A 72089-nucleotide genomic window follows, 5' to 3' on the forward strand; every position below is an offset into this window, starting at 1 on the left:
GCTGTATTTCAAATGGCTGTATTTCAAAAGCCTAATTCAAACCCCTGTATAGAGAAAAAGAGGTTTTGTCCAGCTTGTGGTTGTTTTAATCCAAATGCTTCTTTATTGAATATTCAGTATAAAATCCAGGTACAGAAAGCAGAGTCTACATGTTTCGGGCACAATGCAATCTTAGCCCTTACTCATGACTGTTTCAAATACACTGTGAGTTACTTTTGTAGAGAGGAGGGGGAGGATCCCTCACCTGAAATAATCAGGCTGAAATTCAACCCCTCCCTTCCACAAATGTGTACATAGGTAAAAACATGCCAAAAGACAATTCATATGGTCCATAAAACAGTAGATTGAAGGAAATGGGAAATAGAGGAAGAAAAGAAGAGAAATAAACCGTTGGTTAATACTGTAAAATTAGATCCAGTTTCTTATTTAAACCTTGAGGCTGGCGACTTTCAAATCGGAAAATCCAATATGATTCTCTGTTTAAGAGTTTCCTTTTTCTGTCGCCACCTCTTATTGGTTTTTTAACCTTTTCAATACCATGAACTTAAAGTTCTAGGTCGAGGTTTAACTTTTGCGCCGTCATGTCATTTTGATTTGTACAAGACCATATTGGACTTGAACAGACTAGCCAGCAGTCTTAGGCTACTTTCACACTTGCGCTTGATCGGATCCGTTCTGAACGGATCCGATCATATTAATGCAGACGGAGGCTCCGTTTAGTACGGATCCGTCTGCATTAATAACTTAGAAAAATTTCTAAGTGCGAAATTAGCCTGAGCAGATCCGTTCAGACTTTCAATGTAAAGTCAATGGGGGACGGATCCGCTTGAAGATTGAGCCATATGGTGTCATCTTCAAGCGGATCCGTTCCCATTGACTTACATTGTAAGTCTGGACGGATCCGCACGCCTCCGCACGGCCAGGCGGACACCCGAACGCTGCAAGCAGCGTTCAGCTGTCCGCCTGGCCGTGCGGAGGCGAGCGGAGCGGAGGCTGAACGCCGCCAGACTGATGCAGTCTGAGCGGATCCGCATCCATTCAGACTGCATCAGGGCTGGACGGAAGCGTTCTGCTCCGCTCGTGAGCCCCTTCAAACGGAGCTCACGAGCGGACAGCAGAACGCTAGTGTGAAAGTAGCCTAACTCTGCAGCAGCATTTCCAATCAACAGACTCACAGGTGTGTGGTCCAGGAGATGCTGCAGCTTGTGCGTTCACCTCCAATGTGGATTTTGATCCAGCCATGAATATAATTTTGAGTCCAGACCATACATATGATCCAGCCAGTATGTCCTTTAATGAAATGCTACATGTGTATGATCTATTGGAATTGGGAAACACTTGCCCACCGTCTAATCCTGTTTATTGTTCGCCAGATTTCAATCCTTCTAATCGTGATTTCTATCCCGTGCAATCCAGATCTCATGCACTGGATAGATTTCAGGAATTAGTTGAAAAAGACTTAGTCTCTTTGCACAATTCTGTTGTTTCACAACAAAAGGATTTAAATACCAATAATCTATCCAAAAAAGAATCCCAAGCATTGCGTAATCTTAGTAATAGAGATGATATTGTTGTGAAGCAGTAGTCATCCTTGATAGTGAACTCTATAGATCCCTTATCCATCAGATGTTACATAATGACAAGATCTATGATGTTTTACCTGGTGACCCGCTCCCCTCTTTTCAGAAAGAATTGAAAGACCTGTTATTACATGGATCCAATATTGGTGTTCTTAACCAAAAAGAATGTGATTATATCTTTGTTGCATTCCCAATTATTCCGATCCTACATGCTCTACCAAAAGTGCATAAATCAATCTTTCCCCCTCCGCTGAGACCAATTGTCTCAGGCATAGGGTCGTATTCTGAATGCCTATGCCAGTGGGTCGACTCACTACTGCAACCCTTGATTCCAAATATCCCCGGTTTTTTGAGAGATACTAAATTGGTTTTGCAGGCTGTACAAAGCCTAGAATGGTCCCAAGAATATTCATGGGTGACAGCGGATGTAGTCGCACTTTACCCTAGTATTCCTCATAAACTGGTGAATATTTCCCTGGTATGGTTTTTGGAGAATTTTGGAAATTTTTCTGTGGTGCTAATGGAGTATGTGGTGGCCGTGGTGGACTTCCTCCTGAGGCGGAATTATTTTATGTTTGATAGAAAGTTTTTCCTGCAGACATCGGGTGTGTCGATGGGGTCTAAGTTCTCTCCCTCCATAGCCAATATTTTTATGGCATGGTGGGAGAGGGGCTTCCTCCTCATCGACACCAACCCATTTTCGGATAGCATAAGATGGTATGGCCGTTACATCGATGACCTGATCTTTATCTGGTCTGGTGATGTGGCGACCATACCATCTTTTGCAGACTATCTGAACGCATGTGTGAACGGTATCCAATTTACCGTTCAACATAGCGCCAGGAACATTGAGTTCCTGAATCTCGGCCTCAGGGGAGACTCCGCCACGGCCTCCATATACACCAGCACCTACAGAAAACCAACATCAGGCAATACAATATTACATGCACAGTCATGCCATCCCATGCATACCATCAGAAATATACCAAAAGGAGAACTAATTAGAGCTAGAAGAAATTGCAGTGATGAGTCGACCTATGTTCACATTTGTGGAAGGGAGGGTTTGAATTTCAGCCTGATTCAAACCCCTGCATGTATAGGGGGGATCACCCACGCCCTGAAACAGTGTAGGCCTGAAGTAAATATATCTTTGCGCAAAATGGCTATATTTCAAATGGCTGTATTTCAAATGCCTAATTCAAACCCCTGTATGTAGAGGGGGTATCTCACAGGGCCTGAACCAGTGTAGTCCTGAATTCAATATTGGTTCACCAAATGGCGGTATTTAAAATCTCTGAATGTAACCCAAATGTATTAAGGGTGTATCTCACAATGACATCTGCATCAAAGGCTGACAACAAAAAATTTGTGCCCAAATGAGTGTTTGTTTAAAAACTGAATTTGACAGCAGTATATAAGCCTGTAATTTCACACGTGCTGATGCTGCAAGGCCTGAAAATATAGTTTTTTGTCAAAAGAGTATGTTTTTCAAACCCCAGAAAATGATGGGTGTATTTCTACCTTAAATTGCACATTGACTAATACAGATGTTGTAGATTGCCAAAAAAGTCTTTTTTTGCTAACAGAATATGAAAGCTGTATATATTAAACTTGAATTTAATATTTGCAGATCTGGAAAATACTGTTTAAAAAAAAAAAAAAAGTGTGTTTTTCAAACCCCAGAAAATGATGGGTGTATTTCTACCTTAACCCCTTAAGGACTCAGCCCTATTTCACCTTTAAGTGCTGATAACTTTAAAACGCTTTGACTTATCCAGGCCATTCTGAGACAGTTTTTTTTTGTCACATACTGTATTGTACTTCATGAAACTGGTATAATGAAGTCAAAAATATTAATTTTAATTTCTAAAAAAATACTAAATTTACCCAAAATTTGGAAATAATTGCAAATTTCCAAGTTTCAATTTCTCTACTTCTATAATACATAGTAATACCTCCAAAATAGTTATTACTTATCATTCCCCATATGTCTACGTCATGTTTGGATCATTTTGGGAATGATATTTTCTTTTTTGGGGATGTTACAAGGCTTAGAAGTTTAGAAGCAAATCTTGAAATTTTTTAGAAATGTTCAAAAACCCAATTTGTAGGGACCAGTTCAGGTCTGAAGTCACTTTGCGAGGCTTACATAATAGAAACCACCCAAAAATGACTCCATTCTATAAACTACACCCCTCAAGGTATTCAAAACTGATTTTAGAAACGTCGTTAACCCTTTAGGTGTTCCACAAGAATTAATGGAAAATAGAGATACATTTTCAAAATTTCAAAATTTTGGCAGATTTTCCATTTTAATAATTTTTTCCAGTTACAAAGCAAGGGTTAACAGCCAAACCAAACTCAATATTTATGGTTCTGATTCTGTATTTTACAGAAACACCCCATATGTGGTCGTAAACCGCTGTACGGGCACACGGCAAGGCGCAAAAAGAAAGGAATGCCATACGGTTTTTGGTAGGCAGGTTTTGCTGGACTGTTTTTTTTAACACCATGTCCCATTTGAAGCCCCCCTGATGCACCCCTAGAGTAGAAACTCCAAAAAAGTGACCCCATTTTAGAAACTACAGGATAGGGTGGCAGTATTGTTGGTACTAGTTTAGGGTACATATGATTTTTGGTTGCTCTATATTACACTTTTTGTGAGGCAAGGTAACAAGAAATAGCTGTTTTGGCACCGTTTTTATTTTTTGTTATTTACAACATTCGTCTGACAGGTTAGATAATGTGATATTTTTATAGACCAGGTTGTCACGGACGCTGCAATACCTAATATGTATACTTTTTTTTATTTATGTAAGTTTTACACAATGATTTCATTTTTGAAGCAAAAAAAAATCATGTTTTAGTTTTTCCATAGTCTGAGAGCCCTAATTTTTTCAGTTTTAGGGCGATTACCTTGGGTAGGGTATGATTTTTGCGGGATGAGATGACGGTTTAATTGCCACTATTTTGGGGTGCGTGGGACTTTTTGATCGCTTGCTATTACACTTTTTGTGATATAAGGTGATAAAAAATGGCTTTTTTTACACAGTTTTTATTTTTATTTTTTTACGGTATTTGTCCTGTTCTCACAACATGTACCCCCGGGGTCTGTATGCCGTTCAACAGGCAGATATCACCATTCTACTAGTTAATAAGATGAGACTTCTTTCTGTAATCTGTGGTTTTATTAACTGGCAGTAGATAAGGTAAACTATAAGAAAATGAACATACAAGAACTGAATATACAGTACAGTGTACACAAAACTTACACAAAAACATTAATTAATCCCTTACCGACGATGCTTTAGTAAGAGACACACAATGTGTAGCTGCTCCTTCCATGAGGTGAGGAGAAAAGGAAGCAGGAGCCTGTCTCTTTCCCAGAAAGTACTGTGAGCAGGAAGTCAGGTGACCTAATGAATATGCATAACTTAACAAGGCAAAAGATGCACTTACAATTAAAGGTCACTAGATGGTGCTGAAGGCACACAAATGAACAGACTAAGCAATAGTGAAGACAGCACACTCCCCGCTTGACATCAGCCGATGTCACTATTAGAGTCCTCAACAGATAACAGTAGGATTAGTTCGGAAGTAGGTCTGATAAACAGTTTGGTCTCATTTTGTTTGAAAATCTTGACCTCAACTTTACGGATATGTCTGTCTTCACTTGGAAACACTTTAGTAATGAGGCCCAAAGGCCAATGATTTCTTTGAGCCTGAGAGTCTTTAACAAGAACAATGTCATCAGGTTTTAGGTTGTGCTTAACTGTGTGCCATTTGGTTCTTGTCTGTAAGGTGGGAAGATATTGCTTCTTCCACCTATTCCAGAAAGTATCGGCAAGGCCTTGCTCTTGTCTCCATTGGCGTTTGTAGAGATCTTTGGTGCCAAACTCTCCAGAAGGAGCACTCACTATACCAGTCTTTTGGGTAAGTAGAGAGGCAGGCGTAAGCAGTATTGGATCTCCTGGGTCATTTGATATCGGAGCCAAGGGTCTGGCATTGATAATGGCTGAGACTTCGGCCATAAAGGTTGTAAGGCATTCATGAGAGAGTCTAGCATTGCCCACTTGTAGGAAGATAGAGTTCAAGATTCTGCGGGCTATGGCAATCATTCTTTCCCAGGCTCCTCCCATGTGAGAAGAATGAGGGAAATTGAAAATCCAAGTGCATCCTTGTTCACTAAGGAATCTTTTTACACTGTTATTATCCAAGTTGGAGAGAATCTTTAGCTCATTAGCAGCTCCAACAAAGTTTGTGCCTCTATCAGAGCGGATTTGTTTTACAGGACCTCTGATTGCTATAAAGCGCCTGACGGCATTTATGAAGCTAGAAGTGTCCATAGACTCAAGTGTCCATAGACTACAACTGAAAATGACTGCCCATCGCTTGGAGCTAGCGTGGCTACTTCTTGTTTGGCGTGTGATAACGGACCAGGGACCAAACACGTCAAGGCCCACATTAGTAAATGGAGGGTCCATGTTAACCCTGTCGGATGGGAGATTGGCCATTTTTTGCGTTTGTAAACCCCCGCGTAGCTTGCGGCAAGTGATAAATTTGAATATACATTTGTTATTACACCTTTTTGCACCAACGACCCACAGCCCAGCAGCTCGTAATGCTCCTTCGGTGAATAGTCGGCCCTGGTGTTTTATCTTACTGTGGTAGTGCTCTACAAGCAAGGAAGCTAAATGATGATGACCAGGTATTATGATAGGATGTTTCTCATTAAACCCTAATTTTGCCTCTTTAAGCCGCCCTCCCACTCTTAGCAGACCATTCTCATCAAGGACTGGATCGAGCTTCACTAACACACTGTCTTTTGACACAGGTTTTTTGTTGTTGATGCAGTAGAGTTCCTTGGCGAATGTCTCTTGTTGCATGGAACAAATAATTAGATTTTTTGATTGTTCTAGCTCACTTACTGAGTATCCATTCTTACAATGGTGCCAACCTTTGCAGTTACATTCCATAACGAATGGGGCATGCTTGAAGGAACGGGCTATGTGTGTTAAGCAGGTGATAGCTCGTACGAGTGACTTCCAGGTAGAAAACCTGATGAAACGGTGGCTACCGAGCTGATTGTACGAATTTACAGTAAGTAGCACAGATACCTGGGGGCGGATTTCTTTGTCAGAATCTGCATCAAGCAGCTCATATGAGTCACAGGCAGAAGAATGTTCTGAGTTGTATAGAAAAGCAGGACCCGTGAACCAAACTGTGTCCTTAAGATGACTGGCAGCAACTGACCTGGTTGCTAAGTCTGCTGGGTTATGGTCAGTAGGTACAAAGTGCCATTGCTTTGGGAAAGTGGACCTCCTGATTCTTAACACTCGGTTGTTAACGTAAATGTAGAAGCGCCTAGTTTGGTTGTAAATGTAGCCCAGGACCACTTTACTGTCTGTATAAAACTCGGTGTCTCGAATCTCTAGGTTTATCTCTGATGTAATTAATTCAGCTAGTTCAACGGCTAGTACAGCGGCACAGAGTTCTAACCTGGGTATTGTATGTTCGAGAAGTGGTGCGAGTTTTGCTTTGCCCATGACAAACCCTGTGTGGCACTGACCTTTGTTGTCTATAGTTTTAAGATAAGCTACAGCTGCAATTGCTTTGACGGACGCGTCAGAGAATACATAAAGTCTTTGTGTTTTTACTTCTGTGGATGGCACAGGAGCGTAAGAACGTGGAACATGCAGGTTATATAAAGTCTTTAGGGAGTTTCTCCACTCTATCCATATGTTTCTTTTTTCAGGGGAAAGTGGGAGATCCCAATCTAATGTCTCCTGAGTTAAGTCTCTAAGCAGTGATTTGCCCTGGATTGTAACGGGGGCCGTGAATCCCAAGGGATCATAAAAACTGTTTATGGCAGACAGGACACCTCTACGGGTAAAGGGCTTCTCTTCCTGGCTGACTTGGAAGGTAAACGTGTCTGATTTCAGATCCCAGAGGAGACCAAGGCTACGTTGTATAGGAAGGGAGTCAGTCCCTAAGTCTAAGCTCTGTAGGTCGTTTGAGTGGTCTTGAGAGGGAAATGCTTCTATCAGCTGCTTACTATTGGAGGCTATTTTGTGGAGTCTCAGGTTTGAGCATGCGAGCATTTCTTGAGCTCTCTTAAGGAGACTTACTGCACCCTCAACAGTGGGTAGTGATTTTAGACAGTCATCTACATAAAAGTCTCTTTCTACGAATTGTCTGACATCTGACCCATATTCTAGTTCGCCTTCCTGAGCAGAGTGTCTGAGACCATAAGTTGCAACTGCAGGAGAGGGGCTGTTCCCAGAGATATGTACCCGCATGCGGTACTCCGCAATATCTTTTGTGGGGTCATTGTCAATAAACCAAAGAAATCTTAAGAAGTTTCTGTGTTCCTCTTTAACGAGAAAGCAATGAAACATCTGCTGAATGTCCGCCATGAAGGCAACAGAGTCTTTACGAAAACGAAGCAGTACTCCTAGGAGCTTGTTGTTAAGATCTGGACCTGAGAGCAGGACGTTGTTTAAGGAGACGCCTTCATATTTAGCACTAGAGTCAAACACTACTCTAATTTGACCTGGTTTCTTTGGGTGGTAAACCCCGAATATGGGTAAATACCAACATTCTTCTGAGTTTTTAAGGGTGGGAGCTACCTCAGCATGACCATTCTCAAATATTTTCCTCATGAAAGTAAAGAAGTGATCTTTCATTTCTGGCTTCTTGTGGAAGCTACGTCTTAGAGAGACAAAACGTCTGTAGACTTGCTCTCTGTTGTTAGGCAAACGTTGTCTTTGAGGCCTGAAGGGAAGGGGTGCGACCCAACTATTTGTTTCCTCCTTAGTGATTTCCTTTTGCATGGTTTCTAAAACCAATCTGTCTTCGTGGGACATTGCTACCTGATTGTCCTCCTTGGTCCTTTGGAACACTGAGCAACCTAAGTGGTCTTCGTCACTGTCACAAGCTATGTCGTGGTCTACAGAGTCTATGAAAGAACAAGGTAGTTGAGTACTATGTGGCAGTTCCTTTATGAGGAAGTTGTTTTTACATGGTTGGAAAATAGAGGGACGTCCATTATCTAATGTGCTTGTGAGCATGCTATTAATGGAGGTTGGCTTGTGTATGCTTCCTAAGCAGACATCTCCTACTATGACCCATCCTAGGTCATGCCTTTGGGCATAAGGAGCATGATGTGGGCCATTAATCTGTTCTCTAGTTTTGTGAACTTGTAAGATATCTCTCCCTAGGAGTAGGATTATCTGAGCGTTAGGATCGAGTTTTGGTAAGAGGTGGGCTAAACGCTGTAAATGGGGGTGATGTATGGCTACCTCTGGTGTAGGGATCTCGTGTCTATTGTCAGGGATTTGGTTACATTCAGTAATAGTTGGTAAGGAAAGACACGTTTTACCATCTATGGATTCAATTAGGTAGCCACTAGCTCTCCTCCCCGCTGTTTCTACAGTACCCGCACAAGTCTTTAGAGAATAAGGAGTGTTAGGCCCTTTGATGTTGAAAATGTCAAAGAAAGTAGATTTGGCTAGGGATGCATTACTTTGGTCATCTATGATAGCGTAAACGTTGATGGCTTTTTCTCTGCAGCCCTTTGGGTATACATTTGTAAAGCAGATTTTTGAGCAGGACCTGCCGCCTATGAGTCCTTTACAGACTTCAGTGCATTGTGAAGTAACTGCTGGTGGGTTAGCTTCAGAGTTACTTTCCCCCCCGCCATGCTCTCTGGCACTGTTACTCTGTGATGAGGTCCATGGGAAAGGCCCAGGATGTAGGGCCGTGTTGTGATCTAAGTTGTTGCATTCTGTGCATTTTACACTAACCTGACAGTCTTTGGCAATATGTGATGTCGATGAGCAGCACTTGTAGCAAATGCGGTTCTCTTTGAGGAAGGCTTTGCGATCTCCTATGGACATTTCTCTAAAGGCTCTGCACTTCAGAAGAGGGTGTGGCTTCTTGTGTAGAGGGCACTGCTTACCAGGATCTTTGACTGTTTCGTGGCTGGCTGAGCTGTAATGCCTGTAAGAATCTGCAGGTGAAATGTTAGTTTTGTGCACTGCCACTGATCCTTTGTGTGGTCTGTGGTCATAGGGAGTGGCACAAGACTGTGATAGATCAAAGATAGGGTCATTACGAATATTAGCTTCTAGCCTTACAAAGTCAACAAACACACTGAAGGGAGGGAATGGCACATTGTGGATATGTTTGTACCTTGACCCGTGGGAGACCCATTTCTCCTGCAGGTTGTGGGGAAGCTTTAATACAATAGGCACCTCTGGCAGTGTCGAGGAAAGCAAGCCCTGGTAAATCCCCTTCAGCTTTGGCAACCTGTAATTCCATCAGTAGGTCACTTGAATCCCTAAGTTTCTGGAACCCTTTGCTAGATATTTTAGGGAATTCATCAATTCTTTTAAACAACGCATCCTCTATGACCTCTGCAGAACCATAACATTCATCAAGTCTATCCCAGATCATTTTTAGGCCAATCTCTGGGTAGTTTATATTAATATCCCTGATTCTCTTGGCATGTTCTACAGAGTCTTTTCCAAGCCGATCTACAAGGAAGTCTATCTCCTCACTGTGTGACAGACCCAAGTCTTTTGTAATGTTATAAAAGGAGGCCCGCCATGCTCTATAGTTTTCAGGGCGATCACTGAACTTCGCCAGTCCCTTTGTAACTAGCTCACGTTTAGTAAAGAACCTGGCAAAGTCTATTGTGCTCTGGTTACTACTAAGGTTAGTTGGAGGTGGAAAGTCACAGTGAGAATGTGGTGGGCGATCATACCTGTATGGAGTCTCTGACTTAGGCCAGCCCATATCATACCGTCTTGTGGGATAAGGTCGTTCTGCAGGCTGGACTGGAAGCTGGCTTCCTTGGTGTGCAGGGAAGTTAGCTGGAGTTTTGTCACATGGCTCTGGGCTCTCTTGTTTGTAGGACTGGGATCCGAGTGTGACTCTTTCTTTTGGACGGTATGATTCTTCTGTGGCATAGGTGACGTCTTCGTTTCCTGGGAATGGATCAGCATTGCTGTTTGGTCTAGAGTGTTGACGGACGTACTCTGAAGTGCGTTGTACAGGATCTTGCTGGCAGAGTTCTGGGCTAAGCACACTGCGGTGACTTCAGGTTTTCGGGTATTTCATTGCTTCCAAGAACTCTGCTTCAGCTATGGTGGCTGCCGTTTCTTTCTCTACGGCGAGTTTCTCTAGCTTTGCATCTAAGAGGACCTTTTGCATGTCTATTGAAGCCTGCTGCTTTGCTTTCTCAGCCTCTAGCTGTGCCTTTTCTTCTTTCATCTTCATTTCTTGTTCGGCAAAGGCTGCTTTGACCTTCGCGGCTTCTGCCTTTGCGCGGGCAATGGTAGCCGCATTGCTAACGGAAGACGACTTAGTGGAACCATCCTTCCTTGATCTTGTCTTGTAGCTTGATACTGTGCTACGCGACATGGTGTTGGTGAAGACTCTTAACTGCGTGGAGACTACTGTGCTGTGGAATGCCGGTCGCTGTGCTTAGAGAGCGGTCACAGTATGCAATCAAATGTGTCTACATTGCTTGAAGCGGCTATCCCCTTGCAGCACTGGACTGTATAGAAGTCGCTGTGGTGTCCGTTTGCAGATATTGCGTTGACCGTAACAGACTTCTGTGTAGTCAGGTGCTTCTCTCTCGCTAGAAGTCATCGTTTACTGCCCTGTACCCCCGGGGTCTGTATGCAGTTCAACAGGCAGATATCACCATTCTACTAGTTAACTAAGATGAGACTTGTTTCTGTAGTCTGTGGTTTTTATTAACCGGCAGTAGATAAGGTAAACTATAGGAAAATGAACATACAAGAACTGAGTATACAGTACAGTGTACACAAAACTTACACAAAAACATTAATTAATCCCTTACCAACGATGCTTTAGTAAGAGACACACAATGTGTAGCTGCTCCTTCCATGAGGTGAGGAGAAAAGGAAGCAGAAGCCTGTCTCTTTCCCAGAAAGTACTGTGAGCAGGAAGTCAGGTGACCTAATGAATATGCATAACTTAACAAGGCAAAAGATGCACTTACAGATAAAGGTCACTAGATGGTGCGGAAGTCACACAAATGAACAGACTAAGCAATAGTGAAGACAGCACAGTATTCACCTGAGGGGTTAGGTCATGTGATATTTTTATATAGCATGTTATTATGGACGCTGCGATGCCTAATATGTATACTTTCTTTTTATTTATGTAAGTTTTACTCAATGATTTAATTTTTGAAGCAAAAAAAAACGTTTTAGTGTTTCCATAGTCTGAGAGCCATAATTTTTTCAGTTTTTAGGTGATTACCTTGGGTAGGGATTGATTTTTGCGGGATGAGATGACGGTTTGATTGGCACTATTTTGGGGTGCATATGACTTTTTGATCGCTTGCTCTTACACTTTTTGTGATGTAAGGTGCAGGGCTTTTTTTCTCAGAGAAAAGGTGGTGGAACTCACCCCCCCTCCCCTGGCCATGCCCCTACCCACCCCTAGGACCGCCCCCTAAAACCGCCCCTTTAGAGAACAGGGATGCAAGTATAATTTGGGGGGGCTATAAAAGTCCAGCCCAGCAAAGAAACCCCCCAGATGGGGATGGCACAGTTAATGGGGGATCTGGGGAAGGCACTGTTAATGGGGGATCTGGGGATGGCACTGTTAATGGGGGATCTGTGGATGGCACTGTTAATGGGGGATCTGGGGATGGCACTGTTAATGGGGGATCTGGGGATGGCACTGTTAATGGGGGATCTGGGGATGGCACTGTTAATGGGGGATCTGGGGATGGCACTGTTATGGGGTGGAGGATCTGAGGATGGCACTGTTATGGGGGATCTGTGGATGGCATCCACAGATCCCCCATTCTATAACAGTGCCATCCACAGACCCCCCCCATCCTATAACAGTGCCATCCACAGACCCCCCCCACCCCATAACAGTGCCATCCACAGACCCCCCACCCCATAACAGTGCCATCCACAGACCCCCCTCCACCCCATAACAGTGCCATCCACAGACCCCCCATCCTATAACAGTGCCATCCACAGACCCCCCTCCACCCCATAACAGTGCCATCCACAGACCCCCCATGTCACGGCCACGGTTATGGCCGTGACTCCTTGGGAGCCGCATACTGTTGCCCGCGGTTTTGGGTTGTAGTGTCAACCGCAGCTTGAGGCATAATGTAGTTGGCCTCAGGTGCGTTTGCCGTGGACAACAGCTATGTGTGCGGTTCCCTTAGAGTTATGTGCACGTTTGTAGCACTTTTGCATGTCTGTGTGCACTTTGTTTATGTTTGGTGTGCACTGACATTTTCCCTGCACTGTGGCTGTCCGTGGCAACGTTTGGTGGTATTATGTACATGTGGTGGCAGTGTCCCGGCCTTCGGGCTGACTCCCAGGACACGCTTGCCACCCATGTCGTTGCCTGCGGCAACAGCCACAGTGTGTTTATTGTTTGGACACTTCCCCTTTAAGTTATGTTTTCCCTTCTGTGGTTTTGGAAGGGTTAACTCCCTTTCAGTGTGTCTGAGTCACGGGGTGTGTCTGATTGTTGGGTGTGGCCTCTTGGCCCTATATAGCCTCAGTTGTAGGCAGTAGCCAGAGAGGGTGTTTCAGCCATGCTGGCTGTAGACATCCTCCTGGTTACTTACCAACTGCCAGTGGGGGCCAACCTTCTGGTCATACTGTCACGGCTGAGGATGGGGGAAATCCTCAGCCGTGTGCCGGAAGGAAGATGGTCGCTGCTTGACCAGGACAAACAGGATTAGGGAGCAGGTCACCTCCTACAGCGTCCCTAACCTGACCCTAACTCCTACCTGCATGGGCCGACCTTGAAGGTAGGAGGACCCATGCGCAGGAACCTCGGATCCCTACTCGCCCTCCGCCGGTCCCTAGGCTAGGAGTCAGAGTAAGACATCATGTTCCTTCTGGATACGGAGGAACAGGAGTCTCACTGGCCAAGCTGCAAGGAAGGGAGAACCAGTGCAACCTATGGCAGTGGCAGGTACTTGCCACAAACATCACACTGACCTGCCACAGACAACCAAGCCTGGAACCCATGTGGGTGTACTGCCCACAGACAGCAGGACTCAGCACACAAACACACAACACACGGGAACCCAGGACCACAGGTGCAATAAAGAAACATAAAACCAAACACATCTTCCAGACACCAAAGGACATATATTTAGCTTATGACCAGAAGGTTGGCCCCCACTGGCAGTTGGTAAGTAGCCAGAGAGGGTGTTTCAGCCATGCTGGCTGTAGACATCCTCCTGGTTACTTACCAACTGCCAGTGGGGGCCAACCTTCTGGTCATAAGCAATTTTATATGTCCTTTGGTGTCTGGAAGATGTTGTTTGCTTTTATGTTTCTTTATTGCACCTGTGGTCCTGGGTTCCCGTGTGTTGTGTGTTTGTGTGCTGAGTCCTGCTGTCTGTGGGCAGTACACCCACATGGGTTCCAGGCTTGGTTGTCTGTGGCAGGTCAGTGTGATGTTTGTGGCAAGTACCTTTATGTAAGTTTTACACAATAACAGCTTTTTTAAAACAAAAAAAAATGATGTTTTAGTGTCTCCATATTCTGAGCCATAGTTTTTATATTTTTTGGGCTATTGTCTCAGTTAGGGGCTCATTTTTTGGGGGATGAGGTGACGGTTAGATTAGTACTATTTTGGTGGGCAAACGCCTTTTTGATCGCTTGCTGTTGTACTTTTTGTGATGTAAGGTGACAAAAAAATGGTTTATTTAGCACAGTTTTTATTTTTTATTTTTTACGGTGTTCCTCTGAGGGGTTAGGTCATGTGATATGTTTATAGAGCCGGTCGATACGGACATGGCGATACCTAATATGTATAATTTCCCCCCCCCCCCCTACTTTTTACCAATTTTTTTTAACTTTATTTGTGGAAAATGACGTTTTTGTTTATTTTTACTTGAAACTTTAAATTTTTTGGGGGATTTTTTCAACTTTTTTCACTTTATTTTTTGTTCCACTTTGGGACTTGAACTTTTGGGGGTCTAATCCCCTTTACAATGCATTCCAATACTTCTGTATTGGAATGCATTGGCTGTATGAGTAATACTGTGTGTATTACTCATACAGCTTCCGGCCTGTGAGATCCAGGGGGCTGGATCTCGCAGGCTCGTCACCGGAAGGCAGCGCTAATGCCTATGGAAGGCATTGCGCTGCCTTCCATGCCATCGGGTCCCCCCTACAGCCGCATGGGGACCCGATGGCACCGCCGATCGCCACCGCAAACCTCAGGTAAAGCCGCAAACGCAGGTCTGAATTGACCTGCGGTTTGCTGCGATCGATGTGTCACATGATCCCGTCCCCGGCGTTGTGACAGGATGCCCGCTGAATGATTTCAGCGGACATCCTGTTCCGATTAACCCCCGCCGCGCCGCAATGTAGTTTTAAAGTTAGGACGTACCGGTACGTCATGGGTCCATAAGGACTCGGCAAACATGGCGTACCGGTACATCCTAAGTCCTTAAGGGGTTAAATTGCACACTGACTAATACAGATGTTGTAGATTGCCAAAAAAGTCATTTTTGGCTAACAGAATATGAAACCTGTATATATTAAACTTGAATTTAACACTTGCAGATCATGAAAATACTGTTTTTTGAAAAAAAAAAGTGTGTTTTTCAATCTGAGCACTGCATCTGAGCTTTTGGGACATTGCAAATCACCATTTTTTGGGGGCAAACTACAACATCTGTATTAGTCAGTGTGCAATTTAAGGTAGAAATACACCCATCATTTTCTGGGGTTTTAAAAACACTATTATTTTCAAAATACAGTATTTTCCAGATGTGCAAGTGTTAAATTCAAGTTAAATATATACAGCATTCATATTCTGTTAGCAAAAAAAACACTTTTTGGGCAATCTACAACATCTGTATTAGTCAGTGTGCAATTTAAGCTAGAAATACACCCATCATTTTCTGGGGTTTGAAAAACACACATTTTTTTTTTTTTCAAAAAAACTGTATTTTCCAGATCTGCAAGTATTAAATTCAGGTTTAATATATACAGCTTTCATATTCTGTTAGCAAAAAAAAGACTTTTTTGGCAATCTACAACATCTGGATTAGTCAGTGTGCAATTTAAAGGGACACTGACAGGCCCAATAAGCATAATTATCTATATATATGCATGCACAGGTCTTCTAATGTGCATTAAAAACATATAAGTCTAACCCCTGTCCACCTTTTGAATACTGCAAACTGATGTTTTATAACCTGATGTAATCGCTCTTCTTTCTGCCCAAGGGGCGGCGTTTCAGCTTCACTTCTGCCCAGCCAGCACCAACCGCCGTTTTGAAGCGATGTCTTTGAGAGCAGCGCTCGCCCAATAGAGAGCTATGAGCTTCTGCGCATGCGAAGCCTCACTCGCCGGGATCACATCGCGCCTGCGTCCCCTCTGCTTCTTTGAGGCCGCTTCAGCCTCTCCGTTCTGCGCCTGCGCCGGCCACTCTTCTGAGCAGCGCTTCAGAGCGCTGCTCTCAAAGACATCGGGTACAGCAGAAGCCGCCCAGCGAAGTGAATATTGATGAGCTGGGCGGCGCTTCAAAACAGCGGTTGGGGTGCGGCTGGCTGGGCAGAAGTGAAGCTGAAACGCCGCCCATTGGGCAGAAAGAAGAGCGATTACATCAGGTTATAAAACATCAGTTTGCAGTATTCATAAGGTGGACAGGGGTTAGACTTATGTTTTTAATGCACATTAGAAGACCTGTGCATGCATATATATAGATAATTATGCTTATTGGGCCTGTCAGTGTCCCTTTAAGGTAGAAATACACCCATCATTTTATGGGGTTTGAAAAACACATTTTTTTTTTCAAAAAACAGTATTTTCCAAATCGGCAAGTGTTAAATTCTAGTTTAATATCTACAGCTTTCATATTCTGTTAGCAAAAAAATACTTTTTTGGCAATCTATAACATCTGTATTAGTCAGTGTGCAATTTAAGGTAGAAATACACCCATCATTTTCTAAACACCCATCATTTTCTAAGGTTTGAAAAACACATTTTTTTTTCTTCACATTTTCCAGATCTGCAAGTGTTAAATTCAAGTTTAATATATACAGCATTCATATTCTGTTAGCAAAAAAAGACTTTTTTGGCAATCTACAACATCTGTATTAGGCCTCATGCACACGACAGTATTTTTTCACGGTCCGCAAAACGGGGTTCCGTTGGTCCATGATCCGTGACAGTTTTTTCGTCCGTGGGTCTTCCTTGATTTTTGGAGGATCCACGGACATGAAAAAAAAGTTGTTTTGGTGTCCGCCTGGCCGTGCGGAGCCAAACGGATCCGTCCTGATTTACAATGCAAGTCAATGGGGACGGATCCGTTTGACGTTGACACAATATGGTGCAATTGCAAACGGATCCGTCCCCCATTGACTTTCAATGTAAAGTCAGGAGTTAATATACCATAGGATCGGAGTTTTCTCCAATCCGATGGTATATTTTAACTTGAAGCATCCCCCACGCCTCTATGTTAGAATATACCATCGGATTTAAGTTAGATCGTGAAACTCATATCCGACAGTATATTCTAACACAGAGGCGTTCCCATGGTGATGGGGACGCTTCAAGTTAGAATATCCTACGAACTGTGTACATGACTGCCCCCTGCTGCCTGGCAGCACCTGATCTCTTACAGGGGGCTGTGATCAGCACAAATAACCCCTCAGGTGCCGCACCTGAAGGGGTTAATTGTGCTTATCATAGCCCCCTGTAAGAGATCAGGGGCTGCCAGGCAGCAGGGGGCAGTCCCCCCTCCCTCCCCAGTTTGAATATCATTGGTGGCCAGTGTGCGCCCCCCACCCCCCCTCCTACTGGTAAGTGACAGGTCTGTGTGGCGCATTGCTTAATGATCTGTCACTTACCAGTAGGAGGAGCTCCCGGCCGGTCACAGACAGCGCAGCAGGTAAGTATGATGCTTCTAATATTACTAAGCAACCATGGCAACCAGGACTACAGTAGTGTCCTGGTTGCCATGGTTACCGATCGGAGCCCCAAACATTAAACTGGGACTCCGATCGGAACTCTGGCCACCAATGATATTAAAACAATAGAGGGGGGCGGGGGGGCGCACACTGGCCACCAATGATATTAAAACAATAGAGGGGGGCAGGGGGGTGGGGGGCGCACACTGGCCACCAATGATATTAAAACAATAGAGGGGGGCGCACAGTGGCCACCAATGATAATACAATAGAGGGAGGGCCGCACTGGCCACCAATGAAATTAAAACTGGGGAGGGAGGGGGGGTCTGCCCCCTCCTGCCTGGCAGCCCCTGATCTCCTATAGGGGGCTATGATATGCAGCACCTGAGGGGTTAATTGTGCGGATCACAGCCCCCTGTAAGAGATCGGGTGCTGCCAGGCAGCAGGGGGCAGTCATGTACACAGTTCGTAGTATATTCTAACGAGAAGCGTCCCCATCACTATGGGAACGCCTCTGTGTTAGAATATACAGGGAGTGCAGAATTATTAGGCAAGTTGTATTTTTGAGGATTAATTTTATTATTGAACAACAACCATGTTCTCAATGAACCCAAAAAACTCATTAATATCAAATCTGAATATTTTTGGAAGTAGTTTTTAGTTTGTTTTTAGTTTTAGCTATTTTAGGGGGATATCTGTGTGTGCAGGTGACTATTACTGTGCATAATTATTAGGCAACTTAACAAAAAACAAATATATACCCATTTCAATTATTTATTTTTACCAGTGAAACCAATATAACATCTCAACATTCACAAATATACATTTCTGACATTCAAAAACAAAACAAAAACAAATCAGTGACCACTATAGCCACCTTTCTTTGCAAGGACACTCAAAAGCCTGCCATCCATGGATTCTGTCAGTGTTTTGATCTGTTCACCATCAACATTGCGTGCAGCAGCAACCACAGCCTCCCAGACACTGTTCAGAGAGGTGTACTGTTTTCCCTCCTTGTAAATCTCACATTTGATGATGGACCACAGGTTCTCAATGGGGTTCAAATCAGGTGAACAAGGAGGCCATGTCCTTAGATTTTCTTCTTTTATACCCTTTCTTGCCAGCCACGCTGTGGAGTACTTGGACGCGTGTGATGGAGCATTGTCCTGCATGAAAATCATGTTTTTCGTGAAGGATGCAGACTTCTTCCTGTACCACTGCTTGAAAAAGGTGTCTTCCAGAAACAGGCAGTAGGACTGGGAGTTGAGCTTGACTCCACCCTCAACCCGAAAAGGCCCCACAAGCTCATCTTTGATGATACCAGCCCAAACCAGTACTCCACCTCCACCTTGCTGGCGTCTGAGTCGGACTGGAACTCTCTGCCCTTTACCAATCCAGCCACGGGCCCATCCATCTGGCCCATCAAGACTCACTCTCATTTCATCAGTCCATAAAACCTTAGAAAAATCAGTCTTGAGATATTTCTTGGCCCAGTCTTGACGTTTCAGCTTGTGTGTCTTGTTCAGTGGTGGTCGTCTTTCAGCCTTTCTTACCTTGGCCATGTCTCTGAGTATTGCACACCTTGTGCTTTTGGGCACTCCAGTGATGTTGCAGCTCTGAAATATGGCCAAACTGGTGGCAAGTGGCATCTTGGCAGCTGCACGCTTGACTTTTCTCAGTTCATGGGCAGTTATTTTGCGCCTTGGTTTTTCCACACGCTTCTTGCGACCCTGTTGACTATTTTGAATGAAACGCTTGATTGTTCGATGATCACGCTTCAGAAGCTTTGCAATTTTAAGAGTGCTGCATCCCTCTGCAAGATATCTCACTATTTTTGACTTTTCTGAGCCTGTCAAGTCCTTCTTTTGACCCATTTTGCCAAAGGAAAGGAAGTTGCCTACTAATTATGCACACCTAATATAGGGTGTTGATGTCATCAGACCACACCCCTTCTCATTACAGAGATGCACATCACCTAATATGCTTAATTGGTAGTAGGCTTTCGAGCCTATACAGCTTGGAGTAAGACAACATGCATAAAGAGGATGATGTGGTCAAAATACTCATTTGCCTAATAATTCTATACGCAGTGTACTGTCGGTTCTGAGTTTTCACTCAGCTCTGAAAAAGCTTTTATGCAGACGGATCTTCGGATCCGTCTGTATGAAAGTAACCTACGGCCACGGATCACGGACGCGGATGCCAATCTTATGTGCATCCGTGTTCTTTCACGGACCCATTGACTTAAATGGGTCCGTGAACCGTTGTCCGTCAAAAAAATAGGACAGGTCATATTTTTTTGACGGACAGGAAACACGGATCACGGATGCAGCTGCAAAACGGTGCATTTTCCGATTTTTCCACGGACCTATTGAAAGTCAATGGGTCCGCGAAAAAAAATGGAAAACGGCCACGGATGCACACAACGGTCGTGTGCATGAGGCCTTAGTCAGTGTGCAATTTAAGGTAGAAATACACCCATCATTTTCTAAACACCCATCATTTTCTAAGGTTTGAAAAACACACTTTTTTTTTCAAAAAAACTGTATTTGCCAGATCTGCAAGTGTTAAATTCAAGTTTAATATATACAGCATTCATATTCTGTTAGCAAAATAAGACTTTTTGGGCAATCTACAACATCTGTATTAGTCAGTGTGCAATTTAAGCTAAAAGAACACCCATCATTTTCTGGGGTTTGAAAAACACACTTATTTGACAAAAAACACTATTTTCAGGCCTTGCAGCATCAGCACGTGTGAAATTACAGGCTTATATACTGCTGTCAAATTCAGTTGTTAAACAAACAGTCGTTTGGGCTCCAAAAATTTAGTTGGCAGTCTTTGATGCAGATGTCATTGTGAGATACACCCTTAATACATTTGGGTTACATTCAGAGATTTTAAATACCGCCATTTGGTGCACCAATATTGAATTCAGGCCTACAGAGGTTCAGGCCTTGTGAGATACACCCTATACATACAGGGGTTTGAATCAGGCATTTGAAATACAGCCATTTGAAATACATCCATTTTGTGCAAAGATATATTTACTTCAGGCCTACACTGGTTCCAGGCGTGTGTGATCCCCCCTATACATACAGGGGTTTGAATTAGGCATTTGAAATACAGCCATTTGAAATACAGCCATTTTGTGCAAAGATACAGTCAGGTCCACAAATATTGGGACATTGACACAATTCTAACATTTTTGGCGCTATACACCATCACAATGGATTTGAAATGAAACGAACATTTGAAGGGGCTCACGAGCGGTCTTGAACGCAGCCGTCCAGCCCTGATGCATTCTCAGTGGAGGCGGATCCACTGAGAATGCATCCGCCTGCCAGCGCTCAGCCTCCGCTCAGTGAGCGGACACCTGAACGCTGCTTGCAGCGTTCGGGTGTCCGCCTGGCTGTGCGGAGGCGCGCGGATCCGTCCAGAGTTATAATGGAAGTCAATGGGGACGGATCCGCTTGAAGATGACACCATATGGCTCAATCTTCAAGCGGATCCGTTCCCCATTGACTTTCAATGTAAAGTCTGAACGGATCCGCTCAGGCTACTTTCTGACTTAGAAATTTTTCTAAGTTATATTGCAGACGGATCCGTTCTGAACGGATGCAAACGTCTGCATTATAGGAGCGGATCCGTCTGATAAAACATCAGACGGACCCGCTCCGAACGCTAGTGTGAAAGTAGCTTATTCTGAAAAAAAATGACAGGCAGAGGCAGGCCACCACGCAGGGGCCGTCGTGGTCGTGGTGCTGTGACTTCCTTTGGCCCTAGAATAATGCCCAGTGTTCAGAGGCCACGTACCCTGAACTCAAAAAGTTCTGAGGACATAGTTGACTGGCTAACACAGGACACCCAATCTTCTACAGCTTCCGCTCGGAACCTTGAAGCACAATCCTCCTCCAGCTCAGCTTTGGGCACCTCTCAAGTTACCACTCTCCCGCCTGCCACCACCACCAACACTAGCACCACAGCTGCTTCACTTGATCTGTCAGAGGAGTTATTTACACATCAGTTGGAAGAAATTAGTGATGCGCAACCATTATTGCCAGAGGATGTAGATAACAGGGATATGTCTCAGTCAGGCAGCATTACACACATGGACGTAAGGTGTGATGATGATGATGTTCTACCCGCTGCTTCTTTCTTTGCTGAATTGTCAGATACAAGTGAAGCGGTTGATGATGACGATGTGTCCGTGGATGTCACGTGGGTGCCCGCTCGAAGAGAGGAAGAACAGGGGGAAAGTTCAGATGGGGAGACAGAGAGGAGGAGGAGACGAGTTGGAAGCAGGGGGAGGTCGTCGCAAGGAGCTAGTGGCACAGTCAGACAGCATGTATCGGCACCCGGGGTCAGCCGCCAATCAACGCATGCTGTTGCCACCACCAGAATGCCGTCATTGCAAAGCTCAGCAGTGTGGCATTTTTTTTGTGTGTCTGCTTCTGATAACAGCGATGCCATTTGCAACCTGTGCCAAAAGAAACTGAGTCGTGGGAAGTCCAACACCCACCTAGGTACAACTGCTTTGCGAAGGCACATGATCTCAAATCACAAACGCCTATGGGATCAACACATGAGTACAAGCAGCACACAAACTCAAAGCCGCCATCCTCCTCCTGGTCCAGCATCTTCAGCCACGTCAACCACTGCTGTCCTCCTTGCCCCCTCTCAACCATCCTCCACTCCGCCTCTCACCTTTAGCAGTTCCTGCTCATCTGCCCACAGTCAGGTGTCTGTCAAGGAAATGTTTGAGCGTAAGAAGCCAATGTCAAAGAGTCACCCCCTTGCCCGGCGTCTGATAGCTGGCTTGTCGGAACTCTTAGCCCGCCAGCTTTTACCATACAAGCTGGTGGAGTCTGATGCCTTCAAAAAATTTGTAGCTATTGGGACAGCACAGTGGAAGATACCCGGCCGAAATTTCTTTTCACAAAAGGCAATCCCCAACCTGTACTCTATTGTGGAAAAGGAAGTCCTGGCATTTCTGGCACACAGTGTTGGGGCAAGGTTCCATCTGACCACTGATACCTGGTCTGCAAAGCACTGTCAGGGCAGGTATATCACGTACACTGCGCATTGGGTAAACCTGCTGACGGCTGCCAAGCATGGAATGCGTGGCTCTGCAGAGGAGTTGGTGACACCGCCACGACTTCCAGGCAGGCCTGCTGCCACCTCCTCTACTCCTCCTACTCCATCCTCTTCGCTAACCTCCTCAACTGAGTCCTCTTCTGCTGCTGCGTCTTGCTCCACATCAACTGCACCCCCCCAGCTCCCCAGGGGCTATTCCACATCCCGGATACGACAATGTCACACCGTCTTAGGGTTGAGAGTCACACCGGACCAGCACTCCTGTCCGCCCTGAACGCACAGGTGGATCAGTGGCTGACTCCGCACCAACTGGAGATCGGCAAAGTGGTGTGTGACAACGGGAGCAATTTGTTGGCGGCATTGAATTTGGGCAAGTTGACACATGTGCCGTGCATGGCACATGTGTTGAATCTGATCGTACAACTCTTTGTGCATAAGTACCCAGGCTTACAGGACGTCCTCAAGCAGGCCAGGAAGGTGTGTGGCCATTTCAGGAGCTCCTACACGGCCATGGCGCACTTTTCAGATATTCAGCTGCGAAACAGCATGCCAGTGAGGCGCTTGATTTGCGACAGCCCGACACGTTGGAATTCAACACTCCTAATGTTCGACCGCCTGCTCCAACAAGAAAAAGCCATCAATGAGTATTTGTATGACCGGGGTGCTAGGACAGCCTCTGCGGAGCTGGGTATTTTTTTGCCACGTTACTGGACGCTCATGCGCAATGCCTGTAGGCTCATGCGTCCTTTTGAGGAGGTGACAAACATAGTCAGTCGCACCGAAGGCACCATCAGCGACATCATCCCATTTAGAAACATAGAAACATAGAATGTGTCGGCAGATAAGAACCATTTGGCCCATCTAGTCTGCCCAATATACTAAATACTATGGATAGCCCCTGGCTTTATCTTATATGAAGGATGGCCTTATGCCTATCCCATGCATGCTTAAACTCCTCCACTGTATTTGCAGCTGCCACTTCTGCAGGAAGGCTATTCCATGCATCCACTACTCTCTCAGTAAAGTAATACTTCCTGATATTACTTTTAAACCTTTGCCCCTCTAATTTAAAACTATGTCCTCTTGTAGCAGTTTTTCTTCTTTTAAATATTCTTTCCTCTTTTACCTTGTTGATTCCCTTTATGTATTTAAAAGTTTCTATCATATCCCCTCTGTCTCGTCTTTCTTCCAAGCTATACATGTTAAGGTCCTTTAATCTTTCCTGGTAAGTTTTATCCTGCAATCCATGTACCAGTTTAGTAGCTCTTCTCTGAACTCTCTCCAAAGTATCAATATCCTTCTGGAGATATGGTCTCCAGTACTGAGCACAATACTCCAAATGAGGTCTCACTAGTGCTCTGTAGAGCGGCATGAGCACCCCCCTCTTTCTACTGGTAATTCCTCTTGCTATACACCCAAGCATTCTGCTAGCATTTCCTGCTGCTCTGTGACATTGTCTGCCTACCTTTAAGTCTTCTGAAATAATGATCCCTAAATCCCTTTCCTCAGATACTGAGGTTAGGACTGTATCACTGATTTTATATTCTGCTCTTGGGTTTTTACGTCCCAGGTGCATTATCTTGCACTTATCATCATTAAATTTTAGTTGCCAGATTTTTGACCATTCCTCTAGTTTTCCTAAGTCCTTTTCCATTTGGTGTATTCCTCCAGGAACATTAACCCTGTTACAAATCTTTGTGTCATCAGCAAAAAGACACACCTTACCTTTGAGGCCTTCTGCAATTTCGCTGACAAAGATATTAAACAATATGGGTCCCAGAACAGATCCCTGAGGTACCCCACTGGTAACAAGACCTTGGTCTGAATATACTCCATTGACTACAACCCTCTGTTGCCTGTCCCTCAGCCACTGCCTAATCCATTCAACAATATGGGAGTCCAAGCCCAATGACTGCACTTTATTGATAAGCCTTCTATGTGGGACAGTATCAAAAGCCTTACTAAAGTCTAGATAAGCGATGTCTATTGCACCTCCTCCATGCTATCTTTTTGTTTTTAATGATTTTGGCCACTTCTGCTGAGTACCACAGTGGTCTCTTCCTTTTTTAGATTTTACTGACAAGCCTAATGCAATCTTCTGTTGCCTTCAATAGTGCCACTTTTAAGTAGTCCCATTTCTCCTGGACTCCAATGAAACTGTTCCAGTCTGATAGGGACTCGTATACCACAAATCTAATTTTAGAAAAGTCAGTTTTTTCTAAAATCTAAAACTTTTGTTTTTGTGTGGTGTGACTCAGTCACTGTACTTATAGTAAACCACACTGACTGGTGATCACTAGATCCCAAGCTTTCCCCTACAGTAATATCAGATACCAAATTCCCATTTGTGAATACTAAATCTAAAATGGCCTCCTTCCGGGTTGGCTCCTCCACTACTTGCTGTAGAGATAATCCCAGTAGGGAATTAAGAATATCTGTACTCTTGGCAGAACTAGCTATTTTGGTTTTCCAGTTTACATCTGGAAGATTGAAGTCTCCCATAATGATAACTTCCCCCTTCAATGTCATTTTAGCTATTTCCTCAACTAGTAGATCATCTAATTCTTTGACTTGGGATTCTCAAACTCTTCGCAGGGCACGCTCCAGAAAAAACGCATATGGGATGAGGTCGATGATGTTGCCTTGGGTTTGACTGACCAGGTTTGTCACCTCCGCAAAAGGATGCATGAGCCTACAGCCATTGTGCATGAACATTCAGTAACGCGGCCAAAAAATACCCAGCTCCGCAGAGGCTGTCCTCTTTTTTTTTTATATAAAAAAAATCTGTTCTTACCAGTTTAATCTCTGTTTTGTCATCTATCAGGGGCCGGTGTGGTGTATGGAATAGGGAGATGGAAAAAGATGCTTGGTCGGTCCTCTTACTTCCAATTTGGGGCACTGAGCATGCGCTGTGCAATGTACTTTGCAATCCCAATATGAGTGGTGTGTTAAGTAGTATTATTCCTATCAGTTTAATCCCTGTTGCGTCCCCTATCAGGGGCCGGTGTATGGAATAGATTTTAGGAACCGGGAGATGGAAAAAGATGCTTGGTCGGTCCTCTTACTTCCAATCCGGGCCACTGCGCGTGCGCCGTGAAATTTACTGTGCTACCAGATATGAGTGGTATGTTAAGTACAGTAGGTGTTTGTGACATTGTGTTTTCAGCACGACAGCGTCGCGCTGATACTCGGCGACGTGGTGCCGAGATCTCGCACTCACTGGGATAGCGACAGCACATCCCAGCAAGCGCGTCATAGAAGAGGCGGGAGATCCGACTTGGATTCCCGCCAATTCTACACGTGTGCGGCGTTTGTTATGAATCCTGAGGGGGAAGTCCCCGCCGGATTTTAAATAAAAATCCGGCCTGGGTCCCGCCCTCAGGAGCATACCGGGCCCTTAGGTCTGTTATGGGTTGTAAGGAGAGCCCCCCCTACGCCGAAAAAAACGGCGTAGGGGGTCCCCCTACAATCCATACCAGACCCGTATCCAAAGCACGCTACCCGGCCAGCCAGGAAGGGAGTGGGGACGAGCGAGCGCCCCCCCCCCCCTCCTGAGCCGTACCAGGCTGCATGCCCTCAACATGGGGGGTTGGGTGCTCTGGGGCAGGGGGCGCACTGCGGCCCCCCCACCTCAGAGCACCCTGTCCCCATGTTGATGAGGACAGGGCCCCTTCCCGACAACCCTGGCCGTTGGTTGTCGGGGTATGCGGGCGGGAGGCTTAACGGAATCTGGGAGCCCCCTTTAATAAGGGGGGCCCCCAGATACCGGCCCCCCACCCTAAGTGAATGAGTATGGGGTACATCGTACCCCTACCCATTCACCTGCAAGAAAAGTGGTAAAAACACAAATAAACCACACAGTGTATTAAAATATTTTATTTTTCTGCTCCGGAGGCCGCCCCCTGTCTTCTTTATTAGCTCTTTTACCAGGGGGGGCTCTTCTTCTTCCGATATCCCGACGGGTCTTCTCCGCTATCCGGGGGGGGTCTTCTCAACTCTCCGGGGTTCTCCTTCTGTCTTCTCCTTCTGTCTTGTTGTCTCCTTCTGTCTTCTGTCTCCGGGGGGGGCTCTTCTTCTTCCGATATCCCGACGGGTCTTCTCCGCTATCCGGGGGGGTCTTCTCAACTCTCCGGGGTTCTCCTTCTGTCTTCTCCTTCTGTTCTTCTTCTGTCTTCTCCTTCCTTCTTGTTGTCTCGGCGCACCCCGGTTCTTCGTCTCGCGAGACTCGGCGCACCCCGATTCTTCTCTCTGTTGTTGACTCGGCGCACCCCGGTTCTTCGTCTCGCGAGACTCGGCGCACCCCGATTCTTCGTCTCGCGAGATGAAGAACCGGGGTGCGCCGAGTCAACAACAGAGAGAAGAATCGGGGTGCGCCGAGACAACAAGAAGGAAGGAGAAGACAGAAGAAGAACAGAAGGAGAAGACAGAAGGAGAACCCCGAAGAGTTGAGAAGACCCCCCCGGATAGCGGAGAAGACCCGTCGGGATATCGGAAGAAGAAGAGCCCCCCCCGGAGACAGAAGACAGAAGGAGACAACAAGACAGAAGGAGAAGACAGAAGGAGAACCCCGGAGAGTTGAGAAGACCCCCCCGGATAGCGGAGAAGACCCGTCGGGATATCGGAAGAAGAAGAGCCCCCCCCGGAGACAGAAGACAGAAGGAGACAACAAGACAGAAGGAGAAGACAGAAGGAGAACCCCGGAGAGTTGAGAAGACCCCCCCGGATAGCGGAGAAGACCCGTCGGGATATCGGAAGAAGAAGAGCCCCCCCTGGTAAAAGAGCTAATAAAGAAGACAGGGGGCGGCCTCCGGAGCAGAAAAATAAAATATTTTAATACACTGTGTGGTTTATTTGTGTTTTTACCACTTTTCTTGCAGGTGAATGGGTAGGGGTACGATGTACCCCATACTCATTCACTTAGGGTGGGGGGCCGGTATCTGGGGGCCCCCCTTATTAAAGGGGGCTCCCAGATTCCGTTAAGCCTCCCGCCCGCATACCCCGACAACCAACGGCCAGGGTTGTCGGGAAGGGGCCCTGTCCTCATCAACATGGGGACAGGGTGCTCTGAGGTGGGGGGGCCGCAGTGCGCCCCCTGCCCCAGAGCACCCAACCCCCCATGTTGAGGGCATGCAGCCTGGTACGGCTCAGGAGGGGGGGGGGGGCGCTCGCTCGTCCCCACTCCCTTCCTGGCTGGCCGGGTAGCGTGCTTTGGATACGGGTCTGGTATGGATTGTAGGGGGACCCCCTACGCCGTTTTTTTCGGCGTAGGGGGGGCTCTCCTTACAACCCATAACAGACCTAAGGGCCCGGTATGCTCCTGAGGGCGGGACCCAGGCCGGATTTTTATTTAAAATCCGGCGGGGACTTCCCCCTCAGGATTCATAACAAACGCCGCACACGTGTAGAATTGGCGGGAATCCAAGTCGGATCTCCCGCCTCTTCTATGACGCGCTTGCTCTCCATCGCGGCAAGCCAGCTCGGCGCTGGCTCCCGCGATGGGGCTCGTATGTGCTCAATCTCGCCGAGAAATACGGCGAGATTGACACAAAATCGGGTTCACCTACTGTAGTACTATTCCTATCAGTTTAATCCCTGTTACGTCCACTATCAGGGGACGTGTATGGAATTGAGTTTAGACAACCGCAAAGAGTTGTCAATAGTTGACACACTCATGACATAAATTTTATTCCTCTATGCATCAATCTTGGTGTAGTGATGACTGTGCTCGTGCGCACGTTTGGCAGATTGCAGGCGATGGCGGTTTTTCAAAGCCTATGGTCGTGCTGAGGTATTTCAGTGACAGTTAAGTGACCCAGAAAACAATGATTCTGCAGTGTGGGCCCATTGTTGCCCTAGTAGGCTTTAATGATCACCTTAGATGATCACATCAAGAAAATGAATGTTTTTTCTATGCAAAATTATCCAGCCGATCGCTTTTGGTCTGTTCACAATGAAGCAACAACCTTATCATCTGGGGTGTGCCAACATTGCCATTGCCAACACACTCATAGAGGTGATCGCTTCATTGTGATACGCAAGCCCCTTCACCACAACAAGGTAATGATCACGAAGGGGAATTGACACATGTATGTGCCTTTTTTTTGTTTTTGCAGCCACAGTGCAGCACCAGAGGCCAGAAAAATTAGGCATGTACACATGCCTGAAAAATTAGGTATTGTTGCAGAAAAATTTATGTTTTCCAGGCAGAAAGTGCACTAAAACATTGCGGCTTGAACCCTAGTTGGTGGCGGAGAAGTCACGCAAGTCATCTGGCATGCAGAGATAAAATACAGCAGTGTGTGGACCATTTTTAACCCAAGGCAGCTCATCTCATCAGGCCTTTTTTAGTCAAATGTATCGCCCACTGTAGACGTGTCACCCTGTGACGTATCACCCTGTAGACGTGATGTCAGCAGTGATGCCATGTCTTAGGGCGGGTTTTGACTGAGAATTTGTTTTCTTCCTGGAGCGTGCCCTGCGAAGAGTGCTGGATCAGGCTGTAGATGAGCGTGAAGAGGAAGAGGAAGAGTTGTTGTCACCATCACCACCAGAAACAGCTTATCAGCATCGCTTGCTGGACCTGCGGTAAAGCTGGAAGAGGAGTGTGAGGAAGAGGAGTCAGAGGAGGAATGTGGCTTTGAGGAGGAGGAGGAAGACCAACCACAGCAGGCATCCCAGGGTGCTCGTTGTCACCTATCTGGTACCCGTGGTGTTGTACGTGGCTGGGGGAAGAACAGACCTTCAGTGAGATTAGTGAGGACGAGGAACGGGACATGAGTAGCTCGGCATCCAACCTTGTGCAAATGGGGTCTTTCATGCTGTCGTGCTTGTTGAGGGACCCTCGTATAAAAAGGCTGAAGGAGAACGACCTGTACTGGGTGGCCACGCTACTAGACCCCCGGTATAAGCAGAAAGTGCCTGAAATGTTACTGAATTACCGGACGTCGGAAAGGATGCAGCAGGTCTCAAAAAAGTTAAAAAGTATGCTTTACACAGCGTATAAGGGTGATGTCATAGCACAACGGGAATTTAACAGGGGAAATGATGAAAGTAATCCTCCTCCTACCACGACCACGCCGGCAAGGACAGGACGCTTTACAGACGTGTTGTTGATGGAGGACATGCAGAGCTTTTTATGTCCTATGCATCACCACAGCCCTTCGGGGTCCACCCTCAGAGAACGACTCGACCGACAGGTAGCAGACTACCTCGCCTTAACTGCAGATATCGACACTCTGAGGAGCGATGAACCCCTTGACTACTGGGTGTGCAGGCTTGACCTGTGGCCTGAGCTATCCCAATTTGCGATAGAACTTCTGGCCTGCCCAGCTTCAAGTGTCCTGTCAGAAAGGACCTTCAGTGCAGCAGGAGGTATTTTCACTGAGAAGAGAAGTCGCCTAGGTCAAAAAAGTCTAGATTATCTCACCTTTATTAAGATGAATGAGGCATGGATCCCGAAGGGACTGACAGTGGGCGATACATTTGACTAAAAAAGGCCTGATGAGATGAGCTGCCTTGGGCTAAAAATGGTCCACACGCTGCTGTATTTTATCTCTACATGCCAGATGACTTGCGTGACTTCTCCGCCACCAACTAGGGTTCAAGCCGCAATGTTTTAGTGCACTTTCTGCCTGGAAAACATAAATTTTTCTGCAACAATACCTAATTTTTCAGGCATGTGTACATGCCTAATTTTTCTGGCCTCTGGTGCTGCACTGTGGCTGCAAAAACAAAACAAAAAAAAGGCACATACATGTGTCAATTCCCCTTCGTGATCGTTACCTTGTTGTGGTGAAGGGGCTTGCGTATCACAATGAAGCGATCACCTCTATGAGTGTGTTGGCAATGGCAATGTTGGCACACTCCAGATGATAAAGTCGTTGCTTCATTGTGAACAGACCAAAAGCGATCGGCTGGATAATTTTGCATAGAAAAAACATTCATTTTCTTTGTGATCATCTAAGGTGATCATTAAAGCCTACTAGGGCAACAATGGGCCCACACTGCAGAATCATTGTTTTCTGGGTCACTTAACTGTCACTGAAATACCTCAGCACGACCATAGGCTTTGAAAAACCGCCATCGCCTGCAATCTGCCAAACGTGCGCACGAGCACAGTCATCACTACACCAAGATTGATGCATAGAGGAATAAAATTTATGTCATGAGTGTGTCAACTATTGACAACTCTTTGCGATTGTCTAAACTCAATTCCATACACGTCCCCTGATAGTGGACGTAACAGGGATTAAACTGATAGGAATAGTACTACTTAACATACCACTCATATCTGGTAGCACAGTAAATTTCACGGCGCACGCGCAGTGGCCCGGATTGGAAGTAAGAGGACCGACCAAGCATCTTTTTCCATCTCCCGGTTCCTAAAATCTATTCCATACACCGGCCCCTGATAGGGGACGCAACAGGGATTAAACTGATAGGAATAATACTACTTAACACACCACTCATATTGGGATTGCAAAGTACATTGCACAGCGCATGCTCAGTGCCCCAAATTGGAAGTAAGAGGACCGACCAAGCATCTTTTTCCATCTCCCTATTCCATACACCACACCGGCCCCTGATAGAGGACAAAACAGAGATTAAACTGGTAAGAACAGATTTTTTTTATATAAAAAAAAAAGAGGACAGCCTCTGCGGAGCTGGGTATTTTTTGGCCGCGTTACTGAACGCTCATGCACAATGGCTGTAGGCTCATGCATCCTTTTGCGGAGGTGACAAACCTGGTCAGTCAAACCCAAGGCAACATCATCGACCTCATCCCATATGCGTTTTTTCTGGAGCGTGCCCTGCGAAGAGTGCTCTATCAGGCCGTAGATGAGCATGAAGAGGAAGAGTTGTGGTCACCATCACCACCAGAAGCAGCCTTGTCGTCATCGATTGCTGGACCTGCGGCAACGCAGAGAGGGGAGTCTGAAGCAGAGGAGTCAGAGGAGGAAGGTGGCTTTTAGGAGGTGGAAGACCAACCACAGCAGGTGTCCCAGGGGGCTTGTTGTGACCTTTCTGGGACCCTTGGTGTTGTACGTGGCTGGGTGGAGGAAGAGACCTTCAATGACGTCTGTGAGGACAAGGAACGGGACATGGCTAGCTTGGTATCCAACCTTGTGCAAATGGGGAGTTTGCGGTTGTGCAAATGGACTGTTTGCGGTTGTTTGCGGCGCGTTAAACAGGGAGTTTGGTCTGTCATAGTTTGGTCTGTCACTGTGAAGCGGGCATAACCTTTACACTACCTGATAGATACAACATCATACCTGATGTTTTAAAGCACGTTATTCCAAACAATTTAGGAATGTTAGCTGATTTCTGCCCTTTATGGATTAAAACCAGACTCTGCGTCAACTACGTAATTTTCCATGGGAGTTTTGCCATGTATCCCCCTCCGGCATGCCACAGTCCAGGTATTAGTCCCCTTGAAACAACTTTCCCATCACTATAGTGGCCAGAAAGAGTCCCTGTGGGTTTTAAAATTTGCATGCCTATTGAAGTCTATGGCGGTTCGCCCGGTTTGCCCGTTCGCGAACATTTGCGGAAATTCGCATTCGCCGTTCGCGAATGGAAAATTTAATGTTTGCGAAATCTCTAGTGAACGGTGTAGGAATTACAACAGTTTGCATATGTGACTCCCACTTGTTAAGGAACCAAAAGTAATGGGACGATTTGCTTCTCAGCTGTTCTATGGCCAGGTGTGTGTTTTTCCCTCATTTCCCCCAATCTCCCCCAATGACAATGAACAGATAAAAGGTCCAGAGTTCATTTCAAGTGTGCTATTTGCATTTGGAATCTGTTGCTGTCAACTCTCAAGATGAGATCCAAAGAGCTGTCACTATCAGTGAAGCAAGCCATCATTAGGCCTAAAAAACAAAACAAACCCATCAGAGAGATGGTAAAAACATTTGGCGTGGCCAAAACAACTGTTTGGAACATTCATAAAAAGAAGGAACGCACCTGTGAGCTCAGCAACACCAAAAGACTCGGAAGACCATGGAAAATAACTGTGGTGGATGGCTGAAGAATTATTTCACTGGTGAAGAAAACACCCTTCACAACAGTTGGCCAGATCAAGAACACTCGCCAGGAGGTAGGTGTATGTGTGTCAAAGTCAACAATCAAGAGAAGACTTCACCAGAGTGAATACAGAGAGTTCACCACAAGATGTAAACCATTGGTGAGCCTCAAAAACAGGAAGGCCAGATTAGAGTTTGCCAAACGACATCTAAAAAAGCCTTCACAGTTCTGGAACAACATCCTATGGACAGATTAGACCAAGATAAACTTGTACCATAGTGATGGGAAGAAAAGAGTATGGAGAAGGAAAGGAACTGCTCATGATCCTAAGCATATGAAGCATGGTGGTGGTAGTGTCATGGCGTGGGCATGTATGGCTGCCAATGGAACTGGTTCTATTGTATTTATTGATGATGTGACTGCTGACAAAAGCAGCAGGATGAATTCTGAAGTGTTTCGGGCAATATTATCTGCTCATATTCAGCCAAATTTTTCAGAACTCATTGGACGGCGCTTCACAGTGCAGATGGACAATGACCCAATGCATACTGCAAAAGCAACCAAAGAGTTTTTTAAGGGAAAGTAGTGGAATTTTATGCAATGGCCAAGTTAATCACCTGACCTGAATCCGATTGAGCATGCATTTCACTTGCTGAAGACAAAAGTGAATGGAAAATGCCCCAAGAACAAGCAGGAACTGAAGACAGGCCTGGCAGAGCATCACCAGGGATGAAATCCAGTGTGTGGTGATGTCTATGCGTTCCAGACTTCAGGCTGTAATTGACTGCAAAGGATTTGCAACCAAGTATTAAAAAGTGAAAGTTTGATTTATGATTATTATTCTGTCCCATTACTTTTGGTCCCTTAACAAGTGGGAGGCACATATGCAAACTGTTGTAATTCCTACACCGTTTACATGATTTGGATGTAAATAGCCTCAAATTAAAGCTGACAGTCTGCAGTTAAAGCACATCTTGTTCGTTTCATTTCAAATCCATTGTGGCGGTGTATAGAGCCAAAAATGTTAGAATTGTGTTGATGTCCCAATATTTATGGACCTGACTGTATATTTACTGCAGGCCTACACTGATTCAGTGTGTGATCCCCCCTATACATATAGGGGTTTGAATTAGGCATTTGAAATACAGCCATTTGAAATACAGCATTTTTGTGCAAAGATATATTTACTTCAGGCCTACACTGGTTCAGGGCGTGTGTGATCCTCCCTATACATACAGGGGTTTGAATTAGGCATTTGAAATACAGCAATTTTAAATACAGCCTTTTTGCGCAAAGATATATTTACTTCAGGCCTACAGAGGTTTAGGCCCTCTGAGATACTACCTCTACATACAGGGGTTTGAATTAGTCATTTTGGGCAAAAAATCTTTTATTGAGGCCTAATCTGGTTCAGGCCGTGTGAGATACACCCTGAACATACTGTCGTTCTATTCTACTATTAAACACCCATTTAGGGCAAGATCTTAAATGTAAAAAATATGAGGAGAGCGTCAAATCAGGGACATGGCCCAGGTCGTGGTGCTGCTGGTGGAGCTTCTGTTGCAGGGAGAGGACGTCGTAGATTTGTGCCAGCTACACGCACAAGTGAAACCCCTTCTTCAGGTGCGAGTAGGCGACAAAACCTGCAGCGGAATTTGTTCGGGCCTAATGCTGCTCTACGAATGGTGAGGCCTGAACAAGTACAGGCGATAGTAGATTGGGTTTCTGACAGTGGATCCAGTTCCTTCACATTGTCTCCCACCCAGTCTCATGCTGAAAGACCACAGTTGGCACCTGCAGCCAATGTCCATCAGCCTTTCACCTCACCCCCTTGCAAATCAGCCAAGCAGTCTGAGCCCCAAGTCATGCAGCAGTCTCTTCTGCTTTTTGATGACTCTGTTAGCAGGGTTTCCCAGGGCCATCCACCTAGCTCTACCCCACAAGGGGAAGAGATTGAGTGCACTGATGCCCAACCACTTATTTTTTAAGATGAGTATATGGGAGGACCATCGCAGCACGTCTCGGATGATGACGAAACACAGGTGCCAACTGCTGGGGCTTTCAAAAGTGTGCAGACCGACAAGGAAGTCAGGGGTGAAGACTGGGTGGAAGATGATGTGGAGGACGATGAGGTCATCGACCCCACATGGAATCAAGGTCATGCGAGTGACCGATGTAGTTCGGAGGAAGAGGCGGTGGTCGCTCAGAGCCACCAGCACAGCAGAAGAGAGAGCAGGGTGCAAAAGCAGAGCGGCCGTCCTCTAGACAGTACGCCTCCTACTGCTCACCGCAGCAAGTGACAGAGCACACCAAAGCCAGCTCCAAGGAGTTCCCTGGCGTGCAGTTCTTCAGACAATGTGCTGACGACAAGACACAAGTGGTTTGCATGCTGTGCAATCAGAGCCTGAAGCGAGGCATAAACGTTCTCAACCTGAGCACAACCTGCATGACCAGGCATTTAAGTGCAAAGCACAAGCTGCAGTGGAGTAGACACCTCAAAAACCAAGAAAGGTCTCTGGCTCCATCTGCTTCCTCTTCTGCTGCAGTCGCGGCCTCTTCATCCACCTCTGGAGTGACAGTGCCACCTGGCAACTTGCAAACAGAGGATCTGCCAGCAACACCAACACCTGGGTCACCAAGCATCTCCACAATGTCCCACGGAAGCGTTCAGCTCTCCATATCCCAAACGCTGGAGAGGAAGAGAAAGTACCCCCCTACCCACCCGCGATCCCTACTCCTGAATGCCAGCATTTCTAAATTACTTGCCTTTGAAATGCTGTCATTCCGTCTGGTGGAGACGGATAGTTTTAAAGGCCTTATGGCGGTGGCTGTCCCGCAGTACGTCATGCCCAGCCGCCACTACTTTTCAAGGTGAGCCATCCCTTCCCTTAACAACCAAGTAGGGATCAAAATCAGGTGTGCACTGCGCAACGCCATCTGTGGCAAGGTGCACCTGACTACGGATACGTGGACCAGTAAGCACGGTCAGGGCCGTTATATCTCCATAACAGCACACTGAGTAAATGCAGTGGCAGCTGGGCCTGAGGCGGATAGCAGTTTGGCGCATAACCTTTCACCACCGAGGATTGCAAGGCGCTTCAGTTTGCCTACTGTTGCTTCCTCCTCCTACTCCGCTTCCTCATCCTCTACCAGCTCCTCATCCGGTCAGCGTTACACCTTCACCACCAACTTCAGCACAGCCAGGGGTAAACGACAGCAGGCAGTTTTAAAACTTATCTGTTTGGAGGACAAACCCCACACCGCGCAGGAGCTGTGGATGGGCCTTGAACAACAGACCAATGAGTGGTTTGTGCCAGTCAGCCTCAAGGCCGGCCTGGTTGTGTGCGATAATGGGCAAAATCTCATAGCAGCTCTAAGACTAGTCGGTTTGACGCACATCCCTTGCCTGGCGCATGTGCTGAATTTGGTGGTGTAGAGATCCCTTAAAAATTATCCCGACATGTCAGAGCTGCTGCATAAAGAGCAGGCCATCTGTGCGCGCTTTTGGCGTTCTCACCCTGCTGCTGCTTGCCTGTCAGCGCTGCAGCGTAACTTCGGCCTTCCCGCTCACCGCCTCATATGTGACGTGCTCACAAGGTGGAACTCCACCTTGCACATGCTGGCCAGACTGTGCGAGCAGCAGCAGGCGATAGTGGAGTTTATGCTGCAGCATGCACGGGTGAGTCCCTCGACGGAACAGCACTACTTCACCACCAATGACTGGGCCTCCATGCGAGACCTGTGTTCCTTGTTGCGCTGTTTCGAGTACTCCACCAACATGGCCAGTGCCGATAACGCCATTCTCAGCGTTACTATCCCACTTCTATGTCTCCTTGAAAAAACGTTCATGGCAATGATGGAAAAGGATGTAGCACAGGAGTAGGAGGAGGAAGAGGGATCATTTCGTAGGGTTTCCGGCCAGTCATTCCCAAGTGGCTCCGAGGTTGGGTTCCTGCAACCACAAACCCAAGGTACACAATTGTCCAGCCAGGGCACAGTTCTGGAGGATGAGGAGGTGGAGGATGAGGAGGAGGAGATGGAGGAGGAGGAACCATGTTCACAGCAGGGTGGCACCCAGACCAGCTCATGGCCATCACTGGTGCGTGGATGGGGGGATACAGAGGACACAGGCGATACACCTCCCACAGAGGACAGCTTTTCATTGCCTCTGGGCAGTCTGGCACACATGAGCGATTACATGTTGCAGTGTCTCAACAACGACTGCCGAGTTGCCCACATTCTAACTTGTGCTGATTACTGGGTGGCCACGCTGCTGGATCCCCGTTACAAGGACAACGTACCGTCCTTAATTCCGTCACTGAAGCGTAATCGTAAGATGCGCGAGTACAAGCGCACGCTGGTAGACACGCTGCTGGTGGCATTCTTACCTGACAGCGGGGGCACAGTGGAAGCACAAGGCAAACGCAGAGGACGAGGAAGAGGTCGCCAACGCAGCTGGGGCACCACCAGCACCTCAGAAGGCAAGGTTAGCATGGCCGAAATGTGGAAAAGCTTTGTCAGTACGCCACAACAACCAGCACCACCAGCTGATATGGAACGTCTTAGCAGGAGGCAGCATTTCACCAACATGGTGGAGCAGTATGTGTGCACACGCCTACACGTACTGAATGACGGGACTGCCCCCTTCAACTTCTGGGTCTCCAAATTGGGCACATGGCCTGAGCTTGCCCTTTACGCCTTGGAGGTGCAGCCGCCTGTCCACAGCCAACATGGACAAGCTCACGTTCATTAAAATGAACAGGCTTGGATCCCCCAAGACTTGTCTGTACCTTGTGCAGAATAGACATTTATACCACCCTCAAACATACATTCTTGTACTCAAGTCAAGTGCAATGATTCTTTGTTTTCTTTTTTTTATTTGTCCCAATATTTTGGGGGCTACCTACACCAATAAAAAATAAATAAAAAAAAAACATTGTTGGCTACCTCCTCCTCCTCCATTGCTGCCTCCACCTACAACACCACATTTACCGCCTCCTCAACCTCCGACTCCATATCCACCTCCTTCTCTGAGTTGCAGGATAATAATTTGTAATTTTTAGTTATTTTATTTTATTTAAGTTATTTCCCTATCCATATTTGTTTGCAGAGCAGTTGCCATGCTCTTAAGCACATTGTACTGCCTTTTACATCCCTCTAGCCTTTTCAAGGACTATTTTAGAGCCATTTTAATACAAAAAAGTGCCAAATTTAGTGCCCTAAATTGAAAAAATTCTTATTTTCAATTGTCGGGTGACATTTTACCATTTTTGGCGTATACAAACCCCTGCTGTGCGTGGGTAACAGGGGCCTAAATCTCTCAAAATACTCTGTTCTATTGCTGGGTGACATGAACCCCCTTTTGCCGTGAATGAACCCCTGCTGTGCCTGTGTGACAGGGGCCTAAATCTCTCGAAATCCTCTATTCTATTGCTGTGTGACATGAACCCCTTTTGCCGTGAATGAACTTCTGCTGTGCCTGGGTGACAGGGGCCTAAATCTCTCAAAATCCTCTGTTCTTCTGCTGGGTGACATGAACCCCCTTTTGCCGTGAATGAACCCCTGCTGTGCCTGGGTGATAGGGGCCTAAATCTCTCAAAATCCTCTGTTCTTCTGCTGGGTAACATGAACTACCTTTTGCCGTGAATGAACCCCTGCTGTGCCTGGGTGACAGGGGCCTAAATCTATCAAAATCCTCTGTTCTATTGCTGGGTGACATGAACCCCCTTTTGCCGTGAATGAACCCCTGCTGTGCCTGGATGACATGGGCCTCGTTCTCTCAAAATCCTCTGTTCTATTGCTGGGTGACAAGAACCCACTTTTTCCGTGAATGAACCCCTGCAGTTCCTGGGTGACATGGGCCTAAATCTCTCAAAATCCTCTGTTCTATTGCTGGGTGACATGAATCCCCTTTTGCCGTGAATGAACCCCTGCTGTGCCTGGGAGACAGGGGCCTAAATCTCTCAAAATCCTCTGTTCTATTGCTGGGTGACATGAACCCCCTTTTGCCATGAATGAACCCCTGCTGTGCCTGGGTGACAGGGGCCTAAATCTCTCAAAATCCTCTGTTCTATTGCTGGGTGACATGAACCCCCTTTTGACGTGAATGAACCCCTGCTGTGCCTGGGTGACAGGGGCCTAAAGCTCTCTAAATCCTCTGTTCTATTGCTGGGTGACATGAACCCCCTTTTGCCGTGAATGAACCCCTGCTGTGCCTGGGTGACAGGGGCCTAAATCTCTCAAAATCCTCTATTCTATTGCTGAGTGACATGAACCCCCTTTTGCCGGGAATGAATCCTTGCTGTGCCTGGGTGACAGGGGCCTAAATCTCTCAAAATCCACTGTTCTATTGCTGGGTGACATGAACCCCCTTTTGCCGTGAATGAATCCCTGCTGTGCCTGGGTGACATGGGCCTAAATCTCTCAAAATCCTCTGTTCTATTGCTGGGTGACAAGATCCCCCTTTTGCCGTGAATGAACCCCTACTGTGCTTGGGTGACAGGGGCCTAAATCTCTCAAAATCCTCTGTTCTATTGCTGGGTGACATGAACCCCCTTTTGCCGTGAATGAACCCCTGCTGTTCCTGGGTGACAGGGGCCTAAATCTCTCAAAATCGTCTGTTCTATTGCTGGGTGACATGAACCCCCTTTTGCCGTGAATGAACCCATGCTGTGCCTGGGTGACATGGGCCTTGTTCTCTCAAAATCCTCTGTTCTATTGCTGGGTGACATGAACCCCCTTTTGCCGTGAATGAACCCCTGCTCTGCATTGCTGACAGGGAACTAAATTTAGTGAAAACATATGTTACTGATCGGAAGATGCGCGACTACAAGCGCACGCTGATGATGGCATTTCCACCTGACAGCGGGGGCACAGTGGAAGCACAAGGCAGAGGCGAAGGCAGAGGAAGAGGTCGCCAACGCAGCTGGGGCACCGCCAGCACCTGAGAATGCAGGGTTAGCATGGCCAAAATTTGGAACAGCTTTGTCAGCCTTGGAGGTGCTGACCTGCCCTTGTCCGTACCTTGTGCAGAATAGACATTTATACCAGCCTCAACCATCTATTCTTGTACTCAAGTGCACTTATTCTTTGTTTTATTTTGTTATATGTCGCAATATTTTGGGGGATACCCCAATTTTAAAATAACACAAATCAGTGTTGGCTACCTATTCCTCCTTCACTGCCGCTTCCACCTACACCGCCACATCAACCTACACTGCCACATCCACCCTTCCACTGCCTCTTCAACCTCCTACTCCTAGATCCAGATTGTTATTTTTATTTTTTCTGTATTTTATGTTATTTTAAGTCATTTCCCTATCCACATTTGTTTGCAGAACAGTTGCCATGCTCTTAAGCACATTTTGATACCTTTTGCAGCCCTCTAGCCCTTTCCAGGACTATTTTAGTGGCCAAAAGTTCGGGTCCCCATTGACTTCAATGGGGTTTGGGGTCAAGTTCGGGTCCCGAACCCGAACTTTTTTTTCAAGTTCGGCCGAACTCGTCGAACCCGAACATCCAGGTGTCTGCTCAACTTTACTTACAATGGCATAAATAAAAATGGCATAACATAACATACAAAGAGTAATAATCACCTTATCCTTCTGCTCTTTTGTCTGATCCACCACCATTATTTGTTTATCCAGCTCCAGCTATGCATTATGTTTGTGGCCACAAGCTTCTGGCCATCCTGCTCCTCTTACCCCATTACTCCAGGCACCAGCTTCCCATGTTCTCTTTCCTGCTGCAGAACTCTCCAGTCTGCCCGAAGGACATGTGCAAGCTCCACAGCTCTTAAGCACTTAGCACATAAGCAACCTAATGTTCACCAACCAATAAATAGCATCCCTGGGATACTTTAGACACTTTCCCCTGTGGGAGGGTGCCTGAGCAATATGATTATCTAGCTTGTTGACCTTTGTAAAGGTGTGGTGTTCCGTTTGTCTGCCTGTGTATTGACCTCTGCATGATTCCTGGTTCTGATTCTCCCCTGACTGACCTGACATCTGCCTGATTACCATATTGACCTTTTGCTTCATAATTAGGACATTTCAGTAAAAGTTCAGGTTCGGTGTTCGGCAATTTCTCTGCGCTTTTTGAAAGGCTGCAGAGCAGCCAATAAACAAGCGTTTAACTCTGTGCCCTTAGAAGCCATCACAGCCATGCCTACTAATGGCATCGCTGTGATTGGCCAGTGTAGCATGTGACCCAGCCTCTATATAAGCTGGAATCACGTAGCGGTGCACGTCACTCTGCTGTGCTTAGTGTAGGGAGAGGATGCTGCTGGTGATTTCAGGGAGAGAATAGGAGAGAATCTTTGCTCAAAACGTGAATATAACTCAGCGATCTACATACATTGTGTTGTGTGGGTGCAGGGCACAATTTTGTTATCCTGCCCTGAGCCCAGTGACGGAAAAAAAATAACTTTTATAAGTCAGTTAGGTGGGCGGCGGCGGCAGCGGCCATTTTATGCAAGCTCAGTGCACCAGCACTGCATCTGAGCTTTTGGGACATAGAAACCAAGCTTTAAAAACAGCACAAATAATCTGTTTTTAAAAAAATCTTTATTTTCTTGGCAATTTACATCTGGTGCATTTGCAGGCTTAGTCAGTGTGCAATTTAGTCAGTATTAAATGCAAGTTTAATGTATACAACTTTCATATTCTGTTTTTTTGCAATATACAACATCTGGATTAGTCAGTGTGCAATTTAAGCTAGAAATACAACCATCATTTTCTGGGTTTTAAAAACAAACTTTTTTTTGCCAAAAAACACTATTTTCCAGATCTGCAAGTGTGAAATTCAAGTTGAATATATACAGCTTTCATATTCTGTTACCAAAAAAAAACACTTTTTTGGCAATATACAACATCTGGATTAGTCAGTGTGCAATTTAAGCTAGAAATACAGCCATCATTTTCTGGGTTTTTAAAAACACACTTTTTTGCCAGATTCCACCATTTTTCTGGCCTTGCAGCATCAGCACATGTGAAATTCCAGGGTCATATACTGCTGTCAAATTCAGTTATTAAACAAACACCCGTTTGGGCAAAAAAATATATAGTTGGCAGCCTTTGCTGCAGATGTCATTGTGAGATACACCCTTTATATATTTGGGTTATATTCAGATATTTGAAATACCGCCATTTGGTGCACAAATCTTTAATTGAGGCCTAGTCTGGTTCAGGGCGTGTAAGATACACCCTTTAAATACAGGGCTTCTTTTCAGGTATTTGAAATACAGCCATTTTGTGCAAACTAATTTAATTGAGGCCTAGTCTGGTTCAGGGCGTGTGAGATACACCCTGTACATACTGTCATTCTATTCTACTATTAAACACCCATTTAGGGCAAGATCTTAAATTTAAAAAATATGAGGAGAGCGTCAAATCAGGGACATGGCCCAGGTCGTGGTGCTGCTGGTGGAGCTTCTGTTGCAGGGAGAGGACGTCGTAGATTTGTGCCAGCTACACGCACAAGTGAAACCCCTTCCTCAGGTGCGAGTAGGCGACAAAACCTGCAGCGGTATTTGTTCGGGCCTAATGCTGCTCTACGAATGGTGAGGCCTGAACAAGTACAGGCGATAGTAGATTGGGTTTCTGACAGTGGATCCAGTTCCTTCACATTGTCTCCCACCCAGTCTCCTGCTGAAAGACCACAGTTGGCACCTGCAGCCAATGTCCATCAGTCTTTCACCTCACCCCCTTGCAAATCAACCAAGAAGTCTGAGCCCCAAGTCATGCAGCAGTCACTTCTGCTTTTTGATGACTCTGTTAGCAGGGTTTCCCAGGGCCATCCACCTAGCACTGCCCCAGAAGTGGAAGAGATTGAGTGCACCAATGCCCAACCACTTATCTTTCAAGATGAGTACATAGGAGGACCATCGCAGCACGTCTCGGATGATGACGAAAAACAGGTGCCAACTTCTGGGGCTTGTGAAAGTGTGCAGACCGACAAGGAAGGCAGGGGTGAAGACTGGGTGGAAGATGATGTGGAGGATGATGAGGTCCTCGACCCCACGTGGAATCAAGGTCATGCGAGTGACTTATGTAGTTCGGAGGAAGAGGCGGTGGTCGCACAGAGCCACCAGCACAGCAGAAGAGGAAGCAGGGTGCAAAAGCGGAGCGGCCGTCCTCTAGACAATTCGCCTGCTACTGCCCACTGCAGCAAAGGACCGAGCACACCAAAGCCAGCTCCAAGGAGTTCCCTAGCGTGGCAGTTCTTCAGACAATGTGCTGACGACAAGACACGAGTGGTTTGCACGCTGTGCAATCAGAGCCTGAAGCGAGGCATAAACGTTCTCAACCTGAGCACAACCTGCATGACCAGGCATTTAAGAATGAGCTGCAGTGGTGTAGACACCACAAAAACCAAGAAAGGTCTCTGGCTCCTCCTGCTTTATCTTCTGCTGCAGTCACGGCCTCTTCATCCACCTCTGGAGTGACAGTGCCACCTGCCACCCCGCAAACAGAGGATCTTCCAGCAACACCACCACCTGGTTCACAAAGCATCTCCACAATGTCCCACGGAAGCGTTCAGCTCTCCATCTCCCAAACGCTGGAGAGGAAGAGGAAGTACTCCCTACCCACCGGCGATCACTAGCCCTGAATGCCAGCATTTCAAAATTACTAGCCTTTGAAATGCTGTCATTCCGTCTGGTGGAGACGGATAGTTTTAAAGGCCTTATGGCAGTGGCTGTCCCACAGTACGTCGTGCCCAGCCGCCACTACTTTTCCAGGCAAGACATCCCTTCCCTGCACAACCAAGTGGGGGACAAAATCAGGTGTGCACTGCGCAACGCCATCTATGGCAAGGTGCACCTGACTACGGATACGTGGACCAGTAAGCACGGTCAGGGACGTTATATCTCCATAACAGCACACTGGGTAAATGCAGTCGCGGCTGGGCCTGAGGCGGATAGCAGTCATCCGGTCAGCGTAACACCTTCACCACCAACTTCAGCACAGCCAGGGGTAAAAGACAGCAGGCAGTTTTAAAACTTATCTGTTTGGGGAAAAACCCCACACCGCTGTGGATGTGGTATCTCTTTCTCACGCTCCCTCTCCAGCGTGGAACCCTGATTCCCCGCCACCCGTGATCACCATGGTAGGCGCAGAAAAGAACATCGAAAGTTGATAGAGCAGATATCAAATTGGATAGTGAACATCACAGGGACGTGCGACATGGTGGGGCAGTAAGTTTGCACACGCCTACACGAACTAGCTGACAGGGGTCAGCCCCTGCAACTTCTGGGTCTCCAAATTGGGCACATGTTCTGAGCTTGCCCTTTACCCCTTGGAGGTGCTGGCCTGCCCTGCAGCCAGTGTATTGTCTGAACGTGTGATTAGCACGACTGCAGGGGGTTATCACAGGTTATATTTCCCAATGTTTTGGAGTGTACTCTAATTTAAAAAATTAAATTTAACACCAAAAAAAAAACCAGTGTAGGCTACCTCCTCCTCCACCGCCGCTTCAACCTCCTACTCCATATGGACCTCGTGCTCCTAGATCAAGATTATTATTTTTTAATTTTTACGTATTTTATGTTATTTAAAGTTATTTCCCTATTCACATTTGTTTGCAGAGCACTTGCCATGCTCTTAACCACATTTTGAAGACATTTGCAGCCCTCTAGCCCTTTCCATGACATTTTTACAGCCATTTTAGTGCTCAAAAGTTCGGGTCCCCATTGACTTCAATGGGGTTCAGGGTCAAGTTCGGGTCAAGTTCGGGTCCCGAACTCGAACTTTTTTCCAAAGTTCGGCCGAACCCGTCGAACCCGAACATCCAGGTGTACGTTCAACTCTATTCATGATCCCACAGTGCTATGCAAAAGTGTCTCTGACCCCGTGGGTCATCTGTCAACAACACAGGGATAATTTCATGAGGTAGAGACCTGGTGGCTCCCCTACAGCGAAGTCCAGATACCTGTAAAGAGTGAAATCCAGTGGACTGCTTCTGATAATGCTCTTAGGAATAGCCCAAAGTCACACCTACTACCAAGATGGTTTACTCAGACCATAGAACACACAGGCCCACCTTAGATGGGTCTGCCTGAGATTTTTAAGGATGTGGAAAACCAGCACAGATGCCAGGAGCATCTCCTGTCCAATCTGTATAATATTTCTGCCCACTTGTATACCTTGTGCACTGCTACTGTGGTACTACAACCTCCAGCCACCACATCTGTAACCCAATTGCAGCTTGTGGAGGTTCCAGTTACATCTGCCACTCCCTCCTTGCTATGAAGGGTACCCTAAGCTATGCCTAAAGGGGAGATCTAATAACTATTTATAAATATATCAGGGGTCAGTACAGCGTTCTCTCTCATCATCGATTTATTCCCAGGACTGTGACTGTGACAAGGGGACATCCGCTGTGTCTGGAGGAAAGAAGGTTTGTACACAAATATAGAAAAGGATTCTTTACAGTGAGCAGTGAGACTATGGAACTCTCTGCCTGAGGAGATGGTAATGGTGAATTCACTAAAAGAGTTCAAGAGGATCCTGGATGTACTTCTGGAGTGTAATAATATTGCAGGTTATAATATACTAGAGATGGGTTGTTGATCCAGGGAGTTATTCTGATTGGAGTTATTCAGAATTATTTTTTCCCCTACAGCGATGAAAATTGGCTTCTACCTGACAGGGTTTTTTATTTTTTATTTCTTGCCTTCCTCTGGATCAACTTGCAGGTTAACAGGCTGAACTGGATGGACAGATGTTTTTTTTTAGCCATATAAACTATGTTACTATGTTGACAGGCCATGACATCCCATCTACATCAGATGACTTGATTTCTTTAGCTACCTACTTTGACAGAGAATCTGTCAAGGCGTTTGTACGTGAAAGGAGATTTCTAAGACTACAGAGACTGTGCTTCTGTCTTGTGGTGAAACTAGGATTACCGCGCAGATCTCCCTGGACTCTGGCATGGCAGGAAACTTCCTGCATCAGGCCTCTATGAACAAATACCACATACCAACCCTGCATTTAGAGAAGTCCTTGGTGGTGAGATCTGTGGGAGGGCTCTTCCAGAATTCCATACAGTATGTCAATGTGCCTATGGAGCTTCAAGTGGGAATAATTCATACATAGAAGATCTTATTTTATGTCCTGCCTATGTCCACCAACCCTCTTCTGCTGGGACTGCCCTGGATTGGTTTGCATAGTCCTGTCGTTGACTGTAGTTTTAGGCAGATACTAGGCAAATTCCATAGTATCTTCTGGGATTACCTCCTGCCTTCGCCAGTTTCTGTGATGTCTTCACCAAAAAGGAGGTTGCCCTATCGACCTGTTGCCAGAGACTACTCCACCACATCACCTGGTCTACCCGCTGTCCTTAGCTGAGACTCAGGCTATATCTGACTACATAAAAGAGAATCTTGATAAAGGTTTCATCTGAAAGTCCCCTTTGCCAGCTGGATTTGCCAAAAAGAAGGACAGGTCACTGTCCATGTATTCATTACTGTGGATTTAATAAAATCACCATAAAGAACAAATACCCTCTGCCAATGATTCCTGAGATCTTTGATTGGCTCTGTGCAGCCTTAATGTTTACCAAATTGGATCTTGCAGGGGCCTACAATCTAATCCGAATAAGAGAGGGTGATGATTGGAAGACTGCTTTTAAGGCCTCTTGCTCACGACTGTATGGCCTCTTTCACACGGGCATCACGAATTTGGGCTGGATAAGATGCGGGTGCGTCATGGGAAAATGCACAATTTTTCCACGCAAGTGCAAAACATTTTAATGCGTTTTGCACGCGCACGAGAAAAATCGGCATGTTTGGTACCCAAACCCGAACCCGGACTTCTTCACAGAAGTTCGGGTTTGGGTTAGGTGCTGTGTAGATTTAATTATTTTCTCTTATAACATGGTTATAAGGGAAAAAAAATAGCATTCTTAATACAGAATGCTAAGTAAAATAGTGATGGAGGGGTTTCTTCTTCTTTGAGGAAAAGGACCTGTGGTGATGTCACTTCGCTCATCACATGGTCCGTCACATGATCCATCACCACAGGTCCTTTTCCTCAAAGAAGAAGAAAGAAGAGAAGCCGGGCTGTGCGAACAAGTGGATTAAGGTGAGTTAAATTATGTTTTATTTATTTTTTAACCCCTCCGTTACTATTTTACTAAGCATTCTGTATTAAGAATGCTATTATTTTCCGTCATAATCATGTTATAAGGGAAAATAATAATGATCGGGTCCCCATCCTGATTGTCTCCTAGCAACCATGTGTGAAAATTGCACCCCATCCGCACTTACTTGCGGATGCTTGTGATTTTCACGCAGCCCCATTCACTTCTATGGTGCCTGCGTTGCGTGAAAAAGCCGGGCTGTGCGAACAAGTGGATTAAGGTGAGTTAAATTATGTTTTATTTATTTTTTAACCCCTCCGTTACTATTTTACTAAGCATTCTGTATTAAGAATGCTATTATTTTCCGTCATAATCATGTTATAAGGGAAAATAATAATGATCGGGTCCCCATCCTGATTGTCTCCTAGCAACCATGTGTGAAAATTGCACCCCATCCGCACTTACTTGCGGATGCTTGTGATTTTCACGCAGCCCCATTCACTTCTATGGTGCCTGCGTTGCGTGAAAAACGCACAAAATAGAGCATGCTGCGATTTTCACGCAATGCACAAGTGATACGTGAAAATCACCGCTCATGTGCACAGCCCCATAGAAATGAATGTGTCCAGATTCAGTGCAGATGACGTCCATGTGCATTCCGTTTTTTTGCAGAACGGAACAGCTGGGCCCTGATAGAATAGCGCTATCCTTGTCCGTTATGCGGACAATAATAGGACATGTTCTATTTTTGAATGGAACAGAAAAAAAGGAAATACGGAAACGGAAGACATATGGAGTACCTTCCAGTTTTTTTGCGGTTCCATTGAAATGAATGGTTCCATATAAGGTCCGTATTTGGAACGCAAAAAAACGAACGTAAACGGAATAAAAAAACATTTGCGTGCAAGAGGCCAAATACTCAAAACAGTTACTAAGAATAACTAGTCATGCTGTTCCGCCTAAGTAACTCTCCTGTGGTTTTTCATGAATTTGTGAATTATGTTTTCCATCATCTCTTGTATACCTATGTAGTGGTCTACTTGGACAACATTTTGGTATTTTTGCTTGATCTGATCTCACACTGGAAACATGTATTCACAGCTCCTGAGAGAAAATAGACTCTACGCTAAAATACACTGCTCAAAAAAATAAAGGGAACACTTAAACAACACAATGTAACTCCAAGTCAATCACACTTCTGTGAAATCAAACTGTCCACTTAAGAAGCAACACTGAGTGACAATCAATTTCACATGCTGTTGTGCAAATGGGATAGACAACAGGTGGAAATTATAGGCAATTAGCAAGACACCCCTAAAAAAGGAGTGGTTCTGCAGAGTGGTGACCTGACCACTTCTCAGTTCCTATGCTTCCTGGCTGATGTTTTGGTCACTTTTGAATGCTGGCGGTGCTTTCACTCTAGTGGTAGCATGAGACGGAGTCTACAACCCATACAAGTGGCTCAGGTAGTGCAGCTTATCCAGGATGGCACATCAATGCGAGCTGTGGCAAGAAGGTTTGCTGTGTCTGTCAGCGTAGTGTCCAGAGCATGGAGGCGCTACCAGGAGACAGGCCAGTACATCAGGAGACGTGGAGGAGGCCGTAGGAGGGCAACAACCCAGCAGCAGGACCACTACCTCCGCCTTTGTGCAAGGAGGAACAGGAGGAGCACTGCCAGAGCCCTGCAAAATGATCTCCAGCAGGCCACAAATGTGCATGTGTCTGCTCAAACGGTCAGAAACAGACTCCATGAGGGTGATATGAGGGCCCGACGTCCACAGGTGGGGGTTGTGCTTACTGTCCAACAACGTGCAGGACGTTTGGCATTTGCCAGAAAACACCAAAATTCGCCACTGGCGCCCTGTGCTCTTCACAGATGAAAGCAGGTTCACACTGAGCACATGTGACAGACGTGACAGAGTCTGGAGACGCCGTGGAGAACGTTCTGCTGCCTGCAACATCCTCCAGCATGACCGGTTTGGCATTAGGTCAGTAATGGTGTGGGGTGGCATTTCTTTGGAGGGCCGCACAGCCCTCCATGTGCTCGCCAGAGGTAGCCTGACTACCATTAGGTACCGAGATGATATCCTCAGACCCCTTGTGAGACCATATGCTGGTGCGGTTGGCTCTGGGTTCCTCCTAATGCAAGACAATGCTAGACCTCATGTGGCTGGAGTGTGTCAGCAGTTCCTGCAAGACGAAGGCATTGATGCTATGGACTGGCCCGCCCGTTCCCCAGACCTGAATCCAATTGAGCACATCTGGGACATCATGTCTCGCTCTATCCACCAACGTCACGTTGCACCACAGACTGTCCAGGAGTTGGCAGATGCTTTAGTCCAGGTCTGGGAGGAGATCCCTCAGGAGACCGTCCGCCACCTCATCAGGAGCATGCACAGGCGTTGTAGGGAGGTCATACAGGCACGTGGAGGCCACACACACTACTGAGCCTCATTTTGACTTGTTTTAAGGACATTACATCAAAGTTGGATCAGCCTGTAGTGTGTTTTTCCACTTTAATTTTGAGGGTGACTCCAAATCCAGACCTCCATGGGTTAAAAAATTTGATTTCCATTTTTTTTTTTGTGTGATTTTGTTGTCAGCACATTCAACTATGTAAAGAACAAAGTATTTCAGAAGAATATTTAATTAATTCAGATCTAGGATGTGTTATTTTTGTGTTCCCTTTATTTTTTTGACCAGTGTATATAAAGTGCATCTTTGAAAAAACTTCCCTTCCTGGACAACATGTTATCTGACCAAAGCATAGAAATGGATTCTGAGAAGTTCTCTGCCTCTCTGGATTGTCCTCATCCTTTTGGTCTGCATGCTGCCCAGTGATTCTTGGGCTTCACAACTACTACAGACAGTGGTATCTCCTTCTAGAAGGGACCAGTCATTGAATTATAATCTACACTGTCCATCCAGCCAACAAGAATACAAAGGCTAATGCTTGCTCATTTGATCTTCCTGACCAGTATATATCATTGACCTAGCTCACATTGTTTATATTGCTCCAGTGGAGCTTAAGCAACTTCCTCTGTGGAAAACATATGTTCCTTTGGCCAAACAAATGCATATTCCTGGGTACATACATTTAAAGTGGCTTTTTATCCAGGGGTTCATAAGACCAATGAAGTCATCTCCAATAACTATTTTTGGCCTACTCTATGACAGGATGTTCTGCATTTTGTTGCCACCTATGATTTGTGCACTGAGTAAGGCTGGTTTCGCATGAGCGAGTTCAATGTGTTGAACACGCATGTCACGTTCTGGAGGACCAAGCAGACCTCCGGAACGTCTCACAAAACAGGACAATGGCAGACCGGGAACCAACTGAATACTTTATTACACATGTAATAAAGGAACATGACAGTAATGCAGGACTAGCAGGTAGGCAATAGTGGTAGCACTACCACTGAACCAAGTGCACCTTGAACTTGGCCGAGGGCTCACTAGTCGCACCTCCAGGATTGTCCCGGTATACTTCGCAGCTACCAGCAGAGAACCACAGACAACAGAAAGACTGGAACCCAAACAAACTCAGGACATGGATCAGACAAGACAAACAGGAACCAGCACATATGCAGATGCCTGGGCCCCAGGTGGAACGGACCATAGCGGTCACAGGCAGAGCTGCACACAGACTAAATGTCCTCCCTCCGGAGAACCCAGGAGTCCTCTCATGAAGGCAGGACATACACAGGACAGGAACAGAAGCAGTGAAGCACTGCCAAGCTATACATGGAACAGACAGGATCAAGACATAGAACAGGTACAGAAGATCACAGAAGATTAGGCAAGGCATAGACAAGGATATAACAACATTAACAATAACAACAACAATGCTTTACCAGACGACACCACACTGAAGGTCAGATGGAAAATAAAACTGGGTTAGCAGCAAGGGATTACACCCAGCAAGGCACAGGACAGACTGTTCACAAGCCCCACAACTCACAGATCTAAATAGCTGCAATAAGTAGGGCACCTGATAAGCCACACCCAGGAACAGACCGAGGAATATTAACCCCACCAGAATCAGTAGTAACCAGAATCACAGAACAAACTATACAAGTGTCAGTTCACTGTCACAAAATTCTGCAGGCATCAAGCCCTAAACAACAACCACATACACGGTATAACCTGTAGCCAGTACGAGGTTACAGGCAGCCAGCCTACACAACACGGAGTGACAAAATCGCACACTGCATCCATGCTCAGACCCTGTTCACACTCAAGACCGCAGCCAGCACGCATCACAGAACCAGCATACATGGAAACGCCCACAGCCAGTAAACAAAGTGCATACAGCCAGCCTGCATGGCACCTGTGAAAGAAAGTACCGAGATATTGAAGTGGGGAGACACAAACACAGACAACAGTTCACACACAACACGGCAGCCAGCACGCAGCAACCAACCCTTGGATAAAGCTAAGGCAAAACGTACGTCAGGGATTCGTCCTCCTTCTCCCTCCCCATGGATACCAGGGTCAGTATATTGTTTGTCTGTGTTGAGTAGTGATTGTTCATATCACTCTGACTGCTGTTAGTGACACTTACTGGGATTTCCCCAGTTGGAGCCACGTAGTTTGGACCATATTCCATGGGGGACCCTGGGTGTGCCCTGGCTATGTGAAATGAGTATTGGACTTTTTCTACTAACCGGCCATAGATGACTGCATCATACCCTATAGCATTAGCACTTTATTATGCGTTACCTGTTGGTGTGCATATATTACCTGCATATGTAAAATAGGTTTATGGTGGTTGTGGGGTGGGAGAATTCTTGCTCTATAGCTCTCACCCACAGATTTTATTTTGTATTTTTTGTGCAATATTTAGTTAATATGACTATGTGCAATAAAGATATTTTCTATACTACATGTGTGGTTCTATTTAGTGGGTATAGCCGCATGCAACCAGCCTACACAGGAGTTAGCCTGCAGCCAGTACGCGAGATAGCATGCAGCCAGCCTACACGGCCACAACTGTCACAGTGAACCACACTGTGACAACGCAGCGTGTGTCTTCGAGAGCTCCCATCCTGACGTACAGTTCCAAGAAAAAGTATGTGAACCCTTTGGAATGATATGGATTTCTGCACAAATTGGTCATAAAATGTGATCTGATCTTCATCTAAGACACAACAGTAGACAATCACAGTCTGCTTAAACTAATAACACACAAATAATTAAATGTTACCATATTTTTATTGAACACACCATGTAAACATTCACAGTGCAGGTGGAAAAAGTATGTGAACCCTTGGATTTAATAACTGGCTGAACCTCCTGCCGTGGTGGTCGCATAGAGGCATCAGCACAGTAAAAGAGGGAGCAAATTAGTGAAATGTATTTCCCTGTCTACTAGGTAGTGCAGGGGTATATCACAGCCACAAAATGGTGAATTTCACCCGACAATGTAACAGACAAATTAGCGAAATGTATTTCCCTGTTCACAATGTAGAACAGGGGTATATTACAGCCAAAAATTTGGGAATGTTACCCAACAATGTAACAGACGAAATTGTGAAAGGTATTTCTCTGTCCACAATGTAGAGCAGGGATATATCACAGCCCAAAATTTAGGAATGTCACCCAACAATGTAACAGATGAATTTGTAAAATGTATTTCCCTGTCAACAATGTAAAGCAGGGGTATATCGCAGCCAAAAATTTGGGATATGTCACCCAACAATGTATCAGACAAATTAGTGAAATGACTTAAAATAAAATAAAAATATAAAATACGTAAAAATTTAAAATAATAATCTTGATCTATGAGGTGGAGGTCCATATGGAGTAGGAGGTTGAGGAGGCGGTGGACGTAGCGGTGTAGGTGGAAGCGGCGGTGGAGGAGGAGGAAGCCAACACAGTTTTTTTGTTTAATTTTTATTTTAATTTTTTTGTTTAAATTAGGGTACACCAAAAAAGAGTGGGAAATATAAAAAATACATCAATGAGCAATTGCGCTGGAGTATAACAATGGCTAGGTAAGGCCGGTATACAGTTGCAAGAAAAAGTATGTGAACCCTTTGGAATTATATTGATTTCTGCACAAATTGGTCATAAAATGTGATCTGATCTTCATCTAAGTCATAACAATAGACAATCACAGTCTGCTTAAACTAATAATACACACATAATTAAATGTTACCATGTTTTATTTGAACACACCATGTAAACATTCACAGTGCAGGTGGAAAAAGTATGTGAACCGCTAGACTAATGACATCTCCAAGAGCTAATTGGAGTGAGGTGTCAGCCAACTGGAGTCCAATCAATGAGATGAGATTGGAGGTGTTGGTTACAGCTGGCCTGCCCTATAAAAAACACACACCAGTTCTGGGTTTGCTTTTCACAAGAAGCATTGCCTGATGTGAATGATGCCTCACACAGAAGATCTCTCTGAATAACCTACGATTAAGAATTGTTGACTTGCATAAATCTTGAAAGGGTTATAAAAGTATCTTCAAAAGCCTTGCTATTCATCCGTCCACGGTAAGACAAATTGTCTATAAATAGAGAAAGTTCAGCACTGCTGCTACTCTCCCTAGGAGTGGCCGTCCTGTAAAGATGACTGCAAGAGTCAAAAGATCCTTAATGCTGATCCCCGACATATCTCATCCACGTCTTATATACATGCATTTATCTCTCAACATATCACGATAAGTGACATATATCGACCTTTACTATGGTTTGAGGTCCTAATATATAGCCCAACCCCACCAAAGAAACTAATATCACAACTTTTTAAAAGGATAAACATTCCATCGACCTCCACTAAGCCAGCTTTTGTCCGCCATTGGGAAAGGGATCTGGGACAGGAACTACCATATTCTATATTACCGGACTTATTGTCTTCCCCGCATTGTTCATCCAGGTGTGTCCGCATACAAGAGAATGGATACAAGATCCTAACCAGATGGTACAAAACACCTGATATTACCTCAATGTACTCAGTAACAGCCTCTGACGTATGTTGGAGATGTAACGCAGATAGGGGAACCTTCTTCCACATTTGGTGGAACTGTCCACTTATAAAGGTATGGTGGGAGGAAATATTCCAGATAAGCAACTCAATATGCATGACTAAGATACAAATGTCTGCGAGTAAAGCCCTACTTAACCTTGATCTGGACAAGACAGACCATTCCATGCCCTTTCTATTCAAACAGTTGTTGATGGCAGCTCGATTACTAATTCCAAAACATTGGTTGGCATCTATCCTTCCCTCCATAGAGCACTGGAAACTGAAAGTTGATCAGATCTTCCGATTTGAGGAACTTTCTTCATGGGAAGCTAGGAATCATCTAAAATTCTAACACCAATGGCACCTATGGCAAAAGTTCAGACACCCGAGCTACACAGAGTGATCGGTTCTTAGGTCCATCTGAGTTAAAAGACGTTGTCTGGAGGGGGTATACTTCAGAAGGAAACTAGACCCCTTTACCAACTTTACCATATTGTATTCTTTTGGTTTACCTCCCTGTTTCGGGTACTAAGCCAAATGTGGCTAAGCACTAGGGCTATAATACACCTTGACTCACTATAATGAAAACACCATTCCTTTGCAACTGTGACCTTCTGTCTTTTGCACTATCTAACATATTGAGAATACCACTTTTATGTAAGCTGTATCTCTTACCTTTTGCATTATCTGATGTGTACCATATGTAATGATATTTATGCACCTGATACACACTTTGCAAGAAATGTAGACTTATGTTAATGTACCTTGTTATGTTATAAAAATAATTAAAAAAAAAGAAAAAAAGATGACTGCAAGAGCACAGCGCAGACTGCTCAATGAGATGAAGAAGAATCCTAGAGTGTCAGCTAAAGACCTACAAAAGTCTCTGGCATATGCTAACATCCCTGTTAGAAAATCTACGATATGTAAAACACTAAACAAGAATGGATTTCATGGGAGGATACCACAGAGGAAGCCACTGCTGTCCAAAAAAAACATTGCTGCACGTTTACAGTTTGCACAAGAGCACCTGGATGTTCCACAGCAGTACTGGCAAAATACTCTTCTGTGGACAGATGAAACCAAAGTTGAGTTGTTTGGAAGAAACACACAACACTATGTGTGGAGAAAAAGAGGCACAGCACACCAACTTCAAAACCTCATCCCAACTGTGAAGTATGGTGGTGGCTGCATCATGGTTTGGGGCTGCTTTGCTGCATCAGGGCCTGGACGGATTGCTATCATCGAAAGATAAATGAATTCCCAAGTTTATCAAGACATTTTGCAGGAGAACTTAAGGCCATATGTCCACCAGCTGAAGCTCAACAGAAGATGGGTATTGCAACAGGACAACGACCCAAAGCATAGAAGTGAACCAACAACAGAATGGCTTAAACAGAAGAAAATACGCCTTCTGGAGTGGCCCAGTCAGAGTCCTGACCTCAACTCGATTGAGATGCTGTGACATGACCTCAAAAAAGCGATTGACACCAGACATCCCAAGAATATTGCTGAACTGAAACAGTTCTGTAAAGAGGAATGGTCAAGAATTACTCCTGACCGCTGTGCACGTCTGATCTGCAACTACAGGAAACGTTTGGTTGAAGTTATTGCTGCCAAAAGAAGGTTCAACCAGTTATTAAATCCAAGCGTTCACATACTTTTTCCACCTGCACTGTGAATGTTTACATGGTGTGTTCAATAAAACCATGGTAACATTTAATTCTTTGTGTGTTATTAGTTTAAGCAGACTGTGTTTGTCTATTATTGTGACTTAGATGAAGATCAGATCACATTATATGACCAATTTGTGCAGAAATCCATATCATTCCAAAGGGTTCACATACTTTTTCTTGCAACTGTACATGTCTATTCTGCACAAGGTACGGACAAGTCCTGTGGGATCCATGCCTGGTTCATTTTAATGAATGTGAGCTTGTCCAGATTGGCTGTGGACAGACGGCTGCGCTTGTCTGCGATAACACCCTCCTGCCGTGCTAATCACACGTTCAGACAATACACTGGCTGCAGGGCAGGCCAGCACCTCGAAGGTATAAAGGGCAAGCTCAGGCCATGTGCCCAATTTGGAGACCCAGAAGTTGAAGGGGTCAGACCCATCAGTCAGTACATGTAGGCGTGTGGACACATACTGCTCCACCATGTTGCTGAAATGATGCCTCCTGCTAAGACGTTCCATTTCAGCTGGTGGTGCTGGTTGTTATGGCGTGCTGACAAAGCTTTTCCACATTTCGGCCATGCTAACCCTGCCTTCTGAGCTGCGTTGGCGACCACTTCCTCCTCCTCTGCCTTCGCCTTGTGCTTCCACTGTGCCCCTGCTGTCAGGTGGGAATGCCACCAGCAGCACGTCTACCAGCATGCGCTTGTACTCGCGCATCTTACGATCATGCTCCAGTGACGGAATTAAGGATGGTACGTTGTCCTTGTGATGGGGATCCAGCAGCGTGGCCACCCAGTAATCAGCACAAGTTAGAATGTGGGCAACTCGGCGGTCATTGCAGAAACACTGCAGCATGTAATCGCTCATGTGTGCCAGGCTGCCCAGAGGCAACGAAAAGCTGTCCTCTGTGGGAGGTGTATAGTCTGTGTCCTCTGTATTCCTTCAGCCACGCGCCAGTGACGGCCATGAGCTGGTTTGGGTGCCACCCTGCTGTGAACGCAGTTCCTCCTACCCCATCTCCTCATCCTCCACCTCCTCATCCTCCAGAACTGTGCCCTGGCTGGAAAATTGTGCACCTGGTGTTTGTGGGTGCAGGAACCCACCCTCGGAGCCACTTGTGAATGACTGGCCTGAAACCCTATGAAATTATCCCTCTTCCTCCTGTGCCACATCCTCTTCCATCATCGCACAAAGTGGTTTTTCAAGGAGGCATAGAAGTGGAATAGTAACGCTAAGAACAGCGCACTTGCTATGTTGGTGGAGTACTCGAAACAGTGCAACAAGGCACACAGGTCTCACATGAAAGCCCAGTCATTTTTTAAGGAATTTCTGCACCACCTAATTCTGCACATGCGCCAGGCAAGGGATGGGTGTCAAATGAGCTAGGCCCAGAGCTGCTATGAGATTTTGCCCATTGTCGCACACCACCAGGCCGGACTTGAGGCTCACTGGCACCAACCACTCATCTGTCTGTTGTTCAATGCCCGTCCACAGCTCCTGTGTGGTGTGGGGTTTGTCCCCCAAATAGATATGTTTTAAAACTGCCTGCTGTATTTTACCCTTGGCTGTGCTGAAGTTGGTGCTGAAGGTGTTACGCTGACCGGATGAGAAGGCGGTAGAGGATTAGGAAGTGGAGTAGGAGGAGGAAGCAACAGGAGGCAAAGAGAAATGTCCTGCAATCCTCGGTGGTGGAAGGACTGCATTTACCCAGTGTGCAGTTAGGGAGATATAACGTCCCTGACCGTGCTTACTGATCCACGTATCCGTAGTTAGGTGGACCGTGCCACAGATGGTGTTGCGCAGTGCACACCTAATTTTGTCCCCCACTTGGTTGTGCAGGGAAAGGTTGGCTCGCCTGGAAAAGTAGTGGCGGCTGGGAACGGCGTACTGTGGGAAAGCCACCGCCATAAGGCTTTTAAAACTCTGTCTCCACCAGATGGAATTACAGCATTTCAAAGGCCAGGAATTTTGAAATGCTGGCATTCAGGGCCAGGGATCACGGGAGGGTAGGGTGGTACTTCCTCTTTCGCTCCAGTGTTAGGGAGATAGACAGCTGAACTCTTCCATGGGACATTGTGGAGATGCTTGGTGACCCAGGTGGTGGAGTTGCTGGCACATCCTCTGTTTGCGGGGTGGCAGATGCCACTATCACTCCAGAGGGGGGTGAAGAGGTTGAGACTGCAGAAGAAGAGGAAGCAGGATGAGCCAGAGACCTTTCTTGGTTTTTGAGGTGTCTACTCCACTGCAGCTCATGCTTTGCACTTAGATGTCTGGTCATGCAGGTTGTGCTCAGGTTGGCACCTGTGTTTCGTCATCATCCGAGATGTGCTGCGGTGGTCCTCCCATGTACTCATCCTGAAAGTGAGTGGTTGGGCATCGGTGCACTCAATCTCTTCCACTTCTGGGGCAGGGCTATGTGAATGGCCCTGGGAAACCCTGCTAGCAGAGTCATCAAAAAGCAGAAGAGACTGCTGCATGACTTGGGGCTCAGACTGCTTAGCTGATTTGCAAGGGGGTGAGGTGAAAGACTGATGGCCATGGGCAGCAGGTGCCAACTCTGATCTTTCAGCAGGAGACTGGGTGGGAGACAATGTGAAGGAACTGGAGGCACTGTAAGCCACCCAATCTACTATCACCTGTACTTTTTCTGGCCTCACCATTCGTAGAGCCGCATTAGGCCCGACCAAATAACGCTGAAGGTTCTGTCGCCTACTCGCACCTGAGGAAGGATATTCACTTGTGTGTGAAGCTGGCACAGATCGACCACGTCCTCTCCCTGAAACAGGAGATCCACCAACAGCAGCAGCACCACGACCGGGGCCACATCCCTTATTTGACGCTCTCCTCATTCTTTGTGTTTACCAACCAAACTAACAGATGGTTTATGTCAGGTGACTATGTAACCGCCAATAGTCAACAATTAAGTTCACTGACAGTAAGGCAGTGCCGGTGTCATAAAGAGGAAAAATTTCTTGAGGTCACAGAACAGATGGCAGGCAAATTTTATACAATTACTTCACGGTCACAAATTTTTTTAATTTGTCAACCAAAAATGTTACAGCAGTATTGACTGGTTGTATTGGACTGTCACAAATGCAGAAAAGGCGCCAAATCTAGTGTCTTGCACAAAATGGGTGTTTTTTAAAAACCAGAATATAACTGCAGTATTTTAAGCTTGTATTGGACTGTCACAAATGCAGCAAAGGCCCCAAATGTATTATCTTGCACAAAATGGGTGTATTTTTAAAACCAGAATATAACAGCAGTATTTAACGCTTGTATTGGACTGTCACAAATGCAGCAAAGGCGCCAAATCTAGTGTCTTGCACAAAATGGGTGTTTTTTAAAAACCAGAATATAACTGCAGTATTTTAAGCTTGTATTGGACTGTCACAAATGCAGCAAAGGCCCCAAATGTATTATCTTGCACAAAATGGGTGTTTTTTTAAAGCCAGAATATAACTGCAGAATTTTAAGCTTGTATTGGACTGTCACAAATGCAGTAAAGGCCCCAAATGTAGTGTCTTGCACAAAATGGGTGTTTTTTTTAAACCAGAATATAACAGCGGTATTTAAGGCTACTTTCACACTTGCGGCAGGACGGATCCGACATGTTCACCATGTCGGATCCGTCCTTCCGCTATTTCTCCTTGCCGCCGGACTTCCGCTCCATCCCCATTGACTATAATGGGGACAGGGGCGGAGCTCCGGCGCAGCACGGCGGTGCACGGCGAAAGCCGCCGGACTTTAAAGTCCTGCATGTCCGACTTTTTAGTCCGGCGCCTTTCGCCGTGCACCGCCGTGCTGCGCCGGAGCTCCACCCCCGTCCCCATTATAGTCAATGGGGACAGAGCGGCTGTCCGGCGGCACGGCGAAATAGCTGAAGGACGGATCCGACATGGTGAACAGCATGTCGGATCCGTCCTGCCGCAAGTGTGAAATTACCCTAATGCTTGTATTGAACTGTAACAAATGTAGCAAAGTCCCCAGATGTAGTGTCTTGCACAAAATGGGTGTTTTTTTTTAAACCAGAATATAACAGCAGTATTTAACGCTTGTATTGAACTGTCACGAATGCAGCAAAGGCCCCAAATGTATTATCTTGTACAAAATGGATGTTTTTTTTAAAGACAGAATATAAATGCAGTATTTCAAGCTTGTATTAGACCCAAATGTAGTGTCTTGTCAAATCAACGGAGACCGAAGCCACAATGACTCCTGCCGGCAATATTGGTTCAGGTGGAGCGTCAGGAGGTTGGAAAGCACAGAAACTTCGGGTTATTCGATTCAGAAGCGATTCCAGCTTGAATAACCGGTAAACAGCATGACTCACACTCGTCCCCATTTCTCTCATTGAACCGTGGACCAGTTGATAATTGGATTATGAATTTGAAGCAAGGGCATGCACAAAACTACTTCCATGGGTAATTTTTTTTATATCAAAAAGGAACAACTCTCCACATGACTAACCCCCACCATCAAGGATATCTCAGGCGTACAATAGTGTTGAGCGCAAATATTCGTATTACAAATTTTTATCGCGAATATCGGCACTTCAAGAATATTGGCACTTGTGAATATTTAGAATATAGTGCTATATATTGATAATGACGAATATTCATTTTTTGTATTTTTTTTTAAACCAAAATATAACAGCAGTATTTAGCGCTTGTATTGGACTGCCACAAATGCAGCGAAGGCCGCAAATGTATTATCTTGCACAACATGGGTGTTTTTTTAGAACCGGAATATAACTGCAGTATTTAAAGCTTGTATTGGACTGTCACAAATGCAGCAAAGGCCCCAAATGTATTATCTTGCAAAAAATGGGTGTTTTTTTTTTATCCAGAATATAACAGCAGTATTTAAACCTTGTATTGGACTGTCACAAATACAGCAAAGGCCCCAAATGTAGGATCTTGCACAAAATGGGTGTTTTATTAAACCAGAATATACCAGCAGTATTTAACGCTTGTATCAAACTGTCACAAATGCAGCAAAGGCACCAAATGTATTATCTTGTACAAAATGGATGTTTTTTTAAAGCCAGAATATAAATGCAGTATTTCAAGCTTGTATTAGACTGTCACTAATGCAGCAATGGCCCCAAATGTAGTGTCTTGTCAAATCAGTGGAGACCGAAGCCACAATGAGTCCTGCCGGCAATAAAGGTTCAGGTGGAGCGTCAGGAGGTTGGAAAGCACAGAAACTTCAGGTTATTCGATTCAGAAGCAATTCCAGCTTGAATAACCGGTAAACAGCATGACTCACACTCTTGTCCACATTTCTCTAATTGAACCATGGACAGTTGATAATTGTATTATGAATTTGAAGCCAGGGCATGCCCAAAACTACTTCCATGGGTAAATTTTTTAATATAAAAAAGGAACAACTCTCCATATGACTAACCCTCACCGTCAAGGATATCTCAGGCGTACAATAGTGTTGAGCGCGAATATTCGTATTACAAATTTTTATCGCGAATATCGGCACTTCAAGAATTTGTGAATATTTTGAATATAGTGCTATATATTCATAATGACGAATATTCATATATATATATTTTTAACACAGTAAACATCAGGTGATTATTCATCCCTTCTTCTAGCTTGTGGGCCAATGAGAAGGCTTTGTCACAGCTTAGCAACATCCCTAGCAACCAATAGAAAAGTTGCCTACCCCTTCACTATATAAATTAAGACACTCCCCAGCAGGCATTTTGTGGAGTTTCATGTGAGAGAGAGAGGAGCTTGAATACTGTGCTGTGCTTTTTCAAATTACATTCCAAATCGCATATAAATATTCCATATAGTTAGTGTTAGATAGTAATTGGGAATTGTGTGGCTGAATAGCTGATAGGGTCCAGTGCAGGGTGTAGTGTAGGTTATAGAGATAGTTAGCTGAAATATATAATCCATATAGTTAGTATTAGATAGTATAGGTCATAGTGTGTGGCAGGAAAATAAATGTGCAATGTGCATGTGAGAGAGATTTCTCTGCTGTCCATACATACATGCTACAGAAATAATGCTGTGATGTCACAACAATACTAAGTTCAACGATCAGTATTATGTTGTCAGACCCTTCACACATGCCCAAAGAAATAATCACCGGCAACAATACTTTTTCTTTTACTACCTCTGGAAGTACCTTATCCTTCTGATCATCAGGCCTAGAGGATCTCTTAGAGGGAGGAATTTTGGGGCAAAGGAGTACCCAGTGATCAGATTCTCTGCAGTATAAACACATAAACATCATAGTAAGCAGCACTACATACCCCACCATAGGGAAAAGTCCAATTGTATCCGGTACCAATAATTGAGGTCCAAATGGGGTGCTCGCAGATCGAGATCCAGGCCAAGGGTCCCTTGGTATAGCACAAATTAAAGGAATCCACAGCACTCTTCCATTTTGCAAAAAAATCTGGTGTATTTATTTAGCTAAGCAGCATACAATTGCGACGTTTCAACTTATAATAGTCTTTATCAAGCCTGATAAAGACTATTATAAGTCGAAACGTCTCAATTGTATGCTGCTTAGCTAAATAAATACACACAATTTTTTGGAAAAATGGAAGAGTGCTGCAGATTCCTTTAATTTCTGCAGTAGAAACAGGCACCCTTTTGACATCTAAGATCCCTCCTGGTCATCCCAAGTTGCATGGGTTCTTCTGGGTTACTTTCCAACTTGACTCTCAAGGGTGAAGAGTCTGGTTTGACCGCCACCTGTGGAAAAGTCAGAAGTTCTCACTGTCTTTCCCTAATACGTTGATCTAGTCTGACAGTTAGGGTCATAGTCTGTAGTTAGGCAGGGTGAGTCCACGGGGAGGGAGTAGGCCCATTCTTGTGGATCTCCCTGCAGCAAAGAGATGATAATGCCTACCCTTTGCTGTTCAGAACCTGAAGAATGTGGACGTAAATGAAAATAAAGTTTACAGCTTTCTTTAAATGTCAGAAAATACTTTTTATCCCCTGAAAAATGGTCAGGCAGTTTGAAATGAGGTTCAAGATTTTGAGAGGAGGAGGCCACTACAGGTGGGACCTGGTGCAATTCCTGCCGCTGTAGCCTCTCTGCCAAATCCTGCACCATTTGGACGAGACTATGTACCAGGCCTGTGAGGACTCACATAGGGTCCATGGTATAGGTAAGGCCTGTGAATCTGTCACCACAGGGGGTAGGAATAAGTGCAGCCCTATACTCCACTCCACCCCACCTCTGTCCCTGCCTACTTGCACGGCCCGTCCTAACCGGCGGCGTACAACTTGGCGGCGGTCCCTCGCTTATATATGTGCAGGGGCCTAAGAAGATAACAGAAGTACTGTAAGAGAGTCAGACAAGCCAAAGTCAAAGCCAGGAGGTCACGCAGGTACACAGGGAGCAATACAATAATAAGTCAAAACACAATCCGGAGTCTGAAGCCAAGAGGTAACGTCAATTTCAGGGAGGTCACAAGGTCGAGGCCAAAAACAGAGCCGAGGTCCAAAATACACAGAAGGCACAATACGAAAATGCTGCTGAGGGTAGCAAGACCATTCACAGGCAACCTGTTGGCAGCAGGCTGGCTGTTTAAATAGCAGAACAAGTGGGTCACATGATCGGACCAGATTCACGTGACCCAATTCCAGCCCAAACGTCTGAGCACCAATAAATTGCGATTGGCGCTCAGTACCTCTTTCAGCTAGGAGGATGCCGGCCGCCCTGAGGAGGCGTGTGCGGCCAGTTCCTCCCCACCCCCTGGTCCCCATGGAGACAAGGGTGCAGGGCGCGTCCTCGCTTATGCACAGATGTGGGATGCCGGAGGGCCCACAAGAGTAAGCCGGCTCCCTGTTACAGTTATGCTGCCTTTCCTGTGACCCTCTCTTTATACTCATTTTGAACAACACCGATTACTGGTTGTTCACCCTTCTGGACCCCTGCTGCAGAGAACTTATCATCTCTCATTCCTGTGGTGGTGAAGGCTAGCAAAATGGTGCAATACCAGAAGATCCTTGTGGAAAAATTGCTCCAAAAATTTCCAGCTGACAATGCTGGCGGCAGAGTACGTAGTTCTTTGGGCAACCGAAGAGGGGAGATGAAGGGAACACACAGCAGTTCCAACAGAGGCAGGGCAACACTCTCCGAGGTCTGGGACAGTTTCATGACACCCCGCCAACACCCTCACCCTAATGCATGGCCTAGTGTCACAAGGAGGGAACCGTTTTGGAAGATGGTGAAGGAGTATGTAGCAGACTGTGTTAGCGTCCTCAGTGATCCCTCTGTGCCTTACAACTATTGGGTGTCCAAGCTAGACATGTGGACTTAACTGGCGCTCTATGCCTTGGAGGTGCTGGCCTGCCCTGCCACCAGCGTTTTGTCAGAGCGGGTATTTAGTGCTGCTGGGGACATAATAACTGATAAGCGCATCCGCCTGTCAACTGAAAATGCTGACAGGTTGACTCATAAAAATTAACAAGGCCTGGATTGCCCCTGACTTCTCTACCCCACTAGAGGAAAAAAGTCTGAACATAAAGGCACTTTAAATGTGGCTTTTATGGTGTATTGAATACACTGTATTCCCATGCACCCCTTCCACCACAAAAAAGGGTATATGGGTTAATCTTCCTTTTCTCGTCGTCACCCTTCTTCTCAATGATATCAACATGCTTATTAGGCTGCCCTCACTCCTAATGTTTTAGAGGGTTAGTTCAGCAGCAGACCCTCACCCCTAATGTTTTAGAGAGTCACCAGTAGGCCCTCGACCATAATGTTTTAGATGGTCAGATCAGCAGCTGGCCCTCGCCCCTAATGTTTTAGAGGGTCAGCTCAGCAGCAGACCCTCACCCCTAATGTTTTAGAGAGTCAGCTCAGCAGCAGACCCTCACCCCTAATGTTTTAGATGGTCAGATCATCAGCAGGCCCTCACCCCTAATGTTTTAGAGGGTCACCAGCATGCCCTTGCTCCTAATGTTTTTGAGGGTCACCAGCAGGCCATCAATCATAATTTTTAAAGGGTGTGTATGATGCCCTCCTTTATGTGTAATAAAGGATGTATTGAAGTGCCGGTCCCTTGTAATTTTTGGCAGCCCTTTTACTTAGTGCATAGGCTTTATGAGTGTAGGAGTCCCACTATCTGTACAATTGTACCACAATGTGAATGAGGCCTTCCTTTATGTGATATACAGCTTGGATCGGAGTGCCAACACTTGCACTTTATATATAAATAAATATACAGGAAAGAATTTTGCTAACAATTTTTCCTCTAAAATCGATTTTATCTTCAGTTTTGTGCGTATTATTGTCAGTCTGTAAAAGTGGCTTACTACTCGGACAACATTGTTCCCAGCAGCTACCTGGGAGTCCAAGATGCATCCAGACATCCTTTCCATGCTGTTCCCGAACCATTTCAGTGGTGTTTCCATCAATTTATGACCTTTTCCTGTGGACCATACTCCCTCCCTTCTCCAGAGCAGGGGGTGCCTGGTTTAATGCTCGGGTTCTCCCATTGACTTCCATTGTGCTCTGGTGCTCTGTAGACCACCCGAGCATCTCAAAGTGTTCTACTCGAGTACCAGAGCACCAGAGCACTTTGGTGCTCGATCAACGCTGCTAGTCTTATTTTAAAATATTTTTAGGAGGCTTAATTTTTCCTTAGATATTACATTTTAAAAAATGCAGCAGACATAACATGGTCATAAAAAAATGAAAATAATATATCTTTTATTGTTAAAAAGCTTATGGGAAATTTACTGACACTGGAAACGGTGATACATTTTACAGTTCTACAGATTTTTTTTACCCACTCTATAAAGCATTCAGACTGGTGTGGGAATCATTCTCTCACTGATAAAGAAATCAATATTTACTACAATTATTTTATCATTTCTAGTATTTCAGCAACAGAAAAAGTAGTTCTGATACTTTATGACACAATGATTACCCAAATTATATTTGGAAAGGTAATTCTTTTTTCCAAAATTTTCATATTCAGCTACTTTTTACTTCTCACACACCCAAACTAAAATGATGTCACATGTCATTAATTTTCTCATTTCTTTTTATAACATTTTTAAATCACACTAAAAACTATCTTATGTTTTCTAGAGATACTGTAAGTATAATGAGAATATCCATGCTCGCGGCGATAAACACATCAAGTGAAAACTTCTATTCTTGTTGGAGCTGCAGGTTGAAAATATGAGTCGCGAAGACAAGATTTGTTTAGTGAATTTCTGGCCATCAATATCATTATATTCTGCCAAATCACCTCTATCCCGAGGCTGTGAAAATCTCAGTCACCAACTCTTTGTATTGTTATAGCACCATACATTGTTATACAAAAGAATGTCTGATTCTTTCTAGCCCGGGGCGAGACTCAGTGCAGAGGTTGTTCATTCCCTGCCCCACTTTCAGTTTGTTTTATCATGCAGCGCTTAAAGCCCTCCTTCTAATTTATTTATTGGTCTGAACACCAAGGAAGCTTTTTATTGTGATCTACGGCCATGGCTGCTTTTGAAACAGTTTTTAACCTCAGCATTGTGCTGAATCTAACAGGCATAATACATCAGGGACCAAGGAATACTAACCTTGTCGTAGAGTGATTAAAGCCAGACAGCTTAGTAGTAAAAGTAAATATATAAATGAAGCATGGTGCCTTAGTCAATTTTAATGTTGAACATTGGATTAAAAGAGGCTTTTTGGGGGTCAGGCTGGTTCAGCCAATAAATAGACAAATGTAGATAAGTGAACACATTGGGGAATTCTCAATTTCTTCAAGCATATGTCAAGAAAAACAATTAACATATTATTTTGCAGATTGCCTGTAAGCTATTTGCAGTTAGAATATGTGAAAAAGAAATGAATTAAAAGCGAAGTAAGTGTTATATACGTCAGTGCTCTAAAACTCAATCTACAGTCAGGTCCAAAAATATTAGGACATCGACACAATTCTAACATTTTTGGCTCTATACACCAACACAATGGATTTGAAATGAAACGAACAAGATGTGCTTTAACTGCAGAATGTCAGCTTTAATTTGAGGGTATTTACACCCAAATCAAGTGAACGGTGTAGGAATTACAACAGTTTGCATATGTGCCTCCCACTTGCTAAGCGACCAAAAGTAATGGGACAGAATAATAATCAGAAATCAAACTTTCACTTTTTAATACTTGGTTGCAAATCCTTTGCAGTCAATTACAGCCTGAAGTCTGGAACGCATAGACATCACCAGACGCTGGGTTTCATCCCTGGTGATGCTCTGCCAGGCCTCTACTGCAACTGTCTTCAGTTTCTGCTTGTTCTTGGGGCATTTTCACTTCAGTTTTATCTTCAGCAAGTGAAATGCATGCTCAATCGGATTCAGGTCAGGTGATTGACTTGGCAATTGCATAACATTCCACTTCTTTCCCTTAAACTCTTTGGTTGCTTTTGATGTATGCTTTGGGTCATTGTCCATCTGCACTGTGTAGCGCCGTCCAATGAGTTCTGAAGTATTTGGCTGAATATGAGCAGATAATATTGCCCGAAACACTTCAGAATTCATCCTGCTGCTTTTGTCAACAGTCACATCATGAATACATACATGAGAACCAGTTCCATTGGCAGCCATACATGCCCACGCCATGACACTACCACCACCATGCTTCACTGATGAGGTGGTATGCTTAGGATCATGAGCAGTTCCTTTCTTTCTCCATACTCTTCTCTTCCCATCACTCTGGTACAAGTTAATCTTGGTCTCATCTGTCCATAGGATGTTGTTCCAGAACTGTAAAGGCTTTTTTAGATGTTGTTTGGCAAACTCTAATCTGGCCTTTCTGTTTTTGAGGTTCAATAATGGTTTACATCTTGTGGTGAACCCTCTGTATTCACTCTGGTGAAGTCTTCTCTTGATTGTTGACTTTGACACACATACACCTACCTCCTGGAGAGTGGTCTTGATCTGGCCAACTGTTGTGAAGGGTATTTTCTTCACCAGGGAAAGAATTCTTCAGTCATCCACCACAATTGTTTTCCGTGGTCTTCCAGGTCTTATGGTGTTGCTGAGCTCACCGATGCATTCCTTTTTTTTAAGAATGTTCCAAACAGTTGTTTTGGCCACGCCTAATGTTTTTGCTATCTCTCTGATGTTTTTTTTTTTTTTTTTTAGCCTAATGATGGCTTGCTTCACTGATAGTGACAGCTCTTTGGATCTCATCTTGAGAGTTGACAGCAACAGATTCCAAATGCAAATAGCACACTTGAAATGAACTCTGGACCTTTTATCTGCTCATTGTAATTGGGATAATGAGGGAATAACACACACCTGGCCATGGAACAGCTGAGAATCCAATTGTACCATTACTTTTGGTCCCTTAACAAGTGGGAGGCACATATGCAAACTGTTGTAATTCCTACACCAGTCACCTGATTTGGATGTAAATGCCCTCAAATTAAAGCTGACAGTCTGCAGTTAAAGCACATATTGTTTGTTTCATTTCAAATCCATTGTGGTGGTGTATAGAGCCAAAAATGTTAGAATTGTGTCGATGTCCCAATATTTATGGACCTGACTGTATATTGCAGCTCTGTTTCACAGACATTAAATAATTTTTCTGAATAATAGTGGTTATTTTTTTCAAGTTAAGGAACCAGAACCCCTTGAATTCTAATTAGGATTTTTAATCATCTTCCAACTGTGGGGGATTAGCTCTTCTCCGGGTGTCATTCACACAAGTATCTTCCCCAGACACCAAGTTTAAGGTCCAAACATCGCTTTTTTTTGGCACCTCAGCAAAACAAACATAATACAAAACAAGCATCTGCCCGGCTGGGCTCTAACTAAACATATGGTAGAATCCCTGACTCACCTATCGAGTGCTGTTGAGACACAGTGTCAGGTCCGGCTTTCTCAGCCAACCATATACCAGCCCCCGAGGCTATAACACGGTCAGTCCAGGCTATGTCCCAGCCTCGTGGTTTCTCAGCCTAGCCTCAACCGGCCTCTGTTTGCAACCACGCCCCCGACTGACAGTCTGGGATGGCTTTTACTCCCCAGTAATGATCCCAGGTGATTACACTTGGGGATTCCTTATGCTAGGGAAAACCTGCCCTGGAATGGGAGGGGTGGATTGGCAGCTTCCTCTACCAACCTAGCTCCCAATCCAAGTAAAATCCAGCCCTTAAATACTAAGCAAAATAGCTCCAGAAACTATGTCTTGCTGAAGCCAGCACCACTCTAGAACTTTATTTATCTCACACAGTTGAGGAACCTGGGTAAGATATACCCCTCTTCCGGGATCCTTATTCACTTTAGCATTCACATCACCATGTAACCCCCCCACCCCTCCCGTTTTTGTTCAAACCTGTGGGGGTGAATACTTGCTCCCACCGGATGCTCGTGACAGGGCATCCGCCCTATCCTACAACCTTCTGGCTCAATGTTCCCCCTGAAATATGTGGTCAGTATCACCTTTTTACCCTTATTCTGCCCTGCCCAGGCCAGCAGAGTTTGGTTTGTCACTAATACTGGCTTTCTACCTAGTAGAAAATATCTAAGGGACTTGAGTGCCTATCTAATGGCCCAACACTTTTGTTTTACTCTCTGGTCTCGCTCTCTTTGTTTCTTTCGCTCTCGCCCGTGTCCTTCCGGGAACCTCCACTTTGTCACCATTCTTTTTTTTTCTAGTTTTTTCAGCATTTCTGCTTCTAGACTTGCTAGCTCTGTAACGACCATAAGTTCCACTTTCAAGTTCATCCTTTACTTTAGCAGTGGTTTCCTCAGCTTTGGTGGCAGTTTCAGAGTCTTCTGCTTCCTCAGTGACTTTTTCCACTTCGGCAGATTCTCCTTCAGCCATTTCTTTGATCTCTGCAACATCTGAGGATTTGTCCCGCTCCAAGTCATCGGCCTTAGCTCTTTCAGCTGTTGTCTCTTTGTTGTCTCCACTCACTTTGTGAGCCTTCTCATCCTTCTCGCACATGGTATTATATACCGCCCCTCTTAACTTCTTCTTTTCCTTCTTATCAAGGTTGGAGGTACGGGGAACACCAGGGTCTTTAACAGACTCCTTGTCTTCTTGCATTCCCTCCAGAGGGTCAGCTGGGACATTGCTCTCCCTTTGTGCAGGATTTAGGAGAGCCATCCCACAGTAGGATACAGGATCTACATACTGGTCATCATCTCCTCGTACTTCTTCCCCAGCAGGCTGCTGGCTATTTGGAAGGCCTTGTAGGCGGAGGGAACGTCTTTTTAGGACCAGGTTCTGGCTACTCACTGCCATGAGTCTCTTGGCGTCTGCATCCACATCAGCCCCATCAACGAGTTCAGCAGAAACATATTTTATCTTCTCTGCCTCGGTCGGCACCGCAGCGCCACCATCTCCAGTCCCCTTCTTAACATGTTCTGGCTTAGACTTCTTGTCATCTTTCAGCGGACTCTCCTCTTCAGGTTTCTCATTTTCCTTTCATTGAGCCAACCTGTCATCTCGAGAAGCTCTTGCCTCTACCTCTTCAAGCATAGTCCTCATTTCTTTGACCTGCTGCTTGAGAGCACGCTTAGACATCTCAAACTCACAGACGTTCTTCCTGTCGTCATCCTTTTTGCTCACGAGATCCTCCACCTCTAAGTCGCTCGTGTCATTAGTTATCCTGACCGCTAGGCCATCGATGAGCTCATTCCCACCTGGGACATTTCCTTATTACCCATAGAACACTGGGGAGACTGCTTATCTCCTCCTGATACGTGTGGTACACCCTCTAGAACTGCCACATTTTTCACATTTTTACCAACAGGGGAAGCTTCTTTCCCAGTCACAGCCTGCAAAGAAAATGGGTTGACATCCTCAGACATTTCACAGGAACCCGCAATACTTATGTGTAATTCTTCAAACCTCCTGATCAAGTCATAAAGTTCTTCCTGAAGAATTCCAGATGAAGAAAATAAACCATCATCACTACATATTTTACATAACTTCACACCTTCATCCAGAAATGCATTTAACTTAACATCTTCCCTTAAAGGGACAGGTACAAATTCTGCAGGAGTTGCATCACTGACTGCAGAAGTGTCTCCATTTCCTGACAACTCCCAAAGCGAGGGGAAAGCACCGCCCAATTTCCTATCCGGCATGAGGGTATCAGAAACCCCAAGCTCATAAGTCCCAGTTCGCACTGGTGTCTCACTCAGTTAGAGCCACCGGATAGTCCTTCCTATCAGCACGAATGTCCTGCACATTGTCCCCAACTACACAATCAATAATTGGAACAGTCTTACCCATTGGTGTCACTGGTTCATCAGGCTTAGGAGGTGAGGGGTCTCCAGGGCCATCCCCTCCGAGGTCATCATCCTTCTCCTGGATAATAGGTACCTCCCACCTTGGATTCCTGGACGTATGTCTCCTGACCATCGGACAATCAGGTGCACACTTTACGAACCGATGGCATCTCCAACAGCACCCTGCTGCATGCTGTCATGCTGGGTTGCTCCCAGCAACGGCCTTATGGCACATCCGGACATCATCTCTAGTATTCTAGAAGAGACAGCATGCCTGCAAGTATCACTGGAAAAACTCCCCGCAGAGAAAGAAGCCGCAGCCGCAGTGGGAAAAGCATAGTTCCTAGAAGCCTTGGGGTTTCCCGAATCTGAGAAACACAGCCAAGTACTTGGGTCAGACCTAGATAAAACAAGATCCAACACAGCATGTCTCAGAATACGTCCATCAGCATCCCAAGACAGATGATGACTATGATCTATGATCTAGAATATCAAACAGCCTTTTCAGAGTGTCAAAGATCCTACTTTGAACCACAGTACCTCGAGCAGGACAGTATGTGACAAAACGATGCTGACCACTAGTGTTGATCGAGCACCGTAGTGGTTGGGGGCTTGGGGGCTCGGGCCGAACACATCGTGATATTCGGATGCTCGACCGAGCACCCGAGTATAATAGAAGTCAATGGGAGAACTGAGCATTAAACCAGGTACCCCCTGCTCTGAAGAGGGGAGGGTGCCTGGTTTATAAGAAAATGTCAGAAATTTTGGTAGCACCACCGAAATGGTTCTGTAACAGTATGGGGAGGATGTATGGATGCATCTTGGACTCGCTGGTCGCTGCTGGAAACTATGTTGTCCAAATAGTACGTAACTTTTACATAATGACAATAATACGCACAAAACCAAGGGAAAAAAAAAAAAACTATTTTAGAGGAAAAATTGATAGAAAACATTGTTTCTTGAATATTAACTTGTGTATAAAGCTCGTCTGCCCCATAGGCTGATTTTAATTAGTGTGAGTATATAGCTTGGCCTGCTCTCCCTCACTCACTGGAAGCCATCTGGCACCAGGAGAGAGATAGTTTGTGGACTCTCATTGCAGTCTTTGGTGGCCATTTGGCACCGGGAGTGTTGTGGAGTGGGCCCGGCATGCATGTTGGTACCTGCATTTCTTGGATATAATGGAGGCCATTTTGGCACCAAAAATGACAGAAAGTAAGGCAGGCCCAGCATGCATGTGGAACCTACACTCGCTGAATTATATGGTAGCCGTCATGGCACATAACAGGTAGAATTTAGTGTTAGGAACCCGTCTTACAGAGATCGCCTAGACGTGCGGCAGACGGGCTCAAATAATTTTGTACAAAATGATTTGCCAAGCATCTCTAACTTATTAGTATAGCACTTGCAATTATTATGCAATTTTGTAATTTATTTGATTTGCAGAGAGCTGTTGCATTGCATGTTT

Source organism: Bufo bufo, chromosome 1 (genome assembly GCF_905171765.1).
Source record: "Bufo bufo chromosome 1, aBufBuf1.1, whole genome shotgun sequence".
Taxonomy (NCBI): domain Eukaryota; kingdom Metazoa; phylum Chordata; class Amphibia; order Anura; family Bufonidae; genus Bufo; species Bufo bufo.